The sequence below is a fragment of the Tasmannia lanceolata genome, unplaced genomic scaffold (genome assembly GCF_043159265.1).
Source record: "Tasmannia lanceolata isolate RefF3 unplaced genomic scaffold, GAP_Taslan_0.1 ptg000006l, whole genome shotgun sequence".
Classification (NCBI taxonomy): domain Eukaryota; kingdom Viridiplantae; phylum Streptophyta; class Magnoliopsida; order Canellales; family Winteraceae; genus Tasmannia; species Tasmannia lanceolata.
The window spans coordinates 27,777,329-27,832,500 of NW_027518683.1; the positions used below are offsets into that span (position 1 = coordinate 27,777,329).

Here is a 55,172-nt window from a genome sequence, read left to right on the forward strand (position 1 = left end):
TCATTGCACACTTCAATTCTATTGCTGCCCCACTCACTTCTTGTATGAAGAAAGGTGTTTTTGAGTGGACCATTGAAGCCCAAAGAAGCTTTGAACAACTCAAGGAAAAGTTATGTACAGCCCCGGTCCTTGCGCTTCCCAACTTCGATCTCATTTTTGAGGTTCATTGTGATGCATCCGGAACCGGCATAGGAGGAGTTCTAAGTCAAGGAGGACGTCCCATTGCATTTTTCAGTGAGAAGTTGAATGGTGCCAAACTCAAATATAGTACCTATGATTTGGAGTTTTATGCCTTGTTTCGCACACTTGAGCATTGGAGACAGTACCTAATCCATAGAGAATTTATTTTGTACACTGACCATGAAGCATTGAAGTACATTTCAGGTCAACAAAAGCTAAATTCTCGGTGTGCAAAATGGACGGAATATCTTCAAGATTTCACCTTCAACATCAAGCACAAGGCGGGTGTACAAAATCAGGTTGCCGATGCTCTCAGCCGAACGAAAAGCTTGCTCAATACCATGCACACTACTGTGCTCGGCTTTGACTCATTCCAATAGCTATACATGGAGGATGAATACTTCTCCAAACTCATATCATATGCTCAAGATGAGAAGCTTGCTGATTTCACCTTATGTGATGGTTTTCTCTTCAAAGGAAATCGCTTATGTGTACCGGATTGCTCTCTTTGGCAAAAGGTGATTGGTGAGATACATAATGAAGGTCATTTCGGTCGTGACAAAACTCTCCAACTTGTTTCAGCAAAGTACTTTTGGCCACATCAGAAACGGGATGTACATCGTTATGTTATGAGATGCCGAAATTGCCAAATTGGTAAGGGACAAACTACAAATGCCGGTCTCTATTTGCCTTTGCCTATACCACATGCACCATGGGAGGATATATCCATGGATTTTGTCCTTGGATTGCCACGGACACACCGAGGAATGGATTCCATATTTGTGGTCGTTGATTGATTTTCCAAAATGGCACATTTCATACCTTGCCGAAAGACTATGGATGCCTCATGCATTGCTAGCTTATTTTTCAAAGAAATCTTCAAAATGCATGGAGTACCAAATACCATCACTTCAGACCGAGACACGAAGTTCCTTAGTCACTTTTGGCGTCAATTATGGAAGAGTATTGGGACTACACTACAGTATAGCACTGTGTTCCACCCTCAAACTGATGGGCAAACCGAAGTTGTAAACCGATCATTGGGAAATTTGTTGAGAACCTTGATTGATGACAATCCCCGTTCTTGGGAAGACCGCCTATCACTTGGAGAATTTGCTTACAACAGTTCGGTGAACCGTTCTACAGGTTGCAGCCCTTTCTTGGTTATCTATGGGCGACAACCCAAGTCAGCACTAGATCTTGCACCTATTCCATTTGCTGAAAAGCCCATTGCCCAAGTTAAAGATTTTGTATCTCAAATGAAGCTTATACATGAAGATGTTCATCGTAAGCTGGAAAGTAAATCTGAGACTTATAAGAAGGTTGTTGATAAGAGGCGTCATGAAGTCATATTTGAACCCGGAGATTTTGTTTGGGCTTACTTGCCACCAGAACATCACCCCGTTGGAAGCTACAACAAGCTTAGTGATAGAAAACTTGGTCCACTTGAAGTACTTGAACGCATCAATCCCAATGCGTATCGTCTCAAGCTTCCTTCCCATATGAAGATACATGATGTGTTTAACGTCCGCCATTTGACACCTTATATGGGAGATTCCACTGATGATGATACCTCGAATTCAGAGACGTATTCTTTCAAACAATCGGGGAATGATGCAGCCCACACCCATGAGGTTGACAAGTTTGAAGCCTAGATGAACCATCCTAAGCAAGTGAGAAGGTCAGCCCGCATCCAAGCCCAACACAAGGCCCATGTCCAACTTGAATCCATTAAGCATAAAGATCACCATGGACACGATGATCGAGCTGGAGGCCCGCATTAATGAGTCTGACCACTTTTTGGAGTCCATTTTTGGACCTCTAGATGGACGAATCAGAGAAAATGCTTAACTAGGAAGTTGTAGGTCTTTGAATTATCTTTCCAACAGATATTCATGGTCCTAATTTGGCTCATTGGTTGAAGAGTTATGGCTATTTTGGTAGACTATGTTTGTTAGCTTTGACTAGTTAATGTGTTTAGAGTACCTAAAACTATTAATGATGTATGTGAGTCCCTAAACTAGTTAGTGGACTAGTTTGAACGAATTTTCTCATGTATTTCTCTATTTAAAGAGTATCAAACATATGTAATGATGTTAGTTGAATATTTGAATGAAAATTTGCTTAGTGCATTTTCCCTTGAACCTTGAAGAGTTCTTCCTTGAAACCTAGAAGAGTTTCACTCCTTCCTTAAAGAGTAGGAGCTTTCCCCTATTGTTTGCATCCTTGAAGAGTTACAACCATCAATCTAGAAGAATTGATGTTACCTATCTTCCTTGGTAACCTAGAAGAGTAGCCATTGAAGGTATCTTGCCCCGCTCTATTTCCAGAAACCTGTCTATTCGTATTCATCCACTTCCATCACCATTTCAAGCTCTTTCCAATATTTTTCTGAGAAAACTTTTGTCAGCAAAGTTGTAGATCTTTGAGTCCTTAAAATTGTGGCTTTTGAATCCAGTCATTCCGACCTATATCGAGGGAGATACGCTCATTTTACCGAACTTGCGCAAATCTATTTTTCTTGAATCCGAATTCTTGAGCATTTGAGTGCGTGTCTGTCACTCTCCCGATCCTTAGTCCTAGAAGCCTAGGAGAGGCTTGCATCTCTCTCTCTCTCTCTCTCTCTCTCTCTCCCTCTCTCTCTCTCTCTCTCTCTCTCTCTCTCTCTCTCTCTCTCTCTCTCTCTCTCTCTCTCTCTCTCTCTCTCTCTCTCTCTCTTCCTAAAAACCATATTTCTCACGCACATAAAAACCCTATTTTTCATAACAAATCAGAAACAACAATCTTCTTTTTTTTCACCTTCAGAACTACACAAACCCTAACCTAGTGAATTTTCTGCTCTTCCATTGTTAGATTACACATGAAAAAAATAAGAAGAGCAATTGCCACAATGAAACCCTAACCTAAAAACGAAAATAAAAAAAGAACAACTGCAGTAACCCTGACCTAAAAACAAAAATAATAGAAGAACAACTACTGAAACCCTAACCTAAAAATGAAAATAAAAGAAGGGTGAAGAAGGGTAGAAGATAATATATTCGACTGGAGACGAGAATCAAACCATAATAAACTAAGATCACCAAGACAAAAAAAACACAATATAAACTAACCTGGAAGATTTGAAGCCGTAGGGGAAGCGTGCCAGTTTGTAGCCGTAGGGGAGAGTCGAACCAGAAAAGAGGAGAAACCCTAGAATTTTTGAGGCGTTGTAACTTTCATAGAGAGAGAGAGAGCTGAGTCGAAGGAGAGAGGAGCAACCCTAGAAATTTTAGGCATTTTTGGTTTTTTGTGAGAGGCAGAAAAATCGCCATGCCGTGAGCTTGAGAGGGGAGAAGAGGGTAGGAGTGGTTGTGGGAGAAGCAGAGACGAGAGGGGGAGAAGCCCAATTTTTTTCGCACAACCCCTACATTCTAGACAGATTTTTTTTGCTTCTGTGAGAGGTGAAAACGAGAATAAGCAATCGGGTTTTTACTTACACCCTTCAGCGCACAGAAAGGAAGAACGGTACATAAACGCTAAAAAAATGGAAGAAATCTCTTCGATTGGAGCAGATTCACCAAGAAAAATGAAAATAAACTAACCTGGAAGTGGATATGAAGGTTGAATGCTGCGGGCTTCAAGTCGAGGATAGATCGGAGGGAGAAAATTGATGGCAAAGGCAGAAAATCGATGGGAATCGCCTCTGGTTCTGTCGCTCATTTAGAACCTTCGGAGAAGTTCGATGATAGAGAACACCCGATGCCCTCTTTTGTTTCAGTTTTTCTCTTTAGTTGGGCCCACCATAAACCAGCCAATGGGACACTACACCTACACTAAAGACTTCAGCGCATGAGAATTTGGTGCGCTTAAGCATACCAACAGTTCTCTCTCTCTCTCTCTCTCTCTCTCTCTCTCTCTCTCTATATATATATATATATATATATATATATATATATATATATATATGTGTGTGTGTGTGTGTGTGTGTATACTAGTAAAAAAACCATGTGATGCACGGGCCGACAAAGAACTGGACGAACCACATCATAGGTTGAACCAAACCGTCCATGTGATGGAACACAACATAAATAGGTTGTGCCCCAAAAATCATTTCCATAGGCTGATCCTATCCCTCCAATCTATAGAGGTTTCCATAATATGTTGTTCCTCTTAAATTGGATGGTTAAGATCACCCTATAGATTGTTTATTAAAAAGCATAAAGGAGGGGGGCAAGATTGAAAATATGTGGGTTGAATGGGTGCCTTTATTAAAAAAAGTCAAAAAGGTGATGTGTAATTCTCATAGAATTTTCAAATAATTTAAAAAATTCATTCATTTTCTCTTCTGCTATATATATATATATATATATATATATATATATATATATATATATATATATATACTAGTGGGACACCCCGTGCGATGCACGGGGAGTGGGAAAACATTATATTTAGCTTCTGATGATAGACAATAGAAAAACTGCATATTACAGAAACAGTATAGATCGGAGGGTTGCGATCATCCCATCGAAATGATTTTGGGGGAACAACCTATTTGCATCGCGGCCCATCAAATGGACGGCTTGGAACATCCGCGTTGACCGCAAACTTAATTTGAAAAATCTGGGTGGGGCCTACAATTTGGCCTTAATGTTAATGCACGACCCACACCATAGGATGATCGAAACCATTAATTTGATGGGCCACAATGTAAATAGGTCGTGCCCCAAAAATCATTTCCATTGGATGATCACAACTCTCCAATCTATAGAGGTTTCCGTAATATGCAGTTTTTCTTTAGATCGGAGGGCTATGATTGTCAAATGGAGGGTTTGGATCTTTGAAAAATACAGGTGGGGACTACCTCGTTCAAAGATTTGAAGAGATTAATTTTTGGGCCCACCAACTGTGGGGGATAGACCAGTTCAAAGATTTGAAGAGATTAATTTTTGGGCCCATCGAAAAGATTTTGAAAAATATGGGAGGGTTTCACCCGACCCGTAAGGGTGCAGGTGACACGGGCCAGGTCAAAATGACCCTGGAAAATTTACGGGTCACGAATCTAGGACCCGTACCCGCCCAAAGAACCGTACAGACCACATCACAGGTTGATCCAAACCATCCATGTGATGGAACACAACATCAACAGGTTGTGCCCCAGAAATCATTTCCATACGCTGATCCTAGCCTTCCAATCGATAGAGGTTTCCATAATATGTTGTTCCTCTTACATCGGATGGTTAAGATCACCGTATAGATTTTTTATTACAAAAGCATAAAGGAGGGGGGTAAGATGGAAATTATGTGGCTTTCATGGGTGCGTTTGTTAAAAAGCATAAAGGAGGGGGTAGGATTGAAATTATGTGCCTTTAACAGGTGCCTTTGTTAGAAAGCATAAAGGAGGGGGTAGGATTGTAAATATGTGGGTCGAATGGGTGCCTTTGTTAAAAAAAATCAAAAAAAGTGATGTATAATTCTCACAGATTTTTGGGAGATCGAAATTCAAATAATTCCCTTAGTTTCCAATTCCTCTCTCTCTCTCTCTCTCTCTCTCTCTATATATATATATATATATATATATATATATATATATATATATATATATACACACACACTAGTAAAAAACCCCGTGCGATGCACGGGCCGATAAAGAACTGTACGGACCACATCATAGGTTCATCCAAACCATCCATGTGATGGAACACAACATCAATAGGTTGTGCCCGTAAAATCATTTCCATAGGCTGATCCTAGCCCTCCAATCTATAGAGGTTTCCATAATTAAAAAAGCAAAAAGGAGGGGGGTAGGATTGAAATTATGTGGCCTTAATGGGTGCCTTTGTTAAAAAGCATAAAGGAGGGGGTAGGATTGAAAATATGTGGGTTGAATGGGTGCCTTTGTTAAAAAAAAGTGATGTGTAATTCTCATTGAATTTTCGCAGAAATTCAAATAATTCTCTCATTTTCTCTTCTGCTATATAGCATAACTGTGGGACACCCCGTGCGATGCACGGGGAGTGGGAAAACATTATATTTAGCTTATCATGATAGACAATAGAGAAACTGCATATTACGGAAACCTTATAGATCGGAGGGTTGCAATCATCCCATCGAAATGATTTTGGGGGCACAACCTCTTTGCATCGCGGCCCATCAAATGGACGGCTTGGAACATCCTACGGCGTTGACCGCAAACTTAATTTGAAAAATCTGGGTGGGGCCTACAATTTGGCCTTAATGTTAATGCACGACCCACACCATAGGATGATCAAAACCATTCATTTGATGGGCCACAATGTAAATAGGTCTTGCCCCAAAAATCATTTCCATTGGATGATCACAACTCTCCAATCTATAGAGGTTTCCGTAATATGCAGTTTTTCTTTAGATCGGAGGGCTATGATTATCAAATGGAGGGTTTGGATCATGGGGTGGTGTGTACAATTCATTTTGAAAAATACAGGTGGGGCCTACCTTGTTCAAAGATTTGAAGAAATTAATTTTTGGGCCCACCAACTGTGGGGGATAGACCACTTGAAAGATTTGAAGAAATTAATTTTTGGGCCCTTCAAAAAGATTTCGAAAAATAGGGGAGGGTTTGACCCGACCCGTAAGGGTCCGGGTGACACAGGCCAGGTCAAAATGACTGGGGAAAATTTACGGGTCACGAATCTTGGAGTCGTACCTTGCCCAAGAACTGTACGGACCACATCATAGGTTGATCTAGATTGTCCATGTGATGGAACACAACATCAACAGGTTGTGCCCCAAAAATCATTTCCATACGCTGATCCTAGCCGTCCAATCTATAGAGGTTTCCATAATATGTTGTTCCTCTTACATCGGATGGTTAAGATCATCCTATAAATTTTTTATTACAAAAGCATAAAGGAGGGGGGTAAGATTGAAATTATGTGGCTTTCATAGGTGCCTTTTTTTAAAAGCATAAAGGAAGGGGTAGGATTGAAATTATGTGGCCTTAATGGGTGCCTTTGTTAGAAAGCATAAAGGAGGGGGTAGGATTGAAAATATGTGGGTTGAATGGGTGCCTTTGTTAAAAAAAGTCAAAAAAAGTGATGTGTAATTCTCATAGATTTTTCGGAGAAATTCAAATAATTCCCTTAGTTTCCCTTCCTCTATATATATATATATATATATACTAGTGGGACACCCCATGCGATGTAAGGGGAGTGGGCAAACATTATATTCAGATTCTCATGATAGACAATAGAGAAACTACATATTACGGAAAAACCTCATAGATCGGAGGGTTGCGATCATCCCATCGAAATGATTTTGGAGGCACAACCTATTTGCGTCGCGGCCCATCAAATGGACTGCTTGGATCATCCTATGGCGTTGACTGCAAACTTCATTTGAAAAATCTGGGTGGGGCCTACAATTTGGCCTTAATGTTAATGCACGACCTACACCATAGGATAATCAAAACCATTCATTTGATGGGCCAGGATGTAGATAGGTCGTGCCCCAAAAATCATTTCCATTGGATGATCACAACTCTCCAATCTATAGAGGTTTCCGTAATATGCAGTTTTCCTTTAGATCAGAGGGCTATGATTATCAAATGGAGGGTTTGGATCATGGGACGGTGCGTACAATGCACTTTGAAAAAAACAGGTGGGGCCTACCTCGTTCAAAGATTTAAAGAAATTTTTTTTGGGCCCACCAACTGTTAGGGATAGACTAGTGCAAAGATTTGAAGAAATTAATTTCTGGGCCCATAAAAATGATTTCAAAAAATATGCGAGGGTTTGACCCGACCCGTAACGGTCCAGGTGACACGGGCCAGGTCAAAATGACCCGGGGAAATTTACGGGTCACAAATCTTGGACCCGTACCCGACCCAAGAACTGTACAGACCACATCACAGGTTGATCCAAACCGTCCATGTGATGGAACACAACATCAACATGTGATGGAAAACATTATATTTAGCTTCTCATGATAGACAATAGAGAAACTGCAAATTACGGAAACCTTATAGATCGGAGGGTTGCGATCATCCCATCGAAATGATTTTGGGGGCACAACCTATTTGCGTCGCGGCCCATCAAGTGGACGGCTTCGATCATCCTATGGCGTTGACCACAAACTTAATTTGAAAAATCTGGGTGGGGCCTACCGTTTGGCCTTAATGTTAATGCACGACCTACACCATAGGATGATCAAAACCATTCATTTGATGGGCCAGGATGTAGATAGGTCGTGCCCCAAAAATCATTTCCATTGGATGATCACAACTCTCCAATCTATAGAGGTTTCCGTAATATGCAGTTTTCCTTTAGATCAGAGGACTATGATTATCAAATGGAGGGTTTGGATCATGGGACGGTGCGTACAATGCACTTTGAAAAATACAGGTGGGGCCTACCTCGTTCAAAGATTTAAAGAAATTATTTTTTGGGCCCACCAACTGTTAGGGATAGACCAGTGCAAAGATTTGAAGAAATTAATTTCTGGGCCTATCAAAAAGATTTCAAAAAATATGCGAGAGTTTGACCCTACCCGTAATAGTCCAGGTGACACGGGCCAGGTCAAAATGACCCGGGGAAATTTACGGGTCACAAATCTTGGACCCGTACCCGACCCAAGAACTGTACAGACCACATCACAGGTTGATCCAAACCGTCCATGTGATGGAACACAACATCAACATGTGATGGAAAACATTATATTTAGCTTCTCATGATAGACAATAGAGAAACTGCAAATTACGGAAACCTTATAGATCGGAAGGTTGCGATCATCCCATCGAAATGATTTTGGGGGCACAACCTATTTGCATCGTGGCCCATCAAGTGGGCGGCTTCGATCATCCTATGGCGTTGACCACAAACTTAATTTGAAAAATCTGCGTGGGGCTTACAGTTTGGCCTTAATGTTAATGCACGACCCACACCATAGGATGATCAAAACCATTCATTTGATGGGCCACAATGTAAATTGGTTGTGCCCCAAAAATCATTTCTATTGGATGTTCACAACTCTCCAATCTATAGAGGTTTCCGTAATATGTAGTTTTTCTTTAGATCGGAGGGCTATGATTATCAAATGGAGGGTTTGGATCATGGGGTGGTGCGTACAATTCATTTTGAAAAATACAGGTGGGGCCTACCTTGTTCAAAGATTTGAACAAAATAATTTTTAGGCCCACCAACTGTGGGGGATAGACTAGTGCAAAGATTAGAAGAAATTAATTTTTGGGCCCATCAAAAAAATTTTGAAAAATATGGGAGGGTTTGAACTCACCCGTAAGGGTTCGGGTGACACGGGCCAGGTCAAAATGACCCGGGGAAATTTACGGGTCACGAATCTTGGATCCGTACCCGGCCCAAGAACTGTACAACATCAACAGGTTGTGCCCCAAAACTCATTTCCATATGCTGATCCTAGCCGTCCAATCGATAGAGGTTTCCTCTTACATCGGACGGTTAAGATCACCCTATGGATTTCTTATTACAAATTCATAAAGGAGGGGGGTAAGATTAAAATTATGTGGCTTTCATGGGTGCCTTTGTTAAAAAGCATAAAGGAGGGGGTATGGTAGAAATTATGTGGCTTTAATAGGTGCCTTTGTTAGAAAGCATAAATGAGGGGGTAGGATTGTAAATATATGGGTTGAATAGGTGCCTTTGTTAAAAAAAGTGATGTGTAATTCTCACAGATTTTTGGGAGAAATTCGGTATTGAAATTATGTGGCTTTAACAGGTGCCTTTGTTAGAAAGCATAAAGGAGGGGGTAGGATTGTAAATATGTGGGTTGAATGGGTGCCTTTGTTAAAAAAAGTCAAAAAAAGTGATGTGTAATTCTCACATATTTTTGGGAGAAATTCAAACAATCCCCTTAGTTTCCCTTCCTCTATATATATATATATATATATATATATATATATATATATATATATACTAGTAAAAAACCCGTGCGATGCACGGGCTGACAAAGAACTATACGGACCACATCATAGGTTGATACAAACCGTCCATGTGATGGAACACAATATCAATAGGTTGTGCCTATAAAATCATTTCCAGAGGCTGATCCTAGCCCTCCAATCTATAGAGGTTTCCATTATTAAAAAAGCATAAATGACGGGCGTAGGATTGAAATTATGTGACTCTAATGGGTGCCTTTGTTAAAAAACATAGAGTGGGTAGGATTGAAAATATGTGGGTTGAATGGGTGCCTTTGTTAAAAAAAAGTAAAAAAAAGTGATGTGTAATTCTCATAGAATTTTGGGAGAAATTCAAATAATTCTCTCGTTTTCTCTTCAGCTAGAAAAGTCACTACTTACTGAATGTCATATCTAACAACTATCAACTTTCCAACAGCTGAATTAATACAATTAATTGATTAATTTGGCAAAAGATAAAGGATATATTCCTGACTCAATTTAAAAAGGATAGAACTTGTGGTATATGCATACACCAATTTAATAGGATATCCTAAGCGTATGAAATATACAACGGAATAGGGTGTGAACATCAGCTGTTGTCAGAGAACCCATTTCATGGAGATGAAGTCTAGGCATGAGAATCATGAAATATTGGTATTTGTCAAGTATTCGGTACGATACTTAAATGGTACATTCATAGGAATCCATGTAACATGCACTAAGAATTAACGCAGATAATTTATTATGTTTGTTTCTCAACCTCAAAAGAGAGGAAACTATTCACACCTAGACTGTATCTATTTCAACCAAAAACTATTAATATGCAGAGGAATACTCTCATTGCCCATCAAAATCCTAAAGACATACATAGCCATGATTCCAACATCAAATGATAATTGCAGACAACATAAATGCAATTGGGTTAAATCATCCTGAGCATGGAAATTTTTCTGTTGATCGGTGGATCTAGATAGGTAAACCATGTTAACCTTGCAACTCTTCCCTGCCAAAAGGGAAAAAAAAGCAATGGAAAAACCCACATCAAATAAATATGCAATGAATCAGCATGATGAAAATGGAAGGGATTTGGAGGCTTCGAAACAGAAAATCGTGCACTAATAAGAAAGATATAATAAATAATAGTATTAGTGTTATAGACTATGTGATATATTTTTGTTTGGATCATTTGATCCCTATCAGAAAGTTTCCTTTCTTTGGATTGAGCCTTTAGCTCAGTTGGTTAAGGCTTTCTTCTGCAACTCTGAGGTGAAAGGTTCAGTCCAGCTTACGTACCAAAAAATGCCCCACACCCCCAATATTACAATCTCAGGCATACATTATGAGATGCCAAATGCAAATGCCCAACTCCTCTCAGTTCTTAAGCATAAATAATGGTCTGTTTCCAAGTCATAACCCAAACCAATTTGGGGACAACAAAGGTTAATTATTACATGCAGGAGAAAGGGCTGAAGCAGTCGAAGAGTTAAAATTGAGTCGTGCTATGCAGTATTAGTTTGTAGACCGTAGTAGAATCAAGTAATGAAGGTTCAACTATAGTTATTTTGATGTAAAAATTATAAAACGTTTAAAATATATGTTAAAACATAACGTAATGAAAAATTACATGGGACAACACATCAGAAAAGAGGAAAGATAAAAATCAGTAAACTAACAAAGTAGGATCATTCCGAAAAAGAAAGATCCATGATTGTCTCTGCACCAAAACCAAGTTCAAAATTAATTAGGAAGAAAAGGGAGAAAATATAGGAGAAGAACACATTAAATGTGGGTGTGTAAGGACCAACCTTTTGAGAGAAAAGCAAACCTGTTAAATTAACAAACCCAAATTAATCTCTTTTTAAATGAGAGAAAAACAAAGCAAGGGACACCATTAAAAAGACAAATCATTATGAAAAAGAAAAAGGAGAAGACAAATAGGAGGCTTTGTAGCTATTTCAAAAAAAAACAAATACGAGGCTTTGTAGCTATTTCAAAAAAAAACAAATACGAGGCTTTGTAGTTAAAGGTCATTCGCAAGCTTTAAAAGAGCTTACAATGGATGTAGGTGGCATTGGAAAATGCCCAAATCAAGAAAAAAACATTGACAACCATGATGAGGATCCTTGTACACATATGTGGGTCTGTAAAGAGAATTGATGTGAGATGCAGTGTATAAAACAAATCAAGTCGGTATTATCCTTAACTTGGAGAAGGAAAAGCGTCTCAACGTCAAGAGACCAAGGTATAAATTTTATGAGAAGTTACGTTGCTTGACAAATTTTTTGAATTAGACAAAGCGCCACGGAAAACCCCAATACCAGGTCGAATTTCAAGATGAAAAGTTAACTAATAAACAAAAAGAATGAAGGCCAGATACTTGCATGCATACAACAAATGTATTTTTTCTCACCCTTTAAACAAAAACAAAACCATTTAAAACCTTACAGAGTCATAAAAAAATTAGGCATTCTATCTATCCCGACAAAAGAGAAAAGCGAGGAGGAAAATTTCACACCTTTTCATAGGACAGCTTCTTGGCAGAAATTGCGGATTTCTCTTCAGAAACATGAAGGTTTAGAAAATTTATTAAAAAAATTGTGTTGCATATAGAATTAAAAAAATTCAGAAAAAGGAATAATATGTCCCACCTTTAAATGAGGCGATTTCATCCTGTACAAAAACCACCTGGGTTTCCTCTTGTCCTCCTTCCAGGAACAACCACACAAACCTCTCAATTTCAATCAGAAATCTTGATGAATGAACTCAAACCCCTGGAGCCGTAAGTTTGAAACTCAGAAAATAAACAAAGAAAAAGAAAAAGAAGAGGGTAGGTAAGGGGTTTCATGTGAAAAGAGAGAGAGGGTTTGAGAGTCAGAGAGAGACAGAAGCAGTGCGAGGGTTAATGTTGAGGTGAGGAATACAAACACAGAGAATGCGTTTATCGGCAAGGGTTGAGATGGGAAACCAACCGACATCTCGAGAGAGAGAGAGATACGGATAGAGAAAATCTCGAAAGAAAATCTCGTAGAACTCTGGGCGAGAGAAAATGTTTAGATGGGGATAGCAACAGAGATCTAGAGAGAAAGAGGGAGAAAATATCGAGAGAAAATCTCGAAAATATCGGGGGGAGATTTTCCCTCTCTAGGTAAGACGAAAGGAGGGGCTGACACCTAAGTAAAGTTTTTTAAAACCGTAGAAAATATATGGTAAGACGAAAGGGGAGGTTGACACGTAAGCATGAATGAACAGTAGAATAGCTGTTCCTCTTTAATATAATAGATATATCTATATCTATATATATAGTACTGAGCTGTCATCTAACAACAGACCGAATATCAAAGAAACTAAACAAAACATAGAATAAATAGAACTCAACATAAGGATCCTCAATATGTTGAAAATTTGAAAAAAATGACAATGATTAACATCCCTCTTGCAAATTTGTAACTCCTGCCATCCACCATTCAGAAACTACATTCAAGTGACATATACCAAAGAAAAAGCAGCCAATCCAGTTATTCAACTCCATGATTTCCTTATATGCAAGAACTTCATGTCAAAAATGATCGTATATGTAAGAAGTTTGTCAGAAATGAACTTTATGCCACAAAAAAAAAACATTAGAAGTTGAAAGACATTCAGAGAACCCATCAATTAGTGTTGGACAATCAGTTTTGAACTCTACAATCGGTTCTCGAAATCTGAAGCAAACAGGGTGTAACCAATCTAAGAACATCACCATAAACAAACCACATAATCAATTAAGCCATGAAAGGTGGTTCATGATACTTAGGCCCTATTTGCTGATGCCAATGAACTTCACTTCCATTTGGCCATCACTTGAGTTATTTTGACTTCACTGCATTGTTAGTGGACATTATCATTAGATTGCAAACAATATTTGAAAATGAAAAGAGATAAATTATTTAATAGAAAAGCAGTGAACAATGTAACTACCTATTTCACATAGGACGCTCAGGTTAAAAGCTTTTGCATTCTTTTCATAGGCAGTATCATTTCCTATCATGACAAAAGAAATGTTACTATAAAGCAAGATAATAGAGGCAAAATACAATAGCTTATAATATAAATAGCCCTTTAAGACAAACCTGAGGTATAGTCCAATAGCCTGGGGTCAGCTTTGATTGGAAACTATATGGTAGCATCTCATCTAGAATTACCGATGTGTTGTTCACAATAAGAACCTTTTTCAGTTGAAATTGTAGGATCCTTTATGAAAAGAGGCTAATCATAACCATAGAAATGAAATTTTATGCCAAGTTGCTAAGAACCCATTGCAGCAATTTAAATAAAGACAACCAACAACCGACACACTGGAGATGAACAGATGCAATAAAAAATAAAGATTGTTAGATGTGAAAAAATAGCCAAATTAGAAGGAAAGGAACAGATGTAACTGACGGGTTGACAGAAACACATGCAGAAGCAAAAAACCCACGCTTGCTTTAAGATGCTGGGTTTCGGAGTTAGAAAATAAGACAAATTAACATGGCAGACTCACAAAATCTAACAGAACAACAGTTCGTCATCACGTAAAAAGGAAAAAAAAAATTAACCCAATTAAATTTCTCATAAACAATGAAAATAAGACAATTTCTACATTCATCAACATGGAAAAGAAAAGAACAAAGGAATGATAATTTTTTTGAATAGTCAAGAAATGGATGCCACAATTCACATTCTCCGCCTCTTCTTTCAAAACCCTCATTGTTGCTGCTCCTTTTCTTCTTGCAACTTCCTGGAAGAGATTGGAGTTCCAAAACTCCAATCAAACCCCTTTCTCCAAGTGAAAAATTTACAGCAATTATGTGATCATTCTTTTATTTTGATTTCGTTCGCCCTGTCCAATTGTGAAGAAACTGCCATTAGTTGCCTATTAATATGCATCATGATGCAAATGCACCCGAAATCCTTAGAAGTATAACATCCAATATACTCAAAGCTTACCGAGATTTAAACAATCCAAAATTCCAAGCAAGCTGCCCAGCAATTGTTGAAAGTAAATTGAATCAGAGAACTCTTTAGGTAACTCTTTAAGTAACTGAAGAAATAGTCCAAGTTATAAGCAAAAGGGAAAAGATCAAGTGTTTCCAACTACAACTACTATGAATCATGGACTATATCATCGTAATGTCCTAAAATGTTCTACCTATCACTTGACATTTAAACTGTAGAAGCCAAGAATCTTACATTGGTTATGAAAATAGTGATCCCTCTCTGACCAAGTATGTCAAAATGTATTCCATCAAAACTGTAGTATTATGGTTTTGGAGTAATCCATCAAAATCTAGATTGGAGAATTGGGGTTTTGGAGAGCTCCATCAAAGCCCACATTTGCTTTGGTGGGATTGCGATTGCAATGGCAAAAATATTTAGTTCACTTGATTTGGGGTAAAAAAATTGTCAGAATGTAAGCAATACTCTTAGGGTTTTATGACCATGAAGCAGAACCCACAAATTGCAAGTTATGGGGCATTCCATCAAAACAAATAAAAACGAAAAAAAAGGAAAAGAGAATAGGAGTATAGAAATAAGAATTACCTGCAATAGGATTTTTAACCGCATGGTCTTGAATTGCACAATTTCAATGAGTAGCTTAGTTCCCCTGAGAGCACTTTCCAATGGCAGGTGCTCCTCTGACATGCCATCTGGCATCTCCGATAGAAATTAATCAATGGAAGCTCTGTAATTGAATTGCTCAATGTATGTATCAAGCTTTTTCATCCACAAACTTCAGCCTGAAGTCCAAATTACAGAGGAAGAATATTGGACAACAGTAACATCAATTGCAAACTCCTCTAAAATCAAAACATAACCAAGTAAAATAGAGAGGGAAAATAACAAATAGGTATTAATGCAAAAAAGGAAAAAAAAGGATGAGCTCACCTGTAACTCTGTAAGGGCCCTGAATTTGTCGTTGTGAGCTATTTTTCGAGGAACCCTAATTCCGGTTGGTGAAAGAAATGAAAACGAATCATAGCGAGAAACCTTAGCGGATGAGCGGATGAGGTTCGGATAAAGAATTCGAACGGGGGAATTCAGGGTTTGTGTTTTTGCAGCATGGGGAGAAATTGTGCTGAAATTGGGATGGAGTGTAAGAGCGAGCGATTATGTGAGGTTGTGAAATAGCTGAGAAGGAGGACAGCCAAATTGATGATTTTCGACGAAAATCAACGAAGAAGAAGAAAACAGTAGAAATGAAGCATCGAGGTGGAGAAGGGAGGTTGAGGGAAAGGCCGGTGGTTAGGTGCGGCATCCATTGAGAGGGCGGTGGCCATGACCCATGACTCACCTAAAATTACAGGAGAGACGGAACAAAAGGGGTTTTTGGATTCGTGCCCTCATGAGTGAGAGGGAGGAGAAATGAAGGCCTCCTCTGTTTTTTTTCTTGTGTTGATAGAAGAAGGAAAAATATCTCTGGAACAAACGAAGGCAAGGCCTCTTTCTTTTCTTTTGTCAGTATTCAATAGAGACAAAGAAGGAAAAATATCTCTGGAACGATTTGACACGTTGAATAAAAAATATAAAATATCTCTAGAACTAACTTGACGTGTTACATTACAGAAATTCAGTCTTTTTCTCCTTAAGGGTAAGGCTACTGAAAGGGCAAAACTACCCCATGAAATGGATGAAAAGATATATGGGAAGAACCGTAAACGATAAAAATACAACCACCTTGACGTGTTTAATTCACAGAATTTAGGAAGAAATTCAAAAAATTCTCTAATTTCTCTTCTGCTATATAGTATATCTACTAGTAAAAAAACCCCGTACGATGCACGGGCCGACAAAGAACTGTACGGACCACATCACGGGTTGATCCAAACCGTCCATGTGATGGAACACAGCATAAATAGGTTGTGCTCCAAAAATCATTTCCATAGGCTGATCCTAGCCCTCCAATCTATAGAGGTTTCTATAATATGTTATTCCTCTTAAATCGGATGGTTAAGATCACCCTATAGATTTTTTATTAAAAAAGCATAAAGGAGGGGGTAGGATTGAAATTATTTGGCTTTAATGCGTGCCTTTCTTAAAAAGCATAAAGGAGGGGGTAGGATTGAAAATATGTGTGTTAAATGGGTGCCTTTGTTAAAAAAAGTCAAAAAGAGTGATGTGTAATTCTATAAAAAATTCTCTTAAATCGGATGGTTTCCATAATTCCTCTTAAATCGGATGGTTAAGATCACCCTATAGATTTTTTATTAAAAAACCGTAAAGGATGGGGGTAAGATTGAAATTATGTGGCTTTAATGGGTACCTTTGTTAAAAAGTATAAAGGAGGGGGTAGGATTGAAAATATGTGGGTTGAATGGGTGCATTTGTTAAAAAAAGTAAAAAAAAGTGATGTGTAATTCTCATAGAATTTTCAAAAAATTCAACCATTGCCCCAAATCTTTTCCATAGGCTGATCCTAGCCTTCCAATCTTATAGAGGTTTCCATAATATGTTGTTCCTCTTAAATCGGATGGTTAAGATCACCCCATAGAAATTTGTTATTAAAAAAGCATAAAGGAGGGGGGTAGGATTGAAATTCTATGGCTTATCTACTAAGAATATCAATTTCATGAAAGAAGCAACAGAATTGACATAATAACATATGTACTAAGAATATCAATTTGATACACTTGACACATGGTTCTGTGGTTTTCCAGATTATTCAAGTAACACTGATATGAAGACAAAACAACTTAATATAAACTTTTTGTATTAAAGTTTAAATAGGCATGCTAAAGCATAGATTGATAAAGAGGTCTGGAAGGACTAATACATGCTTAACTGTTTGTTTAGCTCTTTGATTTGAAGCTTGTTAATTTTTTTCTGTAGAGTGAAAAATAATCCAAACTAATACTTAGATCAAGGTTCAAATTCTAGAGGGATAAACAAAATGCATCTAAAAAAATATAGTAATGTATTTCAGATTTTGAAAGATGTAAATGCGCTAGAAAGAACACACTTTAGGGAGAGCCAAAATAGGCAATTTAGGCTCAAGCAAGTAATGACCATTTCAAAAAATCTAAAGCAGAAAATGGAGCCGCTCAATATCCAATGCACCACAAAGACTCACAGCAAGTGTAAATGGGGCTGTTCTGTATGTGGAATAAGCGCTGATTGGTTTTACCTAATCCCCTTTGAAATGCACCAAATACGTATGAATAGAGAATTGTCCATCATAGAGTAGGATCAGAAAATGGACGAAATTTTCTACAACACAAACTTTTCCAGAAGATTTCTGGAATGCAAAGAGGGCAAAAGAAATTAAATTTACTAATTGTAGAACCAAGAAAATCAGACTAAATAGAGTAAATCAAACCACTATCTAATAATCATAGTTCAAACTTTGGAAATAGAGAAAACAAAAGTAAAGAAAGACCTTTAACCTGTCGGTGGAGATGAACTATTAAATAGGTGACTGACAATTCAAGTTCGTGATGTTTTGAAATTCTTTAGAGGTCATCCGTTTTTTGGCCATTTTCTAGTTCAAGAATGCTCATCTTGATAACTGGCATGTTCATTATATTCTTTGATTGAGGGTCCTGTTTGGGACTTTGTTTCTATTGTATTGTAGTGTATTATAGAGAAAGTTATTTATCATGAATAATTCAATTAAAATTTTATATGATGGGAATGAATGTCAAATGTAGCTTTATTGATTTTTTTTTCATGGTCATGGGTATCTTTGTTCAATCGCTATTAATTAATTTCTTGTTTGTAACTTCAAGAGGAGGGGTGAGTCAAGATCTTGGGTTTCACTATCAATGCCAGTAGTATTTGAAGCTCACAAATGCCAAAGCCAACCCATCTTGTCCTTAGCCTATTTTGGTTGAAAGTGCTGGACCCTTTCCTTGTGTTTCTGTTGAAACGACCGCTTTAATTGCAACAGATGTTGATTTATCAAGAGCACATTAGGTAGATACTGCATTAGATTTCTAAAGTCACTTTCCAAAATGAAAACTTAACTTGAGAAAAAAAGGAGATATTGCATTAGATTTGTAAAGCAATGAATGATATATCTTCCCCTTTTCATCACCAGGAACACCTCCTGCAGTGTATCAATGACTAAAGAGAGGTTGTAGTACTTTTGTTAGAAGAATTCAATGCCCTTGATTGCCACAAACATGGACAGGGGGTGTTCTTGGTGATCAAAAGGGGCGGATATATCACTTCCGTTAGTAAAAATATCAGATAAAATTATTCAAAAGGAAATATTAAATAAGAAATATCAATGTTTCGTGTCTAAAAGAGGAAGAACATAGAAAGCATTGGACTTTACAAAATAATTTGTCCACTACCAATTCGATTCTGAATCAGCTCAAAATATTGTTATGAATTACAAGTTGAAGCAACAATACAAAAAGAACCGATGAAATAGAAACTTGGATTAATAAACTATGAAAAGCACTTGAAAGAGACATATAGACATGTAGATGTGAGAAAATTTCGTAAAAAGTTTGGAAGAAAGTAAGGAATTGCATAAAACATTAAAAAGAAACCCCTAAGAAATTGAATGATAAAAATATGCATAGAAAATATTTTTTTTTTTCACAAAAGAAAGTTCAAGGATATAGGAAGGTAAAAAAACTGTGAGAAAGAAAAGAGAACTTTTTTTTACTTTTTTTAACAAATGCACCCATACAACTCACATATTTTCAATCCTATCCCCTCCTTTATGCTTTTTAACAAAGGCACGCATTAAAGCCACCTAATTTCAATCTTACCCCCTCCTTTATGCTTTTTTAATAAAAAATCTATAGGGTGATCGTAACCATCCGATTTAAGAGGACCAACATATTATGGAAACCTTTATAGATTGGAGGGCTAGGATCAGCCTATGGAAATGATTTTTGGTGCACAACCTATTTATGTTGTCTTCCATCACATGAACGGTTTGGATCAACCTATGATGTGGTCCGTACAGTTCTTTGTCGGCCCGTGCATCGAATCAGAATCAAATAAGCAAATTGTATGATATACTAATGCCTTGAGCTTGGAACCTGCGTGTTAAAGCTCCATATATCCATGTTCTAATGATCTCCCACTCTCAAGAAATGTCAATGCGCATGCATTTTAGATTTGATAAATCCCCATGAAGAACAAAAGTTCAATAACCTAAAGATGAAAACCACTTGATATTGAATGTTCTTGCAGCAATAATATCACGTGCTCAACAAAGTGCCAATACTGTCATTGTCTCTACACCAATTTCACTTTCCCCTCTTGGAAAGAAAAAAAAGTCATTTGAAAGTGTTTGGACTACGGGTGGAAGTTGGGTCGATTGGGTTGAGCTTTTGCTAAAATGGATTTGAATTAAATAGAATCATTACTTGGTAAAAGCTCAATCTGAATTTGCAAATATTGGGACTTGCTCCCATAGTTTGGATGCATCTAAAAGTGGAAAGTAGATAGACAACCTCTAAACTTAGATGCCATGCAATAATCAATATATTATGATGCTTACCATTGTTTCCTTCTATTCAATAGAACACAGACATATACCCCCTCCTTTATGCTTTTTAACAAAGGCACCCATTAAAGCCACATAATTTCAATCTTACCGCCCTCCTTTATGGTTTTTTAATAAAAAATCTATAGGGTGATCTTAACCATTCGATTTAAGAAATTAATTGCTCTCAGCTAATTGGAGCTATGAAACAAACCAAGAAAAAGAGGAAATGGATGAAGAGTAAGAATTCCAAAAAGAGAAAAAAATATGCCTTCCATACCATTGTGGCAGATATGACAGACCCCATAATAAACGACAACTCCAAGATGCTGTAGAGAGGAACTCGAGGTCTTAGAAGGTGATTTCTAATTATTAATTGAATTACTAGACATTTGTTGTTGGTTCTCTTCCAAACTTTGGGGCCCTGGTTTGACCCATTTTATCATATGTTTGTGGTTGTAATTTTTGGGTGGATTTTTGTGATTTGTATGAGTCTTACAGAAACAATCAGCTGTGTATAACTGGTTTCCCTTTTGGTTTTTGACCCTATCAAATTGTATCATGTGTTTTGTTTCATTAGTGGATTATTAGATATCGTCCATTTAGCCAAGTTATGATTCTCTGACATTTGGTTGTTTTGTAGAATGAGTGTTTCGTCTTATGTTTGGGGCTGCGATATTTGGGTGGATTTTTTTGAGTTGTACATGTCTTCTTCTTAGAGAAATGTACACTGTATAAATTTGGTGTGATCAATCTGTTTGGCAATCAGAACATTGTGGTTGCAACAGCCAAAATCATAGTGGATGGAAATTAGGCCATCAGATTATTTGAAGATGGTTGGTTTTCATGGAAATATAATTCATGGATTGCTCATATCTAAAGAGCAATGCAGACCTCAACTAATGAATAGAAAATTATGACGAACTAATTTGTATATGCAATTAATGGAATGATAGAAACAAAATATAAATATTTCATTTCATTATAAACTGAAGAAATGATTTGAATAACATATAATGAATTATTGAAGTACTTTGGGTTGGAAGATGTAGTCTTACTTGGATTTGTGAAGTATTGAGGGCAAATAAGTGGAGAGACAAGTGAACAATTGGCAAAGTATATGAGAAGCTCATTGAGTTGGAGTTTTGAATTCTTGAACATACTTAATAGCAATATAAATAGAAAGAGATTTGTAAACACATGTTTGGTTAAATAGAAAGAAATTAAATATCATACCTTGTTGGAAGGTATGCTTAGCTTTTGATTTGTTAGAATAAGGAGCTACACAGAGAAAAAAAGAAATCAATAAGAATTGCAGCACTACTAACAACAATAGGTATTTATTAGTGATTTAGTTGTGAGCATAAAAGAACATGCATATAGGAGTTGTTATGTGGTAAGTACCTTGTTGGAAGATCAACCCTGTGATACGGATCATTTTGGTTTCATGTGGTGTTCAGGTTTTCATTATGAATTAGATGAAACTGGGGAAATTAACATAAGTTACATCTATGATCTAAGATTAGCTTAAGATATAAACATGAGGTAACTTTTATTTACAAAGTTGTAGTTAAAATATACATAGGATTCAGAACCAGATGTACATGCTGAATTTACATGTAATATGAACATATTTTATAAACAAAAAGGCTAGTAATCTGATTCTTTAGTCAAAAGTGAAGAGAAAGCTATGCAATTTCTTCGAAACTGAGCTGAACTGACAAAGCTATGTAACTTGTTCCAAAGTGACATCATCTAATTTGATATGTTGGTCCTGGAAAAAAAAAAGGTGATTTCTTTGTAAATGTTGGGAATTGGTGTAGGTATTAAAAATATAGGAGAAGAAAGTGTGAAATTTCAAGTACCCTGCATAGTGATTCCTTTTCTTTTTGCAATTTTGCAGTACTTTTCTTGCCTTTTCCTTCCATAGAGGCTAGAACTTCGCCTAAAGCAATGTAAGATTTAATTATGTGAATCTAGTCATATGTGATATTATAGTTGGTAGTTTTATACCTTCTTTGCATGTATTCGCTATCAGCAATGCATCATCTCTTGTTATTTCTTGTGAAGCCCCTGTTGAATATTCTTCGATGCCTGATTGAACTTCTGAATGGTCACTATCTGTGTGAATTGATATGTCATCATGTGAAAAGTGCAAAATCGATTTACATTCTGTAGCTGATAAACCAAGTATATGTTGAGCCTCATCAGTGAAAAGTGCAAAATCGATTGATCCAGATCCATCGGCAACATTCACTTTGATTATATAGCTGTATAGTCTATAAAATATGTTTGTATAAATACAATTAAATTGAATTATAAATTTAATAACGGTAATGTATATGAGCCATAAACAAATATGATATTTTTTACCTGAGGATTGTGCGATCGCTTTCATAGCCACAGTTAAGACGCTTGCATCAATTGTAAGATTGATTTTCCGTTTGCATAAAACACATGCATTATAGCAGAATAGGAGATCTGTGTGTACAGTAATCAATGTAGCAGTGATTCTATAATATGTTCCCTGTGAATAAGGAAAATGATTTAAGTTAGGAAAAAACTATAAATATATGAATCTCATATTTTTATGATGCAGGAAAGATGAAGCTATATTTGATACAAATTTAACTAAATGTGTATCATACATTTGGTGGATCTTGATGTAGATGGTTTTGTAAATCGATGATTCCTATTCTTTTTGACTTGGCAAGACAGATATCACGTTTATTGGTGAAGATGAAGATACTATGCGCATGACATATGATTGAAGTTTCTTATCGACATCTAACCTGTAAAATATAAGTCAATTAATTTAAATATAGAGGAAATTTGCATTATTTGATGAAAATATGATTTTCCCTACCAAGTTGATAATCTTTCAGCAGCCATGTTGATTGGGTTGATTGAAATGTCGGTATAGGCTGTGCTTGATAAAGAAATCCGTACAATCAATTTAAAGTAACACATTAGTATATAGTATATATTAAATAAAAAGAGTTTTCTTAATGTGAATTAAAATATTATAGTTACCTTGGTACTCTACAGCTTTCACAGATTTGCCCATCAAGATAGTATGAAATATGAGAGGATGAACTACGTCGGCTGTTATTCCTTCTGCTTTTAAACCTCACAAGGTGAGGATAGCAGGATGAATGCTGACATCAAAATTAAATATTCGGTATTAGTGAATGGAGATTGAAATATGGGTTAATAGTAGTAAAAATAAAAAGTCATAGTAGATATAAAACCTTTCATCAATCAAGATCAGATCCCTTTTTAAAGTAAATGTGTTGTTTTTGGTCTTTACAGGCCGTATGTCACTGACGTAAAGTAGAATTCCCAAGATATCTTCATTGATTGAAAAGATAAAGTTTTAGCACAGATATGATATCTAATGTATATACATAAAAACTTTATTGAATATTTATGGGATGTAAGAAAGGAATTATACAACTTACCAATTAACCCCATTGGATGAGATGTACTTCTGCAAGCAGTTTTGCATGGAGTGAAATTGTAACCTACAGGCATTGTATCTCCATCGAATGGAACAATATTGGTATGTCTTGTTGGCATCAATTGGTAGTCATGATTGATGATCTTGTAAGCGGGATTTACTGCTTTGGAAGCAAGATTGTTAATGTAGAAGAACCCATCTTCCTGTAGTAAATCTCTATATCTTTGAAGATCTTCATTGAAAAGCGTTAGTTGAATAAGATCCTTCTGGTAAGAATAAAAAAAATTAAGAAAAATTAATAGAAATTGAGGATAGTTGGAGTAAATATTTATCTCATGATATAAACCAAAATAAGGTAATCGTTGTAAATAAAATAAAACATACCTTTTCATCAGCTAAAATAATTGTTGATACCCGGCCAGTGGCATGAGGTCTATTGTATTCATGAATACTAAAGATTTGCTTAACTCTACACTTCACATTCCAACTTGGCCTAGTTAGAAGTATCTGCTCGAAAAGTGTATGCATCCTATAAAAAAGGAACATTCATTCTTTTAAGTATAGTCATATCTTGTCTATAAATTATATTTCTTATTCTAAGTAGTTATAGGCAATAAAATTTGAACGAATGTAAGAATCAAGATAGGCCTTACAACATTATTAGCAGCAAGGATCATATTCCTTGCAAAACTTCCCTATAAACAACATTTTTGGTGTAGCCTTTCTTTGGATGGTCTTTATTACCTAGCAGTATTTTAACACCTGATCTAGAAGTTACACGTGACAAAGCAACGTAAAGTTGTCCTTGAGTAAAAACTAGCTTTGGAAAATATACCCCCACTTTTGATAAAGTTTGCCCTTGACTTTTGTTAATAGTCATAGCAAAAGCGATTTTTAGAGGAAATTGTCTCCTTTTGAATGTAAATGGCCATTCACGATCAGATGGAGACATAACAATTCTTGGTATGCAGTGTATATCATTTCTGTTAGTTCCTGTGATAATACTTGCTTGAATTGTACGCCTCTCTAATCGAAGAACAATTAATCGAGTTCCATTGCAAAGTCCTACAGCTGGATTCAAATTACGCAACAGTATAACTGGAACGCCCACTTTTAATTCCAAACAATGCTTTGGTTTTCCCGAAAAATTTAAGGAATTTAAATATTCAGGCGTAGTGAGCAATTCAGTAGAGGCGTCGTTACTCTTATTAACTGCGCTATCAGCACTCAAGTATGTTCTAATATCACCAGGTAACATTTGTAACATCAAAGTATTAACATAATCGACATCATCATTCTTTGTTGCTAGTATAGCTCGTTGCTCAAGATAGTTATCTTCGTGCAATCTTGATAGAAAATCAGGATAAATTATTGTAATTAGTTGTATAATTCCATTATCATAAGTATCTATGAGCATATCATCTGGAATTCTGATCCAATCAGCTTCTGAATGGTTATCAATAGAAATTGTAGGTGAGCTTCCGTTTCCAATATCAAGAAGCCAATTTGCAAATGCAGTAACTTCATTACATTTTGTAGACGACATTCCTTGTTGCAATACTCGAATGTTCCTCTTTAGACGGAATAATTTGCAATAATCCCACAGATAAGATTTTTGCAAGCAAGAGGCAACGATAATTTCTTGACTTGCTTTTGGGACAATAGGAAGTATTTGTCTAAAGTCACCTCCAAGTACAAAAGTTTTGCCTCCGAAAACTTAGATGCTCCATCAGAAGTATGTTTTAGTACATCCTTTAATGTGCGGTCTACAGCCTCAATGGCATATCGATGCATCATCGGTGCCTCATCCCAAATGATAAGTGTAGCTTTCTTTATTAAGACTGCCAATTCTGATCGCGGCTTTATCATGCATGTAGAATCATCAGGTGGATTGAGCAGAATCTTGAAACGGGAGTGAGCGGTACGACCTCCTGGAAGTAATATAGCAGCAATACCAGACGATGCGATGCTCAATACTATTTTGTCATCACTTCATAATTTATTAATCAATGTCTTCCATAGAAATGTTTTACCTGTCCCACCGCTTCCATAAACAAAGTAAAAACCACCTGCATCATTAATACATGAGTCCAAAATAGTGTTGAAGATTGATAATCGTTCTGAAGTTAAATGACGATATTCAATCTTTGCTGCAGCTCGATCATAGCCTAACTCTTCCAAGATGGATTTGTTCTCGAATTCATGTTGATCATTTGATTGAGGCTGTGGCATAGAAGGATAATCAGAAAGGCTTTTCCCAATAGCATTAAGAATACTTTCTATTTCTTGTAATGTAGCTTCTTACAACACATGCTCGGGTAATAAATAATTTGGATTTTGTAAATTTTTTTGGGCTCTCGATTGTAAGTCATCTGCTAGATCTTTATAATGGCCCTCCCATAGTGATAAAGGGTTTGTCACGGCACATGATACCAAAATTGATGCAAATAAATGCCGAAGTTGATGAGATGTAGCCCAAACAGACGCCTCTTCAAGAGCTTCGTGCCATTCACTATCATCTTCTAATAAACCAAGTGCACTACATGCAGATTTAAAATCTGGATAAAGAATGCCATTGATAGTAAGTATGTCCTCATAGTTTAAGCTGCCACGTACAATATTTAAGAGCATCCGTAAATAATAGCGTTCGCCTGATGATGGGTGTGCAAAATACAATCTACCGATGGCTCTTTTCTTCTTTCTTCGATGCCATTCTTTTTCTTCTCGGTTCCAGACCCAAGCAGTTGGGAATTCTACGTATTTGAGGCTCCTTGCATCTTTGAATTTATTATTAGCTTGCATCCATTTTATAAACATGCTTGTTCGAATACCTGGCCTTGACATGATGTCATACAGGTTGTCCTTGTCATTGAATATGACATATTGTTCATTGGGCAAATGAAATTGCAAACGTTCAACAAATGGTTGTTGTGCATGTAAATCAAACTCTAGAATTCTCCAACACGCTTCTGGTGCAGATATATATCTACAATCCAAGTATTGCTTAATTTTTTCATTATTTTGATGGGAATTGACATTGGATTGCATAGATGTTGAAGATTCAGGTTCAATAACAACAGTAGCTCGATCTGGTCCCTTATGAAGATACTTGAAAAGATACTCAATAACTTTTGTCTTAGCACAAAGTTCAACATTTATATGTGAGCTATATTTGATCAATAGAGCACGATTGTATCGGACAACCCATCGATTATCAACTTCTTGACCATGAATCATAGCACTTCGACCATTATTCCTTCGACGGTAAACAGGAAAACCGTTATCATCAATGATTGTATTACTATTGAACTTTTTCGGATATTTCTTAGAGCATGCACGGCCAACCATGCAAGGTGATTTTGGATTCATAAGACCGCAAGGCCCATGGATCATTGTTTTAGAAACAATTTCAAATAGTTGAGGCTCAACAGTTTTATCTGGAAGTTCGGCAGAAATAAAATTATCGATTTGTTCTGCTGTAACAATTTGATCTTCATTTGCCAAGGTTAACAAAATATGCACATGTGGTAATCCCCTCTTTTGGAATTCTACAACATGAATGTCTGCATATAAATTTAAAAATCTATTAAAAATCTATATAGGGATAAAAATTATAATTTCAATATAACAACAATATAAATTAGTAATTACCTGCAACAACTCTTCCGAAGTGGTTTTTCTTACGAAGGTCATTTATAAGTTGCTTCTTCTTGATGTTAAATACCCTTGCTACTATATTAGGTCTATCTTTAACTCATTGTCCGGGAAATAATGCTAAAGTTGAAGTGATTTCTGTCCATTTTGAATTGCAAGTAAATGTTATAAACAAATCTGGAGGACTGTACCATTGACAAATCGCCATTGCATCTTGAAATGCCTGGGTCATGTATCGATGACCTCCTGTGAGTGATGATGGTAAAATAAGTCTTTGTCCAATACTTGAAGCATCATGATCACCACTTTCTATAGCATCTTGCAACCCTTGGTAAACTTCTCCGCGTACTTGTTCTTGATTTTGTCGCACCCAAAGTAATCTCTGTTCTTCGATAGCTGTATAAGCATCAACTACAAATTGCTGAAAAAGATGTCCAGAATTAATCAGTGTTCCTCCTTCTGTAGGACGATATTGAATTCTATAAGCATAGAACTCTCGCATACTGACATGCTTTCTACTTGGGCGAGTACAACTCATATTTGATCTGATAGGTATATTAATCCTCCATCCATCTTCTCCATATGGAAATAATAAAGGATATTGTAAGCAGGGTGCCATTCGTTAATCCTTTGAAGAAATCCTTCATTATTGCAAATAATAATGTCATGTTTTTCAACACTTTCAGATCCATCGCCAACCATAAGTGCAGCAACTTTAGATACAGTTGGGAGGATATATTGTCGACTATCTTGTGACCTTTGTTCGATAAGACGAATACGTAAGTTAATAGTAGAACTGTTTGCTAAGAAGTCCCTCCCATACCTAAACAATTGCACATAAGGATTTGTAATGTCGAGCATCTGTCGTAAATTTCTTACAACATTTTCATCAATCTTGAAGTGGGCCTCATTAGAGTGAACAGCGCTCATTCTATTCTTGATTTCATCCTCTGTCTCATGCACATAAAGCTGAGCAAACTTTGGTCTACAATTAACCCTTGGCAGCAATGTTCCAATTTGATGATAGTTTGAACCTGATATTCTAAAAGAATATGGGCTTCGACCATCATTGACATTGTAGTCAACAGTACCGCCCATCGAAGTGAAGCTGAACATGGAGTTGTATGCCCGAATGAGTTCCTTAAAAGATGTGTTTCGATTATCATATTTCCCACTGTGTAATTCTTGCAAATAAATTGGTGTTTCTGGTAGTAAAGGTAGTTCGATTTTACCATCTTGACAACACATGAAAAATCTTGCAGAAGGACCTTGCTTAGAAGTAGCTCGTTCCTGGTACCACATTAGTGCTCCACACATCTGGCACAATATATTTGGTGTTCCAAAATCCCATGTTTCTGTAAATCCATAAAGTTCTCGAGGTGCAGTGTGACTGATTTGTACAGTACATTCTGGAACATGTAGTGAAAAATAATTATACAGCATACATAATCATTAAATAATATTTGAAATATGGATACGAATATAGCGGAATCCTAACCTTGATGTAATTAGGAATTGGGAGCGTTCCGTTGTATAAGTTTAGATGTAGATGCATTCCTGCATGAATTATTTATTGACCGGCATTCTACATTTAAGTCTTTGGATTTCTTCATACGTAATTGCTTAATTCTAAGTGAGCGGCGGAATTTTGCACCATCTAATACCGAATTATCATCTAGGACAAACATCAATTGAATATTATTTATTTGATAATTTATGAATTATATTAATAGAATTAAGATACATTATACATATTTAATTTTAAAATACTCACTTGTACTATCACAGCGTCCCCTTGTAAGCAACAACAAATTTATATGGTACCGAACCACTGAACAGTGACAGTAAAATCAAGCACTATCTAATGAAACAAACATTAGGATCAGTAGTTAAAAATTTGTGGCAATTGTATTTGTATTTGGATCTCTAAATACCTCATATGTGAGCCTGAAAATATAAATGTAGGTTGGCTAACAAAATAAGATAACGGTAAGATGAAAATGCATATTTCGAACTAAATGGGAGTGACATTAAAGATATTTTAAAACTAACTGTAAATTCATTGGTAGAATTCATAAGGCAATACTTAGAAATGGAAAACATTAAAAGGATTTGAAATGAAATTCAATTTAACCTGATATAAGAGGATTTCAATAAAAAGAAATAACCAAATGTAATTATTTTACCTATAAAGTTGATGAGGATCAAGAAGCCTAAGACTCAAACCTTAAGGAACTCGGAACTGAACTCGGCGGTTGAAAACTGTAAAAAAAAAAACACATTAGAAAGCAAAGTATACTGATTTAAGTTAACATATAGCATTACGCATTCTTCAACTTCAAAAAAACATGGTGGATACTAAAAGAGAGAAAACAACCAAACATGGTCAGAAGACCTAACAGAAATCATTATTTTTTTACCTAAAAAAGAAGCTAGAAACAAAAAAGAGAATATAAAGAAATTTTTTGATTTATCTTGAAACTCTATGGATTTAACACGTTTCCCTCTCCCCCTCTTTTTACCGTTTACCTCTTAGGTGCTGTCTCTATCTCTGCCTCTATGCAAGGGTAAAAATGTAAAATCGTGCCTTCTTTTCTTTGTCTCTATCTCAGAGATATTTAATGGCTTTTGATTTTACAAATCTATCTAATACGGGTCCTCTCTCTATCTATCGTCAGAGAAGAGATATTTTATATAGCATACTCTATCTGTTTCTTCTATTTCGTCGTAGTAAACCCTAGCAAATGAACCTAGAGTTCTTTTCACATCACCAATAACTGGCTATGTTTTTACGAATTTTGGCCTCGCTACCTCGCTTGAACAGGAAGATGGTTTGGTGTGTGACGCTGAGCCTATTGATCTTGGAGACAAATACTTGGCTCATCTTCCTCTTTGCTTTTGAAATGGTATGCCATTAGTGAAAGGTTTTTGAGTCAGACACAAAAAAATTTAATAACTCTGTTAGGAAAGTTTTGGAGGGGAAAATCAAAAGATTAAGAAGGCAAAAACAACAACAAAAATGTAGAGAGCATGGATTAAAAAAATTCATGAAGGTAAGAGTAAAATTAGGAAGCTAGGAACAACGAAAATAACAGAGTCAGACACCAAAAAATTTAATAACTCTGTTAGAAAAGTTTTTGAAATAGGGAAATATTACAGAACATCCATCACCTTGATAAAGGAAGCAGAGAAATAGGGAAATATTAAAGAAAACCCATCACATAGAATCAAACTACAAAACCCTGAATCTATGAAGAAAAAAATTAGAAAACCAGAACATCAACTGAGAGAGCGAACCAGCAAGAAGCAAACAAACCCTTTTTCTCTCTTTCTTTTGATGTAGTAGAATCGTGAGAAAGGAGAAGATATCTGTAGTACGTGAAATAAGGAGCAGAGAAATATCTGTAGTAGGTGAAAAAAGGAGAAGATATTCGGGGGGAAATAAAAAAATGTCATTTTCACCCTCCCATAGCTAGTATATACAGATATGTGGGAGGGCAAAAAAGCGTAAATACCTTGCACATTGACGTGTTAAATTGGCAGATTTTTCAAATAATTAAAAAAATTCTCTCCTTTTCTCTTCTGCTATATATATATATAGAGAGTTAAGTATAGCTACACATACGTGTAGCTACACTTTTCTCATATATATATACTAGCAAAAAACCCCGTGCGATGCACGGGCCGACAAAGAATTGTACAGACCACATCATAGGTTCATCTAAACCGTCCATGTTATGGAACACAGCATAAATAGGTTGTGCCCGTAAAATAATTTCCATAGGCTGATCCTAGCCCTTCAATCTATAGAGGTTTCCATAATTGTTGTTCCTCTTAATGTGCCCAGAATTCGTCAATATTTTTACAGGGGTCCTGCATTCGTAATATCAAACTTTTCGTAATTTGACCCGCACATAGTGAATAAGAAAAAGTAGTTACCGATTTCCAACCCGACTGGGTTCAACCCGACCCAACCTGATTTGCAATTTCCTCAACCCAACCCAACCCAACCTGATTTCCAATTCGGGTTGGGTTGGGTCGGGTTGACCCGATTTGATATTGTACCAATTGTTGACGACCTCAACTCAAGCCAGGTTGTTTTGGATTTTGAGAACCAATAGTAAGTCACCAATAATCAGTTTTTAACTCACAATCGGTTCTCAAAATCCAAACCAAACAGGGACTAACAATTAACAAAGGAAAATGTTATCCGCACTACTATATTTTGATGAACACACTCCTCACTTTATTAAAGTACGGTATGGCCCGCACCATAGGATTATCCAAACCGTCAATTGTGGACTGTGGAGACTATTTCAATGTTGAAAAAGAAAAACACATATACAAAACTTCTTCAGATAGAACCCAAATTCGGGTTTCGGGTAGGGTCGGGTTGCCTGACAGCCCAATCTGACCTGACCTGATTTCCAATTCGGGTTGATTTTTCCCAACCCAACCCAACCCGATTTGCGAAAAAGGTTAACTCGAACCAACTCAAATTCGAGTTGAACCCGACCCGCATGGGAACATCCAAGTAATAACGATGGTTTCAAATTATATATAGTGCTAATGTCCTCAGTACCATATTTTATAATGGCACTACTCACCGTATTTTGGTGATCGCACTCCTCACTTTATTAAAATGTACGGTATGGCCCGTACCATAGGATGATCCAAACCTTCCATTAGATGGGCCACTGCCTACATAGGTTGTGCCCAAAAAATAATTTTCATAGGTTGATCTGAACCCTCCGATCTATAGCGGGTTATAGGTTGATCCAAACCGTCCATGTGATGGAACACAACATCAATCGGTTGTGCCCATAAAATCATTTCCATAGGTTGATCCTAGCCGTCCAATCGATATAGGCTGATCCTAGCCCTCCAATCGATAGAGGTTTCCATAATTGTGGTTCTTCTTCAGGTCCCCGGAATCCGTCAATATTTTGCAAGTGTCCTGCATGAGTAAAATAAAATAGTTCTTTCGTCATTGTCATATGTCTTTACCTCTTCATGGTAGTTTTTTTTCGTAATTGTCATAGACAGGTACCCGGGTCGGTACTTTTCGTATGTAGATTACGATTTTACCCTCAAATAATTTCTCATAGAGATAGATGTTAGATATCAGCAAAGGGGTTAATGGTAAAAGAGTAATGCTGATGTGTAAATCTCACAGAAAAAGAAAAGAAATTCCTTTTTTCTCTACCTATATAGTAGTAGATACTAGTAAAAAATCGCGTGCGATGCACGGGCCAATAAAGAACTGTACGGACCACATCATAGGTTGATCCAAACCATCCATGTGATGGAACACAACAGAAATAGGTTGTGCCCGTAAAATCATTTCCATAGGATGATCCTAGCCCTCCAATCTATAGAGGTTTCCATAATTGTTGTTCCTCTTAAGGTGCCCAGAATTCGTCAATATTTTTACAGGTGTCCTGCATTCGTAATGTCAAACTTTTCGTAATTTGACCCACACATAATGAATAAGGAAAAGTAGTTTTTTCGTCATCGTTAGGGGTGCAACTTGGGTCTCAACCCGACCCAACCCGAGGAACCCATATTTTCCAACCCAATCCGACCCAACCCGATTTGCAATTTCCTCAACCCGACCCAACCCGATTTCCGATTCGGGTTGGGTTGGGTCAGGTTGACCCGATTTGATATGGTACCAATTGTTGACCCCCTCAACTCAAGCCGGGTTGTTTTGGATTTTGAGAACCAATAGTGAGTGACCAATAATCAGTTTTTAACTCACAATCAGTTCTCAAAATCCAAACCAAACAGGGATGAACAATTAACAAAGGGAAATGTTATCCTCACTAGTATATTTTGATGATCACACTCGTCACTTTATTAAAGTACATTATGGCCCGCACCATAGGATTATCCAAACAATCCATTGTGGACTGTGGAGACTATTTCAATGTCGAAAAAGAAAAACACATATACGGAACTTCTTCAGATGGAACCCAAATTCGGGTTTCGGGTCGGCTTGCCCGATAGCCCAACTCGACCCGACCCGATTCCAATTCAGGTTGATTTTTCCCAACCCAACCCAAGCCGATGTGTGAAAAAGCTTAACCCGACCCAACCCAAATGCGGGTTGAACCCGTCGGGTTCGGGTTGAACTCGACCTGCGTGGGAACATCCAAGTAACAACGATAGTTTCAAATTATATATAGTGCTAATGTCCTCACTACCATATTTTATAATGGCACTACTCACCATATTTTGATGATCGGACTCCTCACTTTATTAAAATGTAAGGTATGGCCCGTACCATAGGATGATCCGAACCGTCCATTAGATGGGCCACTGCCTACATAGGTTGTGCCCAAAAATAATTTTCATAGGTTGATCCGAACCCTCCTATCTATAGAGGGTTATAGGTTGATCCAAACCGTCCATGTGATGGAACACAACATCAATCGGCTGTGCCCGTAAAATCATTTCCATAGGTTGATCCTAGCCCTCCAATCGATATAGGCTGATCCTAGCCCTCCAATCGATAGAGGTTTCCATAATTGTTGTTCTTCTTCAGGTGCCCAGAATCCGTCAATATTTTGCAAGTGTCCTGCATGAGTAATATAAAGTAGTTCTTTCGTCATTGTCATATGTCTTTACCTCTTCTTGGTAGTTTTTTTTCTATAATTGTCATAGACAGGTACCCTGTGTCGGTACTTTTTGTATGTATATTATGATTTTACCCTCAAATAAATTCTCATAGAGATAGATGTTAGATATCAGCAAAGGGGTTAATGGTAAAAGAGTAATCCTGACATGTAAATCCAGATAAAAAGAAAAGAAATTCCTTTTCTCTCTCTCTCTCTCTATCTCTCTCTCTCTCTCTCTATATATATATATATATATATATAAGGAAACTGTTGGTGAGCTTAAGCGCACCAAACTTATGGTGCGCTTAAGCTCCCCAATCACATGGGTCCCACATTTTCTGTGGTGATCCAAACCATTCATTTGCAAGGCCATATCATAGATAGGGTGTGTACCAAAAATCAGCTCCATAGGATCATCCTAACCCCTCCATTTGTGGAGGACAAAAATGGGCAGATGATAAGGCCTTTCAAATGAATGCTTTGGATCATCCTAACAAAGTGGGCCCCCATGTGATTGGGCGCTTAAGCTCACCATAAGTTTGGTGAGCTTAAGCGCACCAACAGTTTCCTCTCTCTATATATATATGGTGAGCTTAAGCGCCCAATCACATGGGGGCCCACTTTGTTAGGATGATCCAAAGCATTCATTTGAAAGTCCCTTACATAGATGGGGGGTCTACCAAAAATCAGCTCAATAGGATCATCCTAACCCCTTCATTTGTGAAGGACAAAAATTGACAGACACAAATCTGCCCATTTTTTGTCCTCCACAAATGGAGGGGTTAGGATGATCCTATGGAGCTGATTTTTGGTACACCCCCTATTTATCATAAGGCCTTGCAAATGAATGGTTTGGATCACTACAGAAAAGTGGGCCCCCATGTGATTGGGGAGCTTAAGCGCCCCATAAGTTTGGTGCGCTTAAGCTCACCAGCAGTTTCCTCATATATATATATATATATATATATATATATATATATATATATATATATATATATATATATATTTGGGTATCCAGACTGATTAAATCCTTTGTCACGCCCCCAACCCAGAAGCGTGGAAGCGAGGGCGCGAACAACGACCGTGCACCTATAGTTGACCCAAAGACACGCAAGGTCGATTTCGATTTACAATGACTAGCACAAGGAATTAACTAAAACCCACGGATAATAAAAATAAAAATTTCATCAAGTGCTCTACTAGTTCCATTCCATAATAATTGAGTAAACCCAACCAACGACATAACTAATTCTTTCACATACTTCAATTCGAAATGAAATAAATAAAGGTTCTTCTAACTCATAAAATAACTAGATCATTTATTAGAATTTCTATCTTCGTACTAGTCTTCTACATTCGATGGTCTCTCGCTGGAAATCCTAAGTCTCCTGATCATCTGAAAAATTTAATGTGAGGAGTGAGATCACGCTCAGCAAGAAATTATATCCCTTACTTAGCCGAGACAAGTATGCCACAATAAAAACATTAAACAAAAATCACTGAGTAAATCATTTCACAATTTAAGAAGAAATATGCAACCTCTCAAAATCTACAAACCAAATAGTTCAATCACTTTGGAAACTATGCATATTTGATAACCAAAATAAGCAATTAAAGCATTGCACTTTAAGATGAGAAAGCAATTTAAGCATTGAAACAAATTAAACACTTCTATTTGCATTTTGGAAAACACTTGGAAACTACGGTCACTGAGACTACGATTTCACTAAGTCACCACTTTGTGGCGAGCACAATTTTCACTTTCACTTTAGGGTCAGTACCATATGGTCACTAAAACATGATCATATGTCAGCGATTAACCCCCACTGACGGGATCTTATGTAGTCCAACTGAGAATTCATAAAATAAAACATTGAAATAAACGTTACTGATGTACTATTCACTTTTAGAAATCAAATAATAATACAAGTAATCCCAATCGACAATATTGCAAGCTTGTCTCTTATCATTTAAAGCATCGGTGTACTACAATCTCAATAGAATTTCTATGTGGAAACATTTTTCAATTATCATAAAGACATAGATTTTTAAAGAAAGAATCATTTCGAAACCAATTTACAATGGTCCAACAATTCATTTAAATAATAGTCTTTGGAGTAGTTTAGGAAAAATAACTAAGTAAGAGGTATAATCACTTACCTTCTTCAATGCCTTAACAAAGTCCAAATAACTCTTTTAAGAAAGTCCTCTTTCCAATCCCTCGAAGATCGGAATCGAAGACCCTATCGAATAATGTTCTCATAATTAAAATACACTAAAAATAGTTAATTTTGGTACAAGAGAACGTTTGCGGTATTAAATTGGATTAGGTCAACCAATCCCCTATTTGGTCCACCGACCGTCAATTTTAGGCCCAAAATCCTAAATCCAAATCCCACAACACCAATTTACAAAGCCATGTCCGTAATTTTTATTTTAACCTAGCTCTATTAGATATGTAAAGTTATTGTATAAAATAAAATATTTATGGAGTTAATGAGTAAAACGTAATACATTACTCATAAGGTCTAATCCATGCTTAGAGCTTCTTAGTAAGTAAAACGGAATACTAATAGTATCATTGTCTAAAACGTAATACACTATCTAATAAAGGTACTGTATATATAGAAAATTTTTTGACACAGTTATTATATAAGAAGTAATATTCACAAGTTCTACTTGTAAAATGAATTTTCATAAAGTCTACCCCGAAACCGTAAGTAAAAAGGTAATTTTCATAAAGGCTACCCCGGAACCGTTATTTTTTTTATAAAGTTTGTAATATAAAAAGTAATACCAGCAAAGTTTCTACGTAAAAGTAAGTTCACAAAAGTTTTACAAATTTACAGCCACTGCCATTTGACAAAAGTTCAACAAAATTACAGCCACTGCCATTGTTCTTAGAAAAAGTAACTTTCCCAAAAGTTTCACATAATGATAGTTATTGCCGCGGTGCTGTAGAAAAATACTTTGACCAAATAAAATTGTGGCTTTGCCATAGGTTTCATAAAAAAACAAAGTTTACAAAAGCAATGACCAATGTTGCTAAACTTAGTGTAAAAGAGATTCTCAACAATTCATTTCATTTATATAAGGACTGGATAGGACTCTTATTAGATTTATGACTCTTGTACTTATTCCTATTTGATTTCCATAAAAATATCTGTTTCATTTATCAACTAGGAATACCTATGTGATTCGTCCACCTCTTGCTATCTATTCTAACCAATAAAATAACAGCCCATTTCTAATTACTAACTATTTTAGAAAAAAAGATAACTCTTAGCAATTTATGGCTCTTACCCAAAGCGTGTGACTTTCACCATCATTGTGTAAAATCCAAAATCAAATCTCTTTCCTATTCGACCACCCATCTTGATAATTACACCCTCTTCTACAAGAAAACTATAAGCTCACTTTTCATATAGACACTCCTTTTTTTTAAGAAGTTAAATATTGGTAATGAGACCCCTTTTCAAGAACTAACTATTACTTAGATATTGATAACGGCACTCGATTTCAAAGAACTAAATATAATCTCAATATTGGTAAAGACACTACATTCAAAGAACTTAATATAACACGTGTGAGAGAGAGAGAGAGAGAGAGAGAGAGATATGGTTGACATTAGATTTTCGTCACCCAGATCTAAGAAATAGAGAGAAATAGATCCAGGAGAGGGTTGTGTGTCCTAGATCTGGTGTTTTCTCCATCCCGATCTAAGAACCAGAGGGAGGGGTACAGAGAGATGGCGGAAGAGGAGTTGCTGCCATGGATTCCGGCCATTCTTTGTCTTTAGCTGGCAGCCTGCTTCAGCTCCGGTTGCTCCATAACGGGGGAGAATACCGCCTCTTCGTTCCCAAAGAAGAGGAAAAAAAGATATTGCGAGAAAGAGGCGTGGAATCAGAATACCACCGATGAGGGTGGGTAACGAAAGCCACCCGATATTCCCGTGTTATTTCTGCCAGGGATCATGATTCCGATACCTACTTTCGAACCAAACATTGGAAATAGCGAAAAAAGAATCAAGTCCCGATTCTTATTACCTAATCCAACGATCCAAACATGCTCTTTATGTTTTTTTCAACAGAAGGAGGGAGAGGATACGCTAGAATAGGCAATAAATCCCCAATTAATGGAAGGAGAAATCATGTAATTAATAGTGGCAACCATATTAATAGTGATAAATTCAAATTTAAAATTAAAATCTCAACAGAATCGAATTAGTTGGGTATCTCGTTATCCTAACACCTTTTTTTTTGTAGGTAAATCCTAAATTATAGCAGCAATTTCTATTTTCACAGCAAAACCGTATTGATTGTGTGGAATTCAATTGTGCGGGAATCTTAATAGTGGCAACCATATTAATAGCACCGGATTCAATTTTATAGAGGCGGTAAACTGAAATTAGTAGGGGCAAACTTGAAATTGAAGGGAGAAAATTTTTCCCAAAAAACTTTTCTTAGAAAAAAGACGAATGACAACGGAAAGAAACATGCTTATTATATATTATAGATAGATAGATAGATAGATAGATAGAAGATTATAGATAGATAGATATAAGTAAGGCAAACTCAAATGCATATACAACAAATTAGAATGAGTGGTTGTAACTTTGTGGGAGACAATATTTAATAAGAGAAATTCCCCTAAATGATATAAAAAAAGATAAGTGTACTAATTTTGATATGAATATGAAATAATTTTCGTAAAAATAGTCTTTTTCTTTGTCTGGAATCTCAAATCCAATCTCCTATTTTTTCCTTCTCATCTAAACATTTTCTTTATTCGCCATTTAGGCGTCTATTGAGGTGGATGAGTGATAGCTATCTTGAAGGTCCAATGAGGGATGACATCAGGAGGCCTAACACACAGAGGAAGCTCAAGATATAACAATGGGCCCATGAACATAGGAGGCTCATGGTTATAGGAGCAGATACCAAGAATGATCCTTTTTTTAATATGATAATTTATCTAGGAACCCAAGTCGACAACTTAGATTTTATTTATAAGAATAAAAGATACAAGAGGAGGACATAAAACCTTGCCTCTAACCTATCATAATACAAGAAAAATAATAGAAAAAGGAAACAATTATTACGTATATAAGGAATACATAGCTGGTCACATCTATCTGCTCCTTCGGAATCGTTTACTAGGCTGTCCCAATCCCAAAAGATTGAATTTATGCAGGTATCACAAACATAATTTTTCCAAGAATGAGCATGGCATGTTATTAGGAAACAAAGATATAGATATTAGGAAAAGTATTTCCATCAAGTTTCTTAGTAGTTACGGAGGTAAGATGAACCTTCAGCAGGTAGTAAGGCCCTATTTTGTCTCTCTTTCTGGATCCCAACACCAAGATATCGGTCTTTGATCACATTCATTTCCTTTGGAACATCTCCCATCTCCATTTGTTCTCTTGGCGATTCTACAAAACACATAATTCCAATTCTCACTAGCGACACCAAGCACTCCAACAATCGATGTTTCTTATCTCTTTCATTCCCAATATTGTTGGTAGCTTTGACTTCGTCATCTTCTAAAAGAAGTAATGGATCTATAATATCCATCACTTGTTCGGGAAAAGCCAACTCAACAAATTTTCGAACGCTTAGGCCATCCTTGAACATGTCACCCGTGGGGCTCTTTCCAGTGAACATCTCCAATAGAAGTATCCCATAACTATACACATTTTCGGCCATAGAGACATGGCCACCAGTTCCATATTCTGCAATTTTACACATATCTTATGCATTTTTATGATAAAGGAAGCAAGATTCCAATTAGAAACTAAAAGAAAATGGGAGATTTGAATATGAGAATTGTTAATCTTTTTCTTAAGTAATGAGACACAAGAGAATGGCCTCTTCACATTAGAACCCTTAGTAGCAAGGAAGGAGTTTAGTTGAAAGAATACATGGCATTAGCAATCACAAACTATGGGCTAAATGGGACTAATGACTTAGATCAATGAAAGAAAAGGTAATATTTATTGCCAGTCAATTAGTAGATGGCGGACGGCCAAGGTTTCATGTCGTTGGAGTAGAATTTAATATATGTTAAAAATCAATTCAACAAAAATATTTTAATCATAGCATTATAGAAAGGGAACTGCTAGCTAAATGGGAATCTGTTTTGTAAAAAGCACGAGATTTATCATGACAAGTGGTCAAGAAAACGAAGAGAGCCCCTAAATCCCCACAAATGCCAAAATTACTGTGAAAATGACGAAATGGTCATTTTCCCTCACTTCTTTGTTTTTAGAACAGAATTCTTTTTCTGAAGCGTTTTCCTTACAGAAATTTCAAACATTTAATTTCTTATTGTGAAGGATTTCTTCTATGAACATTTTGTAATATATCCGATCCCGTCCTGCATTGAGAAAGTGGTTAGAGAGAGAGAGAGAGAGAGAGAGAGAGAGAGAGAGAGAGAGAGAGATATAAAAACAATGGGAAACGCCTCTCATAAGCCTAAAAATTATCAACAAAAACCTCTAATTTATGAGTAAATATAAAAACCACCAATCAATTGTCAAAAAATAATTTAAAGTTTATTTTACTCATTTTACTTTTTTACTAAAGCAATGTCAAAGACCCAAAGGGGCCATTCGGATACAAGGAGTTTATAATCCCGGATTGTTAAATACCGGATTTTACAAGTTAAAATCTGGATTTGATAAGCTAAAACATGGATTATAAAATCCAGGTTTTAGCATATAAAATCCAAGCTTTAGCTTGTAGAATCCAAGATTTTACAATCCTAGAGTATAAAATCCATGTATCTGAATGGCCTCAAGAGATAGAAACAAATAAAGATGGAACAATGGAAAAATATATGGCAATGTTACTGTTGAATTGGTAACATTGTCAACTCCCTTTTAAATGTGACCCTTTGTGGTGAATGGGTCCATTACATAAATCTATTGATCTGGCAATGTTTCTTTGTTTTTTTTTTAGAAACTTTATTTAATGGATGTTTGGTTAATTTATAAATTATTTATTTTTACAATTTCCCATTACTTTTAATAATACTTGAATTTATCTTAATTTTTGTGTAATTATCTGGTTGGATTTTCCTCAAATCCCAACAGTGTATAAATAGTTTTGAGGCATAGTTAACAAAAGAGTAACCCTTTTTCCATGTGACATGCTGGTCTTGATAAGCAAGTCTAAATTGTGGAATTATATTCAATTCACTTTGGTGAAAAATGGACAACTACTTATCAACTGACAATTTTGGTTGAGAGTTGCTGATTAAGAGCCTCTTTGGATACCACCAAAATTGCCCCTTATTTGCAAATAAGATTGCTTAAAGTCATTCCTCTTTGTAAATGAGACATTAACTAAGGGCATATATTAGTCCCTATAATCATTTGCGTACAAAATTATATTCAAATGGTTTTTAGTTGCATCCAAAGAGGCCCGTAGGTTTTCTTTTGTTACATTAGAGATTTTTATATCGCAAATATTCAATAAAACTCACCAAATAATAAAAAATGGAGAAAGGTAATGAAATTTTTACCTGGAGCAATGTACCCAATAGTTCCCTATAACCATATAATAAAAAAGGGGACTACTTACTTGGCTTGTTGAAAGAAAATGTAATATTTATTTCCAATCAATGAGTAGATGGCCAAAGCTTCATGTCGTTCGAGTAATATATGTTAAAATTAATTCAAGAAACATATTTTTATCATAGCATTATTATAGAAAGAGGATTGCTAGCAAAATGAAAATCCATTTTGAAAAAAAGCAAGAGATCCTATATCGTGAAATGTGTACACACAAGAAAACAAATAAGCTTCTTGTCGTGAAGAGTGCTTGAATCCCTATGAGCCCCAAAAATACTGTGACAATGAACAAATAGTAGGTCATTTTCACTCATGTCTTTATTTTCAGAATGGAATTCCATTTTAGCTGTGTTTTCCTTATAGAGATTTCAAAAGTTTAATTTCTTATTGTCAAGAATTTCTTCTAGTGAGCAATTTCTAATGAATCTGCTCCTAGCCCGCATTGAGAAAGTGTTTCTAATGTAGAGAGAGATGTCTAGCCAATCGTCATGGAAGTAAAAAGGATAAGAAAGGGGATAACACTTCTCATATTTCTTATATGGATGGACCAAAACCCAAAAGCCCTATATTCTTAGGGAAAATTGTCATAACCCTTAAAAAAACACCAATTTATGAATAATTATAAAAATAACCAATGGATTGTGTAAAATAATCTAAAGTTATTTTATACATTTTACCTTTTACTTAAGCAACGTCAAAGACCCAAAATTGGCATCTCCGTTTTACATATGAACCTTTGCGGTGGATGGGTTCATTATATTAATATATTGATCTAGCAAAGTTTTGGGCTTTTTTGTTGAAAAGCTTTACTTAATGAATGTTTTGGTTATTTTAAAAATTTTGTTTTTGGTGTTTAGAATTTCTAAATTCTTTTAATAATACTTGAAATTTTCTTTATTTTTGAGTAATTAAATGGTATGATTTTCCTCAAGTCCCAACCATGTCAAAATCGTTTTGAGTCATAAAAGAGTAAACCATTTTTCACGTGACTTGCTTGTATTATAATGTCTACTTTTTGCACATGGATGGGATACTTATATTTGAGCTATTTGGAATTATATTTACTTTGATAAAAAAAAATGGACAAGTACTTATAAACTTACTATTTTGGTTGAGGGTTACTGATTAGGGCCCTCTTTGGATACCACCAAAATTGCGGCCCCTAGTATGCAAATAAGATTGCTTAAAAGTATTCTTATTTGTAGATTAGACATTAAGTCACTTTGGAAGTCATTAACTAAGGGAGATACAATACTCTCCATAATCATCTACAAGATTATATGCAGATGGTTTTTAATGGTATCCAAAGAGGCCCTTAGGCTTTCTTTTGCTACATGAGTGATTTCAAATTGTAAATATTCCATCAAACTCACCAAATAATAAAAAAAAGAAGAAAGTTAATAAAAATTTTACCTGGAGCAATGTACCCAATAGTTTCCTTTAACCCAACTGTGCTACTTTGATCTTCAGAGGAGTTGCCAATAATTCTTGAAAGGGACCTGGCTAACCCAAAATTGCCTTAGTGAGCATTCATGTCTTCATCAAGAAGAATGTTACTTGGCTTTAGATCATAATGAGTGATCGGTATATGGCAATGATGGTGAAGATATTCCAGCGCAGAAGCTATGTCAATTGCAATGTTTAGCCTCTTAGAAAAGTTTAGAGTTCTCAATTGATTTTTCCCATCTAGTTCTGGGTGCAACCACTTTTCTAGACTCCCATTTGGCATGAACTCAAACACGAGAGCTTTGAAATCATTACGTCCAAAGTCAATACTTGAGCAAGAAGTTAAGATCTTAATAAGATTTCAATCACGAATGTTTCTCAGTGCTTCACATTCATCCATGAAACTTTTTGAAGCTCCACGTAATTGAAGGTTGAGTACCTTCACAGCAACAACATTCTCATGTCTCCCAAGAACTCCCTTATACACGATCCATAACTTCCCACGCCTATCAAATTGGCTGAAGAGAATCCATCTGTTGCTTTAAAGAGATCTGAGTAGGAAACTTGTAAATGTTGACCGTCCTTTGCAGAAGTTGAAGAGGGTTTCTTCCTTGACTTTGTTGTCCAGTAGAGAGCAGCAATGACAGATAGTAAGGAAACCAAACACAAAAACGAACTTATGATTGGGATGATTACTCTAGAAACAAAAGATTTGCCTCGTTTCTCATTAGCCATGAAGGGGCATGCTGGCAACTTTAATTCTGGGATGCCACCACAAAGATTGTGGTTTCCAATGACTGAAATAGCACTTGCATTTCTAAAGATCCTAGGTACTTCACCCTCGAGATTATTAAAAGACAAGTTTATATATTTCAAAAATTGAAACCCCTCAAAATACTTTGGAATCTTCCCAGAGAAATTATTGGATGAAAGATGAAGGGATTGAATAGCTGTAAAAGTATTCAAAAAAGGATGAATGGTTCCTTGAAAGGACTTACCCTCCATATGAAGTTCCACTAAGGTCCTACAATTTCCAAGAGTACTTGGGATGTCACCTATCAGTTTGTTCCAAGAAATATCCAATATCGCTAGATTCTTTAAGCTACCCACTTCCAAAGGGAGGGATCCAGTCAAAAAGTTCAGAGATAAATTAACTCCTATAGACAAAGAGGACATGCTGATAACTTGTTTTGGGATAGTACCATGAAGGTTATTCTGAGAAAATGACAGCATTAGTAGACTTTGACAGTTTCCAAGAGTTGAAGGTATGCTTCCTTGCAGGTGGTTTTCTTGTAGAAAGAGGTAGTTTAATACAGTAAGGTTGCCTATGGAGGATGGGATTTCTCCCGACAAACTATTTACTGACAAGTCCAATACTTGCAGGGTCCGAAGCTTCCCAATTGTGGTGGGAATAATACCAGTGAGGAAGGTTTCATAGGTGGAAAAAAGCTGTAAGTTGAAGAGATTATCAATCTGACTAGGGATGCTGCCAAAAATTTGGTTTTTGGTTTAATGATTGCCTAAGCAAGTTAGACGAGAGATTGACTACCGAACTAGGGAAGGTGCCTCCAAAATGATTTTGGCTTAGAGCTAACCTTTTTAATGACTGCAGTTGGTCAAAGAAGAGATAAAACTCAAGTCATCAGTTTTGCCAGGTACCAGATGATTACCCCACAATGAGAGTATTAGCAGATTCTTTAGGGTTCCAAGTTTTTCAGACACCGCTCCGTGGAAGTAGTTCTGTGCTAATTCAATCACTTGAAGCCTTGAAGCATTAGATATTGACAGTGGAAAGCGTCCGGTGAACTGGTTGCCTCCTAAAAGTAGAGCTTTGAGATTAGGAAGAGAAAGCCCTAAGTCTGTTGGAATGCTACCATCGAGTTGGTTAGATGTCACCACAATTATCTCTATAGACGAGTGATTATAAAGAGAGGAAGGAACAGTGCCGGATAGTTCATTTGAAGAAACTTTTAAGGATTTTAGGTTCTCCATTCGGGCAATTTCATCCGGGATGCTTCCTTTCAAATGATTTTGAATTAGAGAAATATCGGTTAGAGATGAAAGATTTCCCAGTGAAGGTGGAATGCTTCCTGTCAGATCATTATTAGCCTAGAATCAGCCGGAGGAGCTTTGGCAGAGTGCTAAGCTCGACAAGAATTTTTCCTGTTAGTTTGTTGTTCCTAAAATCGATGAGTTGGAGGTGGGTACAGGTGGAGAGATTGGCTAGAATTTCCCCTTCAAGGAAATTGTAGCTCATATTCAGATATCGCAGTCTGAATAGATGACCAATTTCTTGGGGTATTTGGTCCTTGAAGTTGTTTTCATGGACATTGAGATCCTTAAGGAAGGTGAGGTTGGATATGGCGGGAGGTATGGAACCAGCCAATTTCTTCCCACTAGGGTCTAATGCAGTGACCCTTTGATGCCGGCGACTGCATGTGACTCCTTCCCAACGATAGAATTGAAGAGTATGGTTCCATGAGCTCAAGGCTCCAAGAGGATCACTGTATATCCCATCCTTGAAGGTAAGCAAAGCTATCCGATCTGTCTCATTTCCAAGTAAGGAGGTGGCAGATTCCGATTGTAATACGTTCATGAAAATGATAAAATTTGTAGAGAGGATAAACAAACAAAACACAGAGGCTCATACCTGGTAGCACTGTTTGGGTTTAAGTTCTTGAATCGAACAAATACAGAATTTCTCTCTCTCAATTTCATTTCAGCTCACTATCCTTAATGATAAATATAAGAAATGTACAAGCATTGCGTCCTTATCTTCATTGAAGTAGGACCACTAGCCCCAGAGATTTTATTGATTTGAGTTGTCTGGCTGGCCATATAGTGTTGTATACGTCCTGTTACAAACCTCATATAAAAATTGGATGAGTTGACTGAGTCAAGTCATAATGAATGAAAAGAGAAAAACATTGAGTCTAGATTTCTTCCACATGTGGGACGGCAAAATAGCATGATAAGATCCCTTCTACAATACTTTGAAATTCGGACTTCCACCCCCATATAATATTGTTCTATGTAGAAAAGTATATCAATAAGACAAACACAAATCCATGTACGAAAAATTAAACTGAGGGGTTGTTTGGAACTGTGTGGGAGGCAATATCAACCCCCTACTCTAATATCAAAAATAACTTCTGCGGCAAAGTATTTATTGACAAATTCAACTTAAGATACCCTACCAGCAGAGGTTCCCAGATTTTTGGCTAGGAGGGATATATCCCATAGGATTTTGCCTTTCTCCGAGATTGTTTTAGGGAAAAACCCAGTGGATACCAAATCAGTTAAGTAACTTGCCCCACACGTCCCTCGCCACTTTAATGTTGGATATTTTAAGCATTTAAAGGCTTTAAAGGCTATTTTGACTTTTGAGTCAAATTTCAAAAATTTTATACGTTTTAACTGATTTCTTTATACACCTTTTATTCTATCTTTAATATTTTATATGTGTTGGGCCATATATCTTCAAGACATTTATGAGTATTTAATACTTTATTTGCAACTCCTTTTTGCAATAAAGGGAGAAACGTTTGGGTATGAGAGAGACATTGAGGGTTGAAGGATTGTTGCTATATACACTTCTTTAGTGTATCCAACAAAAGGCCATCTTCTTCCTCTTGTTTTTCCTCACTCAAAAAGAGTCCCTTGATCTTGCTCTCCGTCTTGACTTTTCTTCTTTTATACTTGTATTTTTACAAGTTTTAAGCTTTAAGCATTTGTAAGATTTATTTTGGGCAAATTGTTCGGCATATATCGTGTTCGCTGGGTCCGAGCCGGTGCGTGCATGCCGTCAACGACGGAGATAGCGGTGTTGTATTCTGGAGATTGGTCGCATGAGAACCCGATTGCATACCTAGCGTGGTGGGGCGATAATCTATCTTAAGGGTACCGTTAATCCGTAACGTGCCTCTACCACTAAAACTTTTTTAAATTTCTTACATATTTGCTTTGATCTTTGCGTACATATTTGTGGGTTACTTACAAGATCATCAAAGGTAATTTGGTACTTCTCATTTCAATTATATGCTATATCACTAGTTTTGTTGAACTAATCTACTTGACCCCAACATTTATCCAACATTTACAATGTAGCAGAAGATGGCCAGCTATCTCTCCTTCTTCAATACATAAGGCACAATGATCTACAATTATCATCTTCCTTTTCCTCAAGAAGTCCACTATCTAGATCGTAAGCTATTAGGGTGGCGGATGCATAAGAAGTTGAGGTCCGCGTGGTTCACCAAGGCGTCAAACTCTTTGCTTCATATGGGTTTTATAAAGTGGTGATTGACAGGGATTCCCTTAATATCATCAAGTGGATAAAAGGATCCATCAAGAACCCTTGGAGGTTTGATTGATAACTCAACGAAATTTCTTATTGCTCTAGAACCATGGTTATCTCTTTCAAGCATGTACGTCAATCAGCAAACGAGGTGGCCGACGATTTCGCCAGACTAGGGCTATAAAAGGAAGATTTGGCCCTATTTGATTCTCTTTCTCCTTGATTCTCTTGTGATGCTATTGTATCTTTCTTTTCTATATCCTGCTTTGCTTGTACGTAGACAATTGGCGATCAGTTTCAAAAAAATAAAAATAAAATTCTTTGAGCCTAAGCAAACCGAACATACTCAATTAACCATTTAAATCGTTTGAAAACTCAACGCTAACAAATGTTAGTACAATCTCGAAAATAAGAGCTTTGTAAACAATTGTCTCCGTCAGCTAATTAGGTGACATAATTAATGTAAAATATTCAAAAGGAACGAAATAAAATTTCATAAATACTTCCTCCAGCTGTCCTCCTCCCTGAGCAGTGGTATCATATAGAACACTAGAAGGTTTATGTCCATGACCCATATTCACAACACAAGTTTGTTTGTTTACCCATCAAAAAAAAAAAAAAACACAAGTTTGTTGTCCTCGTCTAATCTTTCTTAAACTAAGCATAAATCCAAGATCTAGCTTTGCTAATGAAAAGCTAGAAAATAGTATGACCAACCATAGTGGCAACTTCAGAATTAATTTGGTTGGTATGGAATGATAGCCTACAGATGGCCTACGTACAAGTTTGTTGTCCTCTTCTCAGTAACTCGCAAGTTATGAGTGTGGAGATGCTTCATTTGCAATTGGCCAAACAAGTTTTCTGCACCTTCGTATACGGAATCTGCTCTCTAGTAGATGAAGGGTTATTTGGAACTACTTCCCTGTGACGCCATCACTAGATATGATGTGCCCCAAATATTCAACTTCTAGAAGGCCATAATATAATTTAAATTGTTTCACATATAAATTTTGTTGGTTCAACAATGCAAAACCTAGTCACACATGGTGTAAGTGTTCATTCCAAGTTTAGCTATAGATTAAAATATCATCAAAGAAAACGAAAAATAGTTTTCGCAGATAAGCCCAAAAAATATCATATAAAATATCATCAAAGAAAGCGAAAAAGAATTTTTGCAGATAAGGCTGAAAAATATTAAATAAATAAATATATATATATCCAATAACAAAAAACCCGTGCGATGCACGGGCCGACAAAGAACTTTACGGACAACATCATCGGTTGATCCAAACCGTCCATATGATGGAACACAATAGAAATAGGTTGTGCCCGTAAAATCATTTCCATAGGCTGATCCTAGCCCTCCAATCTGTAGAGGTTTCCATAATATGTTGTTCCTCTTAAGGTGCCCGGAATTCGTCAATATTTTGAAAGGCGTCCTGAATCCGTAGTATGATGTAATATGTTAACAAAAATCCGTAGTATGATGTAAGATATGTACCAAATCCGTAATTTTGCAAAGAAAAACATCACTATGTTGAATTTGTCCACTTTTTTTATTAAAAAAGCATAAAGAAGGGGGTAGGATTGAAATTATGTGGCTTTAATGGGTGCCTTTGCTAAAAAGCATAAAGGAGGGGGTAGGATTGAAAATATGTGGGTTGAATGGGTGCCTTTGTTAAAAGAAGTAAAAAAAGTGACGTGTAATTCTATTAGAATTTTGGGAGAAATTTAAATAATTCTGTCATTTTCTCTTATGCTATATAGTATACTAGTAAAAAACCTCGTGCGATGCATGGGCCGACAAAGAACTGTACGGACCACATCATAGGTTGATCCAAACTGTCCATGTGAACATCAATAAGTTGTGCTCGTAAAATCATTTCCATAGGCTGATCCTAGCCCTCCAATCTATAGAGGTCTCCATAATTAAAAAATCATAAAGGAGGGGAGTAGGATTGAAATTATGTGGCTTTAATGGGTGCCTTTGTTAAAAAGCATAAAGGAGGGTGTAGGATTGAAATATGTGGGTTAAATGGGTGCCTTTGTTAAAAAAAGTAAAAAAAAAGTGGCGTGTAATTCTCATAGAATTTTGGGAGAAATTCAAATAATTCTCTCCTTTTCTCTTCTGCTATATAGTATACTTGCAAAAAACCCCGTGCAATGCACGGGCCGACAAAGTTGACCACCTCAACTCAAGCTGGGTTGTTTTGGATTTTGAGAACCAATAGTGAGTCACCAATAATCAGTTTTTAACTCACAATCGGTTCTCAAAATCCAAACCAAACAGGGACTAACAATTAACAAAGGCAAATGTTATTCGCACTACTATATTTTGATGATCACACTCCTCACTTTATTAAAGTACGGTATGGCCCGCACCATAGGATTATCCAAACCGTCCATTGTGGACTGTGGAGACTATTTCTGTGTTGAAAAAGAAAAACACATATACATAACTTCTTCAGATGGAACCCAAATTCGGGTTTCGGGTCGGGTCGGGTTGCCCGACAGCCCAACCCGACCCGACCCGACCCGATTTCTAATTCGGGTTGATTTTTCCTAACTCAACTCAACCAGATTTGCGAAAAAGCTTATCCCGACCCAACCCAAATTCGGGTTGAACCCAACCCACTTGGGAACATCCAAGTAACAACGATGGTTTCAAATTATATATAGTGATAATGTCTTCACTACCATATTTTATAATGGCACTACTCACCGTATTTTGATGATCGCACTCCTCACTTTATTAAAATGTACAGTATGGCCCGTACCATAGGATGATCCAAACCGTCCATTAGATGGGCCACTGCCTACATAGGTTGTGCCCCAAAAATAATTCTCATAGGTTGATCCGAACCCTCCGATCTATAGCGGGTTATATGTTGATCCAAACCGTCTATGTGATGGAACACAACATCAATCGGTTGTGCCCGTAAAATCATTTCCATAGGTTGATCCTAGCCCTACAATCGATATAGGCTGATCCTAGCCCTCCAATCGATAGAGGTTTCCATAATTGTTGTTCCTCTTCAGGTGCCTGGAAACCGTCAATATTTTGCAAGTGTCCTGCATGAGTAATATAAAGTAGTTCTTTCGTCATTGTCATATGTCTGTACCTCTTCTTGGTAGTTTTTTTTCATAATTGTCATAGATAGGTACCCTGGGTCGGTACTTTTCGTATGTAGATTACAATTTTACCCTCAAATAATTTCTCATAGAGATAGATGTTAGATATCAGCATAGGGTTAATGGTAAAAGAGTAATGCTGATGTGTAAATCTCACAGAAAAAGAAAAGAAATTCCTTTTTTCTCTAGCTATATAGTAATAGATATCTACTATAATAAGCTGGGAGGAAAAGCCCATGCTTTTTTGAATTTTGTGAAAAAATTATGGAATTAACACCTCACTTTTTTTTACTTTTTTTAACAAAGGCACCCATTCAACCCACATATTTTCAATCCTACCCCCTCCTTTATGCTTTTTAACAAAGGCACCCAAAAAGCCACATAATTTCAATCCTACCCTCCTCTTTTCACTGATTGGGTGCATATGCCGTAATTGTCATATTTCTAAACATCTTCGTTGTAGTTTTAGCCGTAATTGTCATAGCAAGGTACCATTTGTGGGTACTTTTTTCCGTAATTGTTCTACTTTATAGCACTTTTGTCGTAATTTCCATCCGAAACTTTCGTACCTTATGATTATTATTGCTAGCTTCTTTCGGTACTTATTATTGCTAGCCACCTTTCGAGAAATAGTATTTCCGTGCAGTTTTCACCACGTCTAATAAGACAAATCTCTCAACACATACAATTGCAAAGGATGGCCGAGAAGTAGCCTTTAGAGAAGGTGGCTAGCAAATACCTAGCAAAATAAAAAAAAAAACAGTAAAAACAAAGATTAGAGAGTTGTGGTCATCCCATAGAAATGATTTTTGGGGCACAACCTATTTACATTGTGGCCCATCAAATGGATGGTTTGGATCATCCTATGGTGTGGGTCGTGCACTAACATTAAGGCCCAATTGTAGGTCCCACCCATATTTGTCAGAATGAAGTTTACGGTCAACGCCATAGGATGATCCAAGCCGCCCATTAGATGGGCCGCGACGCAAGCCTCAAAAATCATTGCCATATGATGATCCTAACCCTCCGATTTGTAGAGAAACTAATTACCATGCCAATTATCGAAGCCATTGCCCTTTTTTTTATCATTTCGTATGTATGCCACTTTGAGTTATACAATTTCTTCAATTTCGCTATTGTTAATAGTTTTAATGCTTCTTTTAATTAACCATTATCTTTTCTTCGCCGCCCGTGCATCGCACGGGGTTTTTTACTAGTATCTACTACTATATAGCTACAGAAAAAAGGAATTTCTTTTCTTTTTATGTGAGATTTACACATCAGCTTTACTCTTTTACCATTAACCCCTTTGCTGATATCTAACATCTATCTCTATGAGAAATTATTTGAGGATAAAATCGTAATCTACATACGAAAAGTACCGACCCGGGTACCTTGTCTATGACAATTATAAAAAAAAACTACCAAGAAGAGGTAAAGACATATGACAATGACGAAAGAACTACTTTATATTACTCATGCAGGACACTTGCAAAATATTGACGGATTCCAGGCACCTGAAGAGGAACAACAATTATGGAAACCTCTATCGATTGGAGGGCTAGGATCACCCTATATCGATTGTAGGGCTAGGATCAATTATGGCAATGATTTTACGGGCACAACCGATTGATGTTGTGTTCCATCACATGGACGGTTTGGATCAATCTATAACCCGCTATAGATCGAAGGGTTCGGATCAACCTATGAAAATTATTTTTGGGGCACAACCTATGTAGGCAGTGGCCCATCTAATGGACGGTTTGGATCATCCTATGGTACGGGCCATACCGTACGTTATAAAATATGGTTGTGAGGACATTAGCACTATATATAATTTGAAATCATCGTTGTTACTTGGATGTTCCCACGCGGGTCGGGTTCAACCAGAATTTGGGTTGGGTCGGGCTAAGCTTTTTCGAAAATCGGGTTTGGTTGGGTTGGAAAAAATCAACCCGAATTGGAAATCGGGTCATGTTGGGCTGTTAGGCAACCCGACCCTACCCGAAACCCGAATTTGGGTTCCATCTGAAGAAGTTCTGTATATGTGTTTTTATTTTTCAACATTGAAATAGTTTGCACAGTCCACAGTGGACGGTTTGGATAATCCTATGGTGCGGGCCATACCGTACTTTAATAAAGTGAGGAGTGTGATCATCAAAATATAGTAGTGCGGATAACATTTCCCTTTGTTAATTGTTAGTCCCTGTTTGGTTTGGATTTTGAGAACCGATTGTGAGTTAAAAACTGATTATTGGTGACTCACTATTAGTTCTCAAAATCCAAAACAACCCAGCTTCAGTTGAGGTGGTCAACAATTGGTACCTTATCAAATCGGGTCAACCCGACCCAACCCAACCCGAAGTGGAAATCAGGTTGGGTCGGGTTGAGGAAATTGCAAATCGGGCTGGGTCGAGTTGGAAATCAGGAACTACTTTTCCTTATTCACTATGTGCGGGTCAAATTACGAAAAGTTTGATATTACGAATGCAGGACACCTGTAAAAATATTGACAAATTCTGGGCACCTTAAGAGGAACAACAATTATGGAAACCTCTGTAGATTGGAGGGCTAGGATCAGCCTATGGAAATTATTTTACGGGCACAACCTATTTATGTTGTGTTCCATCACATGGATGGTTTAGATCAACCTATGATGTGGTATGTACAATTCTTTGTTGGCCCGTGCATCACACAGGGTTTTTTGTAAGTATATACTATATAGGAGAAGAGAAAAGAAGAGAATTTTTTGAATTTTTGGAAAATTCTATAAGAATTACACATCACTTTTTTTGACTTTTTTTAACAAATGCACCCATTCAACTCACATATTTTCAATCCTACCCCCTCCTTTATGCTTTTTAACAAATGCACCCATTAAAGCCACATAATTTCAATCTTACCCCCCTCCTTTATGGTTTTTTAATAAAAAATCTATAGGGTGATCTTAACCGTCCGATTTAAGAGGAATTATGGAAACCTCTATAGATTGGACGGCTAGGATCAGCCTATGGAAATGATTTTTGGGGCACAACCTATTTATGTTGTGTTCTATCACATGGACGGTTTGGATCAACCTATGACGTGGTCCGTACAGTTCTTTGTCGGCCCGTGCATCGCACGGGGTTTTTTACTAGTATATATATATATATATATATATATATATATATATAGCAGAAGAGAAAAGGAGAGAATTATTTGAATTTCTCCCAAAATTCTATGAGAATTACACATCACTTTTTTTGACTTTTTTTAACAAAGGCACCCATTCAACCCACATATTTTCAATCCTACCCCCTCCTTTATGCTTTTTAACAAAGGCACCCATTAAAGCCACATAATTTCAATCCTACCCCCCTCTTTTATGCTTTTTTAATTATGGGAACCTCTATAGATTGGAGGGCTAGGATTAGCCTATGGAAATGATTTTACGGGCACAACCTATTTCTGCTGTGTTCCATCACATGGACAGTGTGGATCAACCTATGATGTGGTCCGTACAGTTCTTTGTCAGCCCGTGCATCGCACGAGAGTTTTTTTACTGGTATACTATATAGCAGAAGAGAAAAGGAGAGAATTATTTGAATTTCTCCCAAAATTCTAATAGAATTACAGGTAACTTTTTTTTTTTTTTTAACAAAGGCACCCATTCAACCCACATATTTTCAATCCTACCCCCTACTTTATGCTTTTTAACAAAGGCACCCATTAAAGCCACATAATTTCAATCCTACATCCCTCCTTTATGCTTTTTTAATGAAAAATCTATAGGGTGATCTTAACCATCCGATTTAAGAGGAAAAACATATTATGAAAACCTCTATTGATTGGAGGGCAAGAATCAGCCTATGGAAATGATTTTTGGGGCCCAACCTATTTATGTTGTGTTCCATCACATGGACGGTTTGGATCAACCGATGATGTGGTCCGTACAGTTCTTTGTCTTCCGTGCATCGCACGTGGTTTTTTACTAGTATATATATTATAAGGATACGGATATTCCGGTTTTTATTTTCTTTTCTTTGAAAAATCTACGAAATTGACGCGTGTACTTTCACGTCAAAACAGACCAAAGCTGTCCCTTTTAAATCGGAAATACCCATCTAATCCTGTTCGTTACCTACGTCGTCACGTGTATTTATATGTTTCAATAATCTGAGCACGTGAATCCGTAGCTTGGTTACTTTTTGGGCTGTCTTAACTAGGGGTGCACGTTAATTGGTCAAAACCGAATTAACCGACCGAACCGAAATCGGTCGGTCAATTCGGTTCGGTTTTGGTTTGTGAAAAGTCTAAATTTCGGTTTTCGGTTCCCAAAGACAAAAAATTCGGTTTAACCGAAAACCGAATTTTCACCCCTACTCAGTACGCAAGAGCATTGTTTTAAATTTTGGCCGAAATCTGAAATTCGGTGGAGACCGAAACCGAAATTTGGCGGAATTTCGGATTT

The 55,172-nt window shown here is 36.6% G+C and overlaps 1 protein-coding gene and 1 long non-coding RNA gene across 7 annotated transcripts; both read right to left on the reverse strand.

Annotated features, from left to right (window-relative positions):
• Positions 1-10,791: 10,791 nt before the first annotated feature.
• On the reverse strand, positions 10,792-16,535 carry LOC143880195 (uncharacterized). Of its 6 annotated transcripts, XR_013251548.1 has the most exons (8): positions 15,980-16,535; positions 15,635-15,831; positions 15,041-15,072; positions 14,182-14,933; positions 14,030-14,092; positions 12,721-13,931; positions 12,588-12,628; positions 10,792-11,075 (listed from the first exon to the last, which is right to left on the reverse strand). It is a non-coding gene; the product is annotated as an uncharacterized LOC143880195 (long non-coding RNA). The 6 variants fall into 6 exon arrangements; XR_013251549.1 differs by lacking the exon at positions 12,588-12,628; XR_013251546.1 differs by having other exon boundaries at positions 10,792-12,628.
• Positions 16,536-21,767: 5,232 nt separating this feature from the next.
• On the reverse strand, positions 21,768-28,153 carry LOC143878892 (uncharacterized). Its single transcript, XM_077381107.1, has 14 exons — positions 27,850-28,153; positions 27,649-27,744; positions 26,431-27,560; positions 26,031-26,220; positions 25,684-25,928; positions 24,833-25,570; positions 24,382-24,504; positions 23,999-24,263; positions 23,789-23,888; positions 23,263-23,329; positions 22,911-23,064; positions 22,551-22,715; positions 22,403-22,482; positions 21,768-21,818 (listed from the first exon to the last, which is right to left on the reverse strand). The coding sequence occupies exons 1-14, from the start codon at positions 28,151-28,153 to the stop codon at positions 21,768-21,770; spliced, it is 3,708 nt and encodes a 1,235-aa protein (XP_077237222.1).
• Positions 28,154-55,172: the final 27,019 nt, after the last annotated feature.

Coding starts and splice junctions, on each gene's coding strand:
- LOC143878892 (XM_077381107.1), bottom strand. CDS start 28,153: ATGCGAGAGTTCTATGCTTATAGAATTCAATATCGTCCTACAGAAGGA. Junction 25,929..26,030: donor TTATGGAAGCGGTGGGACAG/GTAAAACATTTC, acceptor TATTACTTCCAG/GAGGTCGTACCGCTCACTCC. Junction 25,571..25,683: donor CAAAACTTTTGTACTTGGAG/GTGACTTTAGAC, acceptor TTCCGTCTAAAG/AGGAACATTCGAGTATTGCA.